The following is a 72,089-nucleotide window of genomic DNA, read 5'->3' on the forward strand; positions in this document are numbered from 1 at the left end:
CCCCACACATTAAATCCCCCCATCCCCACTACAAATCTCCACACTCACAATAAGTAACCCCATCTCTACTCTAAATCTCCCCACACACATTAAATCCCCCATCCCCACTCCAAATCTCCCCACACACATTAGACACCCCCATCCCCACTCCACTTCTCCCCACACACATTAAATACCCCATCCCCACTCGAATTCTCCCCACACATAATAAACCCCCCCATCACCACTCAAATTCTCCCCACACATAATAAATCCTCCCATCCCCACTCAAATTGTCCCCCTGTGCACTTACTGTTCGGTGTCTTCAGCTCCACCTTCCTTGCCCATTCCATCACCTCCATAATTTTCTCCCCCCGTCCACCATCATCATTGTGTTTTCCACCAACCACCATCCTTGCCCATTCCACCACCTTCATCATTTCTTCCCCCCTCTACCTCCATTATTGCTCTTTCCACCATCTCCATCATTTCCTCCCCCCCTCCATCATCTTTGCATTCTACTCCCATCATCATTGTGTTTTCCACCACCACCATCCTTGCCCATTCCACCACCTCCATCATTGCCTTCTTCCCCACCCCCATCATTGCCCATTCCACCACCTCCATCATTTTCTCCACCTCACCACCCCATTATTGTCCTTCCCACCACATTCATCATTTCCTCCTTCCTCACCATCCCCATCATTGCCCTCTCCATCCCATGATTGCCTTCTCCCCATCATTGCCCTCTCATCCCCTACACACACACAACACCATTTACCTCTCTGCACATTCCCCCGCAGCGCTACACACACACACAACCCACACACACTCACCGCTCTGCCGCAGCATCTCCATCGCCTTCCTCTCTCTGGCACAGCTGACTGCTGAATGATGACATCATCCAGCAGTGCTGCTGTCCGTGTGAGAAGAAGAGCGGGCAGGAAGCAGGACAGAGCAGGCGTGCTGCAGCTTCTCTGTGCCACCTGTCAGCTTGACAGTCAGCACAGCCAACTCAGTCTGGGGGGTGGCAAAATGCAGCCTCCGGGGGAGACACTGCAGACTGCTGCATTAGGAAGCCCAAATGCTCCCCCCTGCCTGCTGTGCCCAGGGCACATGCCCAGACAGCCCCCCTAGATACACCACTGCCTATTGCACTTTTGATACTGCCCATGTGGCAGCATTGGGAGTGCACAGTTCAAGCCAACAGTGCAACAATGCAGTAGATCTGAACTCACAATCAAACAGAAGGACCCAACCTCCAGAAATGACAAAGTCAGCAGGATGCAGAGTGGTGCCCTCCTGCCAAAAATAATGAGAGCAACGATTTAATTTTCAATTGATAGGACTAAGACTTCCAGTACCATCACTGATCAGTACAATGAAGGAACTGCACTGTACTTACCAGTGCTACATTTACTTCATTGTTGTACATTATTTGCACAGGTACAGTGACCTTTCTTTATGAACCACCAATCTTACAACTGCTGTAGCTAGTCACATTCATTTGAATAAAACTGAATGGAATGAGCTGCAGTACTGTGTGCCACTGGTCATACAGACAAGCCATTGTACCTGTGTAAACAATATCCCAATATCCCTAAATTGTGTCCATAAATCAAACTAATTATCAAGAGGATTGACCATTACTGTTTATGTCCTGGAAGACCACTTGTGTGTTCATGCACTAAGTTCATTTGATCAGTAACAGTGATATCAATAAAAAGGCAATTACTAGAGATGGGTGGACAAATCCATGGAACATCCACTGTAAAATCATTACCGTCGGTCAGAGAGCCATGGTTCACATGCTGTCAAATTACAGCGTGAGCCCGCAGCTGAGATCAGAGGTAAAAAAATTTACCTCCAGTCACTTGTGTCGGCTGATGGGATTGCTACTCCCATGCAGTTTTGTGCACTTCTGAAAAGAAGGACAAAACTGAACAGAGGTCAGACGAGTCCAGAGAAACTCGGCTGCCTCATTATAATGAATGGATCCCTCAGCGGTGTCATCAGAATCGCGTCACTTGGATATGTAGATGGAAACCTCAAAGTAAGTGCTCAGTATAGAGCACAGGATAAATGTGATCCCAAACACTATGTAAAATGTTCCCAATAAAAGCGCCAACTCAATCCACAAAAATAAGCAAGTCCCCACTTAGGTCCGTCATCTGTTAATGGAAATATAGGGGGCTTACATGTTCCAAATCCAAATGCTTCTCTCACTTCTGAGCCCCAGTGTGTCTAAAAAACATTTAGCGTCCAACTTTACGGGTGCATTTCCAGAAGCATGAGCTGGGCACTGCAACGTACTGGGCACGTCCACGCACTTGGCACTACAATGGCAGTTTGCAATTTTAACTCAGCAACACCTACTGCTGCTTGCTTCTGGAAAACACCCGTGGAGTCAAAATCATCAATACACCTGTAGATAAATTCCCAAAGGGGTATAATTTCCAAAATGGGGTCACTTGAGGAGAATTCTGCTTTTCTAGCACTTACGGGCTTTATATATGGAGTCCACAAAAGTATTCCAGGAAAATCTGAGCTCCAGGAGGCAAATAGCGCTCCATCCCTACTGAGTCACGCTGTATGGCTAAGCAGTATTGTATAGCCGCATATGGGGTATTTCTACATTCAGCATAAATTGTAGGACACATTTTGGTGTCATTTCTACCCATTTCCCAGTGTGAATATGTAAAATCTGAGGCTCAAACCACATTTTGGTGGTAAAAATATAATTATTTCTTCTTTGCTACAATATGTACCCTGCACCCATAGAGGAATTCACAGAGAGGTGTCGTTTGTAAAATGGGGTCAATTATGGGGGTTCTGCTGTCCTGGCATCTCAGGTGGTCTGCCAATGTAACATGCCACCCTCAATCCAGTCCAGCAAAATCTGAACTTCAGTATGGCTTCTTCCCTTCTGAGCTTTGCACTGTGCCTCAAAAGAAGTTTTTGACCACATATAGAGTATTGTTGCACTCAGGAGAAATTGCAGAACAAATTTTAGGGTACATTTTCTTCTGTTACCCTTGTGAAAATAAATAATGAGGCAAAAAGAACATTTTTGTGGGAAATGTTTGACTATTTTATTTCCATAGCTCTTCTTTATAAACTTCTGTGAAGCACCTGGGAGTTCAAGGTGCTCACCACACATCTATATACATTCCTTGAGGGGCCTAGTTTCCAATATGGGGTCTATTGTTTAGGCAGATCAGGAGCTTTCCAAATGTGAAATGGCATCCACTAATGATTTCAGCCAATTTTGACCTGCAAAAGTCAAATGGCGCTTCTTCCCTTCTGTGCTCAAACAGTAGTTTTCCCCCACATATAGGGTATTGACGTGCTCAGTAAAAATTGCACAACACATTTTTGGGTCATTTTTTTCTGTTATTCATGTGAAAATAAAAAAATTAGGTCTGAATAAAATTTTTGCGTAAAAACGTTAAATATTCATTTTTACATTCCACATTTTATAAATTCCTGTGAAGCACCTGAAGCGTTAGTAAACTTCTTGAATGTGGGTTTTATCACCGTGAGGGGGCAGTTTTTATAATGGTGTCTCTTTTGGATATTTTCTGTCATGTAGGCCCCTCAAAATCACTTCAAATGTGACGTCCCTAATAAAATGTTTTTTTATAAATTTTGTAGTAAAAATGAGAAATCGTGAGTCAACTTTTATCCCTTCTAACTTCCTAGCAAAAAAAAAATTATGCTTCAAAAATTGTGCTGATGCAAAGTAGATATGTGGGAAACGTTATTTATTAACTATTTTGTGTGATAGAACTTTCCGATTAAAGTCCCCCTTCACATGTCCTGGTAATTTTGTTACTGGAAAAAACAGTACTGTTGACATCCGTGGTCCGTGACTGTGTGCCATCCATGTGTACATAAATGACATCCGTGTGTTTGTGTGCTATCTGTATCCGTGTGTTAGTGTGCTGTCAGTGTGACACATATTATTATTATTATTATACATTTTTATAGCGCCATTTATTCCATGGCGCTTTACATGTGAATACGGGGCAAATTTAGACAAATACATTAAACATGAGCAGATAACAAGGCACACGAGTACATAAGGAGGGAGGACCCTGCCCGCGAGGGCTCACAGTCTGCAGGGGGTGGGTGAGGATACACTAGGAGAGGGAAGAGCTGGCTGTGCGGCTGTTCAGTAGGTTGAGGATCACTGCAGGCTGTAGGCTTGTCGGAAGAGATGAGTCTTCAGGTTCTTTTTGAAGGTTTCTATGGTAGGCGCGAGTCTGATGTGTTGGGGTAGAGAGTTCCAGAGTATGGGGGAAGCACGAGAGAAGTCTTGGATGCGGTTATGGGAAGAAGAGATGAGAAGGGAGTAGAGAAGGAGGTCTTGGGAGGATCGGAGGTTGCGTGTAGGTAGGTACCGGTAGACCATGTTACAGATGTATGGAGGAGACAGGTTGTGGATGGCTTTGTATGTCAGTGTGAGGGTTTTGAACTGGAGTCTCTGGGCAATAGGAAGCCAGTGAAGGGCTTGACACAGGGGAGAGGCTGGGGAATAATGGGGGGACAGGTGGATTAGTTGGGCTGCAGAGTGTAGGATGGATTGGAGTGGTGCCAGAGTGCTAGAGGGGAGTCCAGAGATTAGGAGGTTGCAGTAGTCGAGGCGGGAGATGATAAGGGCATGCACTAGTGTTTTTGCAGTGTTGCGGTCAAGGAAAGCACGGATCCGGGAAATATTTTTGAGTTTGAGACGACAGGAGGAGGCAAGGGCTTGGATATGTGGCTTGAAAGAGAGGGCAGAGTCGAGGATCACCCCGAGGCACCGGGCGTGTGGGACTGGGGATAGTGAGCAGCCATTGACATTGATGGATAGGTCTGGTGGAGGGGTAGAGTGAGATGGGGGAAAGATGATGAATTCTGTTTTGTCCATGTTCAGTTGTAGAAAGCGAGCAGAAAAGAAGGCTGAAATGGCAGACAGACAGTGCGGGATTTTGGTAAGCAAGGAGGAGAGGTCAGGTCCGGAGAGGTAGATCTGCGTGTCATCAGCGTAGAGATGGTACTGCAAACCGTGGGATTCTATGAGCTGTCCCAGGCCGAGAGTGTAGATGGAGAAGAGTAGGGGTCCTAGAACAGAGCCTTGAGGAACACCGACTGACAAGGGGCGAAGTGAGGAGGTGGTGTGGGGGAGGGAGACACTGAATGTTTGGTCTGTCAGATATGACGAGATCCAGGAAAGGGCCAAGTCTGTGATGTCAAGAGATGAGAGGATTTGTAGCAAAAGGGAGTGGTCTACAGTGTCAAAGGCGGAAGACAGGTCCAGGAGAAGGAGGACAGAGTAGTGTCGCTTGCTCCTGGCAGTTAGTAGGTCATTGGTGACTTTAGTTAGGGCAGTTTCAGTTGAGTGATGGGAACAGAAGCCGGATTGTAACCGATCAAAGAGGGAGCAGGAGGAGAAGTGGGAGGACAGTTCAAGATGGACGTGTTGCTCCAGCAATTTGGAGGCATAAGGGAGAAGAGATATCCGGCGATAGCTAGACACAGAGGATGGGTCGAGGGAGGGCTTTTTGAGGATGGGTGTGATCTTGGCATGCTTGAAGGATGAGGGAAAGACACCTGTTGTGAGTGAGAGGTTGAAGAGGTGCGTTAGGGTTGGGATGAAGACCGTGGAAAGGTTAGGGATGAGGTCGGATGGGAGCGGGTCAAGCGTGCAGGTGGTGAGGTGTGATCTTGACAGGAGGGTGGAGAGCTGATCTTCTGTCATGGTGGAGAAGCTGGTTTTGAGGAGCAGGGTTGAGGAGCTAAGAGGGGTAGTGGGTGTTGTGGGCCAAAGCTTTCTCTGATCGTATCGATCTTCTGTTTAAAGAAAGAGGCAAAGTCTTCAGCAGAAATGAGGGGGGAGGGAGGAGGTGCGGGGGGACGGAGTAGAGAATTGAAAGTGTTGAAAAGTTGTTTAGGGTTGTGGGACAGGGAGGATATGAGAGATGAGAATTTCTGTAAGTTTGTTTTGCGGCAGTGAGCGCAGACTTGAAGCTGGCAAGGGACTGCTTGTATGCAGTGAAGTGGTCGGCAGAGTGGGATCGCTTCCATCTCCGCTCAGCAATCCTGGAAGCCCGTCTCAATTCTTTGGTCAGGCTGGTCAGCCAGGGCTGCCTGTTAATTGTACGAGTTTTACATATGGAATGAAATGCAGCATAGAGTGTTGTGTATTAAAGATGTTCAAAGATGCAGCTAGTGATGAGGAACATGATAGATAGAAATATGTCAGTGTACTATATAATCTGTGCTTTTTGTGTTTTATTCTATACTTTTTTTTAACTAAATAAAAAAAAATTTCATGGGCTCCTGTGCAATTTTCAGAACCAGCAGAGGGAAAGCCGACAACTGTGGGCTGATATTAATAATCTGGGAAAGTGACATTAGCCCTAAATATTCCCTGGCTATTAGTAACAGCTCACAGCTATTTGCTTAGCCTTTACTGGTTAGTTTACAGAGTAAACCCCGAAAAAAATTTCAAGAGTCACTTCCGTCTGTCCTTCTTTCTTTCTGTTACGGTTATTCATTCGCTGATTGGTCTCGCCAGCTGCCTGTCATGGCTGCCGGGACCAATCAGCGACGGGCACAGTCCGGAAAAAAATGGCCGACCCCTACTCCCCTCAGTCAGTGCCTGTCGCCCGCATACTCCCCTCCAGTCACCGCTAACACAGGGTTAATGCTGGCGGTAACGGACCGCGTTATGCCGCGGGTAACGCACTCAGTTACCGCCGCTATTAACTCTGTGTGTCGCCAACTTTTTACTATTGATGCTGCCTATGCGGCATCAATAGTAAAAAATGTAATGTTAAAAATAATTTAAAAAAAATAAGCCTGCTATACTCACCCTCTGTAGTCCGCTGAGCCGCTCCTGCCGGCCACCATCTTCCGCTGCAGTTTCCGGTGGCAAAGATGGTATGGCAGAAGGACCTGCCATGATGTCACGGTCATGTGACCGCGACATCGTCACAGGCCCTGTGCACCTGCGCGACAAGGACCTGCCATGATCTCACGGTCATGTGACCGCGACGTCATCACAGGCCCTGCGCGCTTGTGCTAGAAAGACCTGCCATGATGTCACGGTCATGTGACCGAGACGTCATCACAGGTCCTGCGCCCATACCAACACTGGGACCGGAAGCTGCTGTGGACTACAAGGGGCCTTCGGAAAGGTGAGTATATGTTTATTTTTTATTTTTTCACCTGTGACAAACCTGGTTGGGCAATATACTATGTAGCTGGGCAATATACTACGTGACTGGCCAATATACTACGTGGCTCTGTGCTGTATACTACTTCGCTGTGCAATATACCACATGGCTCTGTGCTGTATACTACGTCACTTGGCAATATACTACGTCACTGGGCAATATACTACGTGGCTCTGTGCTGTATACTACGTCGCTGTGCGAAATACTACGTCACTGGGCGATATACTACGTAACTGGGCAATATACTACGTGACTGGGCAATATACTACGTGGCTGGGCAATATACTACGTGGCTGGGCAATACACTATGTGACTGGTCAATATACTACGTGGCTCTGTGCTGTATACTACTTCGCTGTGCAATATACTACGTCACTGGGCAATATACTACGTGGCTCTGTGCTGTATACTACGTCGCTGTGCGAAATACTACGTCACTGGGCGATATACTACGTAACTGGGCAATATACTACGTGACTGGGCAATATACTACGTGGCTGGGCAATATACTACGTGGCTGGGCAATACACTATGTGACTGGTCAATATACTACGTGGCTCTGTGCTGTATACTACTTCGCTGTGCAATATACTACGTAACTGGGCAATATACTACGTGGCTCTGTGCTGTATACTACGTCACTGTGCGATATACTACGTCACTGGGCAATATACTAAGTAACTGGGCAATATACTACGTTAATGGCCAATATACTACGTGGCTCTGTGCTGTATACTACGTCGCTGTGCGATATACTACATCACTGGGCAATATACTACGTAACTGGGCAATATACTACGTGGCTGGGCAATATACTACGTGGCTGGGCAATATACTACGTGGCTGGGCAATATACTACGTAACTGGGCAATATACTACGTGACTGGGCAATATACTATGTGTCTTCGCAATATACTACGTGACTGGGTAATATACTACGTAACTGGCCAATATACTATGTGACTGCGCAATATACTACGTTCCTGGGCAATATACTACGTGGCTGGGCAATATACTACGTCACTGGGCAATATACTACGTCACTGGGCAATATACTACGTGTCTGGGCAATATACTATGTGGCTTGACAATATACTACATCACTGGGAAATATACTACGTCACTGGGCAATATACTACGTGGCTGGGCAATATACTACGTGGCTGGGAAATAAACTATGTGGCTGGGCAATATACTACGTGGGCTGTGCAATATACTACGTGGACATGCATATTATAGAATACCCGATGCATTAGAATCAGGCCACCATCTAGTAAATTATAACCAGCAACCCGCACGTGTGTGGCATGCATTTTGTCTGTGATGCTGGTAAAAAGCTAACATGCCTGTGAGCTTTCACATGGACACACGGTGCATGTGAAAAACTGACGTGCGCACCACTATTGAATACAATGGGTGGGTGTGTGTCTGTATTTGCGGTGCTTGGACTTCATACAGACATGAAAAACAGACATGTGAAAATGGGCTTAAAGACGTAAAAATTAAGTTGGAAAATTGCACAATTTTTTCCAAATTTCTGATATCTCGGCAAGTAAGCTCAAGTGATATCAAACAAATTTTATCACTATCATGAAGTAGAATGTGTCACAAACAACAATAGAATCAGTGGGATCCATTGAAGCGCTCCAAAGTTATCTCATAAAGTGACATTGGTCAGAACTGTAAAATTTGGCCTGGTCATGAAGGTTACATTTTAAAAGATCTGCTCATCTTTGGTAACTACAGGTGCTTCTCACAAAATTAGAATATCATCAAAAAGTTAATATATTTCAGTTCTTCAATACAAAACGTGAAGTTCATATTTTATATAGAGTCATTGCAAAAAGAATGATCTATTTCAACTGTTTATTTCTGTTAATGTTAATGATTATGGCAAATGAAAACCCAAAAGTCATTATCTCAGTAAATTAGAACAATTAACAAAAAACACCAGCAAAGGCATCCTAAGGGTTTGAAGGAGGATAAGCCACAAAAGGTCATTGCTAAAGAAGGTTGCTGTTCACAGAGTGCTGTATTCAAGCATATTAATGGAAAGTTGAGTGGAAGCAAAAAGTGTGGAAGAAAAAGGTGCACAAGCAATCCGGATAACCGGAGCCTTGAAAGGATTGTTAAGAAAAGGCCATTAAAAAAATTGGCGGAGATTCACAAGGAGTGAATTGTTCCTGGAATCATTGCTTCAAGAGCCACCACACCCAGACGTATCAAGGACATCGGTTACAAGTGTCGCATTCATTGTGTCAAGCCACTCATGACCAATAGACAATGCCAGAAGTGTCTTACCTTGGCCAAGGAGAAAAAGAACTGGACTGTTGCTCAGTGGTCCAAGGTGTTGTTTTCAGATGAAAGTATATTTTGCCTTTCATGTGGAAATCAAGGTCCCAGAGTCTGGAAGAAGAGTGAAGAGGCACGCAATCCAAGCAGCTTGAGGTCTAGTGTGAAGTTTCCACAATCAGTGATTGTTTGGGGAATCATGCCATCTGCTGATGTAGGTCCACTGTGTTTTATAAAAACCAAAGTCAGCACAGCCGTCTACTAGGAAATTTTAGAACACTTCATGCTTCCCTCTGCCGACAGAAATGGAAATTTCATTCTCCAAGAAGACTTGGCACCTGTTCACACTGCTAAAAGTACCAATACCTGGTTTAAAAACAACAGTATCCCTGTGCTTGATTGGCCAGCAAACTCTCCTGACCTTAACCCCATAGAGAATCTATGGGGCATTGTCAAGAGGAAGATGAGAGACACCAGACTCAACAATTCAGATGAGCTGAAGGCTGCTATCAAAGCAACCTTGGCTTCCATAACACCTCAGCAGTGCCACAGGCTGATAGCCTCCATGCCATACCACATTGATGCAGTAATTGATTCAAAAGAAGCCACAACCAAGTATTGAGTGCACTTACTGAACATATATTTCAGTAGGCCAACATTTCGAATTTTAACAATATTTTTCAAGCTGGTGTTATAAAGTATTCTAATTTACTGAGATAATGACTTTTGGGTTTTCATTGGCTGTAAGCCATAATCACCAACAATTAACAGAAATAAACACTTGAAATAGGATTCAGGGATTCAAGCTTCAGGAGGCTAATTTGCATATTCCAGGTGCCTTCTGGGAGAAGCGAAGTCTCCCTAAGCTAGAAGATCGTTGGGTACAGCCGGGACCAGCTGCTTCGAAAGCATCACCAAACCAGGGATTCAAGCTTCAGGAGGCTAATTTGCATATTCCAGGTGCCTTCTGGGAGAAGCGAAGTCTCCCTAAGCTAGAAGATCGTTGGGTACAGCCGGGACCAGCTGCTTCGAAAGCATCACCAAACCAGGGATTCAAGCTTCAGGAGGCTAATTTGCATATTCCAGGTGCCTTCTGGGAGAAGCGAAGTCTCCCTAAGCTAGAAGATCGTTGGGTACAGCCGGGACCAGCTGCTTCGAAAGCATCACCAAACCAGGGATTCAAGCTTCAGGAGGCTAATTTGCATATTCCAGGTGCCTTCTGGGAGAAGCGAAGTCTCCCTAAGCTAGAAGATCGTTGGGTACAGCCGGGACCAGCTGCTTCGAAAGCATCACCAAACCAGGGATTCAAGCTTCAGGAGGCTAATTTGCATATTCCAGGTGCCTTCTGGGAGAAGCGAAGTCTCCCTGAGCTAGAAGATCGTTGGGTACAGCCGGGACCAGCTGCTTCGAAAGCATCACCAAACCAGGGATTCAAGCTTCAGGAGGCTAATTTGCATATTCCAGGTGCCTTCTGGGAGAAGCGAAGTCTCCCTGAGCTAGAAGATCGTTGGGTACAGCCGGGACCAGCTGCTTCGAAAGCATCACCAAACCAGGGATTCAAGCTTCAGGAGGCTAATTTGCATATTCCAGGTGCCTTCTGGGAGAAGCGAAGTCTCCCTAAGCTAGAAGATCGTTGGGTACAGCCGGGACCAGCTGCTTCGAAAGCATCACCAAACCAGGGGTTCAAGCTTCAGGAGGCTAATTTGCATATTCCAGGTGCCTTCTGGGAGAAGCGAAGTCTCCCTAAGCTAGAAGATCGTTGGGTACAGCCGGGACCAGCTGCTTCGAAAGCATCACCAAACCAGGGATTCAAGCTTCAGGAGGCTAATTTGCATATTCCAGGTGCCTTCTGGGAGAAGCGAAGTCTCCCTAAGCTAGAAGATCGTTGGGTACAGCCGGGACCAGCTGCTTCGAAAGCATCACCAAACCAGGGATTCAAGCTTCAGGAGGCTAATTTGCATATTCCAGGTGCCTTCTGGGAGAAGCGAAGTCTCCCTAAGCTAGAAGATCGTTGGGTACAGCCGGGACCAGCTGCTTCGAAAGCATCACCAAACCAGGGATTCAAGCTTCAGGAGGCTAATTTGCATAATTAATTTTTGCCTGTAGGACATTATTGCAAGAGAGCTTGGCTGAGTAGATTACACAAGAAGGAAAACACACAGCAAGTCAGCAGGATCTAGGAGCAACATGGCAGATGTGACAACCTACATGGTGAGCTGCAGCATGTGCTACATGTTCACAGATCGACCAGAAGAAGAATCCAATTTCACCTGTCAGAAGTGTAGACTAGTGGCCCTTTTAGAAGAAAAGGAGCGGGGTCTGGAAGAAAGAATAGCAACTTTGAAACTCATCAAAGAGAATGAAGACTTTCTAGACAGAACAGAAGCATCTCTACTGGTCACAGAAGGTGCAAAAAGTGTCAGAGAACCTCCAAAAGCAGATGAGTGGAAGCATGTGACCAAAAGAAGCAAGAAGACCATGGAGAAATCACCAACCACACAACTGAAGAACCGATATCAAATCTTTGTAGAGGATGAAGATGGCACACCTAAGAATGAAGCAATACCAGCAAGCAAAAAAGAAAAGGGCACACAGCAACAAGTGACAGCAAAAAGTACAGCCAAGAAGCAACGAAGAGTGGTGGTGGTGGGAGACTCACTACTGAGAGGCACCGAAGCAGCCATCTGCAGACCGGACATAACTGCAAGAGAAGTATGCTGCCTTCCAGGTGCGATGATCAAGGATGTGACCGATAGGATACCAAAGCTCTTCAGCTCCAAGGACGTCCACCCATTTCTTCTGATACATGTTGGCACCAATGACACGGCAAGGAAGGACCTACCGACAATCTGCAAGGACTTTGAAGAGTTGGGGAAGAAAGTAAAGGAACTGGATGCACAGGTAGTTTTTTCTTCTATCCTTCCAGTAGACGGGCATGGCACCAGGAGATGGAACAGGATCCTTGATGCAAACAACTGGCTAAGACGATGGTGCAGACAACAAGGATTTGGATTCCTGGACCACGGTGTGAATTACTGGTATGATGGACTCCTCGCCAGAGACGGACTACACCTCAACAAACCTGGGAAACACACATTCGCCAGAAGACTCGCTACACTCATCAGGAGGGCGTTAAACTAGAAGAAGAGGGGACGGGAAGAAAAACATTAGACTCGAACAAAGACGACCCAGGAAAACATACTCAGAAGGGAGGTAAGAACATTTCTAAAACAATCCACAGTGAGGAGATTGGAACAAAACAAAATCCTCTAAACTGCATGCTCGCAAACGCCAGAAGCCTGACAAACAAGATGGAAGAACTGGAAGCAGAAATATCTACAGGTAACTTTGACATAGTGGGAATAACCGAGACATGGTTAGATGAAAGCTATGACTGGGCAGTTAACTTACAGGGTTACAGTCTGTTTAGAAAGGATCGTAAAAATCGGAGAGGAGGAGGGGTTTGTCTCTATGTAAAGTCTTGTCTAAAGTCCACTTTAAGGGAGGATATTAGCGAAGGGAATGAGGATGTCGAGTCCATATGGGTCGAAATTCATGGAGGGAAAAATGGTAACAAAATTCTCATTGGGGTCTGTTACAAACCCCCAAATATAACAGAAACCATGGAAAGTTTACTTCTAAAGCAGATAGATGAAGCTGCAACCCATAATGAGGTCCTGGTTATGGGGGACTTTAACTACCCGGATATTAACTGGGAAACAGAAACCTGTGAAACCCACAAAGGCAACAGGTTTCTGCTAATAACCAAGAAAAATTATCTTTCACAATTGGTGCAGAATCCAACCAGAGGAGCAGTACTCTTAGACCTAATACTATCTAATAGACCTGACAGAATAACAAATCTGCAGGTGGTTGGGCATTTAGGAAATAGCGACCACAATATTGTGCAGTTTCACCTGTCTTTCACTAGGGGGACTTGTCAGGGAGTCACAAAAACATTGAACTTTAGGAAGGCAAAGTTTGAACAGCTTAGAGATGCCCTTAATCTGGTAGACTGGGACAATATCCTCAGAAATGAGAATACAGATAATAAATGGGAAATGTTTAAGAACATCCTAAATAGGCAGTGTAAGCGGTTTATACCTTGTGGGAATAAAAGGACTAGAAATAGGAAAAACCCAATGTGGCTAAACAAAGAAGTAAGACAGGCAATTAACAGTAAAAAGAAAGCATTTGCACTACTAAAGCAGGATGGCACCATTGAAGCTCTAAAAAACTATAGGGAGAAAAATACTTTATCTAAAAAACTAATTAAAGCTGCCAAAAAGGAAACAGAGAAGCACATTGCTAAGGAGAGTAAAACTAATCCCAAACTGTTCTTCAACTATATCAATAGTAAAAGAATAAAAACTGAAAATGTAGGCCCCTTAAAAAATAGTGAGGAAAGAATGGTTGTAGATGACGAGGAAAAAGCTAACATATTAAACACCTTCTTCTCCACGGTATTCACGGTGGAAAATGAAATGCTAGGTGAAATCCCAAGAAACAATGAAAACCCTATATTAAGGGTCACCAATCTAACCCAAGAAGAGGTGCGAAACCGGCTAAATAAGATTAAAATAGATAAATCTCCGGGTCCGGATGGCATACACCCACGAGTACTAAGAGAACTAAGTAATGTAATAGATAAACCATTATTTCTTATTTTTAGTGACTCTATAGCGACAGGGTCTGTTCCGCAGGACTGGCGCATAGCAAATGTGGTGCCAATATTCAAAAAGGGCTCTAAAAGTGAACCTGGAAATTATAGGCCAGTAAGTCTAACCTCTATTGTTGGTAAAATATTTGAAGGGTTTCTGAGGGATGTTATTCTGGATTATCTCAATGAGAATAACTGTTTAACTCCATATCAGCATGGGTTTATGAGAAATCGCTCCTGTCAAACCAATCTAATCAGTTTTTATGAAGAGGTAAGCTATAGACTGGACCACGGTGAGTCATTGGACGTGGTATATCTCGATTTTTCCAAAGCGTTTGATACCGTGCCGCACAAGAGGTTGGTACACAAAATGAGAATGCTTGGTCTGGGGGAAAATGTGTGTAAATGGGTTAGTAACTGGCTTAGTGATAGAAAGCAGAGGGTGGTTATAAATGGTATAGTCTCTAACTGGGTCGCTGTGACCAGTGGGGTACCGCAGGGGTCAGTATTGGGACCTGTTCTCTTCAACATATTCATTAATGATCTGGTAGAAGGTTTACACAGTAAAATATCGATATTTGCAGATGATACAAAACTATGTAAAGCAGTTAATACAAGAGAAGATAGTATTCTGCTACAGATGGATCTGGATAAGTTGGAAACTTGGGCTGAAAGGTGGCAGATGAGGTTTAACAATGATAAATGTAAGGTTATACACATGGGAAGAGGGAATCAATATCACCATTACACACTGAACGGGAAACAACTGGGTAAATCTGACAGGGAGAAGGACTTGGGGATCCTAGTTAATGATAAACTTACCTGGAGCAGCCAGTGCCAGGCAGCAGCTGCCAAGGCAAACAGGATCATGGGGTGCATTAAAAGAGGTCTGGATACACATGATGAGAGCATTATACTGCCTCTGTACAAATCCCTAGTTAGACCGCACATGGAGTACTGTGTCCAGTTTTGGGCACCGGTGCTCAGGAAGGATATAATGGAACTAGAGAGAGTACAAAGGAGGGCAACAAAATTAATAAAGGGGATGGGAGAACTACAATACCCAGATAGATTAGCGAAATTAGGATTATTTAGTCTAGAAAAAAGACGACTGAGGGGCGATCTAATAACCATGTATAAGTATATAAGGGGACAATACAAATATCTCGCTGAGGATCTGTTTATACCAAGGAAGGTGACGGGCACAAGGGGGCATTCTTTGCGTCTGGAGGAGAGAAGGTTTTTCCACCAACATAGAAGAGGATTCTTTACTGTTAGGGCAGTGAGAATCTGGAATTGCTTGCCTGAGGAGGTGGTGATGGCGAACTCAGTCGAGGGGTTCAAGAGAGGCCTGGATGTCTTCCTGGAGCAGAACAATATTGTATCATACAATTATTAGGTTCTGTAGAAGGACGTAGATCTGGGTATTTATTATGATGGAATATAGGCTGAACTGGATTGACAAATGTCTTTTTTCGGCCTTACTAACTATGTTACTATGTTACTATGTTACTAAATAGATCACTCTGTTTGTAATCACTCTATATAATATATGAGTTTCATTTTTGTATTGAAGAACTGAAATAAATTACCGTAACCTTTTTGATGGTATTCTAGTTTTGTGAGAAGCACCTGTACATTTGTACGAAGCAAATGCTACACTACAGTACTATTAGAAGAGTTGAAGTAAAGTGCACAAATAGTGTAATGAGAAGTCAATATGTATCAGAAAGAGTAAAAATATAGATTCTAATCTAAATACAACTAGATAAAGACTATGTACATGTTTGTAATACTAGATGAGGCTTTAAATTGTAAAATAGAAATGTTTAAATAGTTTATATATGAAATTTTCTTTTCTGAGTTCTTTCCTAGCCAATGTATAGCATAAGCGGTGACCCTCAGATTAATTAACATGGGCCCTTAGCCACCCAATATGTAGGAAATTGTAGCACATTCCATTCATATAAATAGGTTGGGTTGCATTTCAAGTGGCCAGAAGTGCAGAGAAGATTAGGTACACAATGCTAGATCAGCATCGTGTTTTCTTCTTTCTCGGGATTAATGGGGGAGCCGGAGACCCCCACTGATCATACAGTCACTTCATATTCTATCAAAATGACTTTCCTTTTTAAAAAAGCAAAAAAACCTATTAATGCTTAACTGTTTATATGTATTTTCATAGAGTTCAAGAATATTGGATTTTTATTGTTGAGCTAGTTTTTCTTCATTGTTATCTGTCTTCTACGTGTTTATACACATGGATGAATCTGTGCTGTGACCCATACCTTGGAAAGATTTCATGTCCAGCCTGCAAGCATAAGTGTGAATGTCACTGACGGTATGCCTGCATAAACTTTATACTTAACGCTGAAAAATTTCATGCTCTTCCCAAAGGAGAAGATTTATTGATGTTTTCTGTTCATATACCTTTTTATTTTGGTGCCAAATAATGCTGTGTTCTTTACAGGGAAAGTTTGTGTGTGTAGTTAAACATAACAGCACTAAATGATCCTGTTAATCCTCCTTTATAGTCCTATTTTCATTTACATTAGTAATGTTCTCAGTAGACAATGAAGTAATGAAGGATTAATTATTTGAAGCAACTTCTTTTACAGTGTCTTTGAGTCTATTAAGAAGTGATTAAGCAGAATCTCCTTGATGTCTCCTTCACAAAGGAAATCTCCCCTTTTTTTGGTTCACTTGCTTGATGTGGGAGTTATCTGTGATATTTGCTGCATTTAACCTTCTGAAATTATAGGCACTGCTCATATGCCAGTGTTCAAGTGCTATACCTCATTCTCAGATGACTAAGTAGGGCTTTATTCATTTTTCTTTATTTGTACAGATCAATTTGCATGCATAATTATGGTTAAAAAAAGCCAAGTACAAATTTGTCCTTTAAAGTTACAAATTGCAGTGCAACTTATCTAGGAAACATGGAATTTGATGTCCCCTTGGGATTATGTTAAAGTTAAAAGCTAGAGATATCTAGTTAATTTAATATTTTTTTTCATTAGATGGATAAAAATAAAATTATTGTCATAAGTGATCTTTTTTTGAAAATGAAGGTTTTATACTATCCCTATCTTTCGACATTATTACTAACTTCTCAGCAGTTGGACCCCAACCAATCCTAAAAATGGAGTTCTGCAGATGAAAGCTTAGATGATATCTTCGAAGGATAAAAATAACCCTTTACAGGGAACTTTTCAAGTGAAAAAAACTATATTAACCTGCAGATAATATTAATATATTATATATTAATCTGCAGGTTAATAGCGTTCTGAACTTTTCAGGTGCACATGTAAGGATGTGAAACACAAGAAGAGCCTGGGGGTGGTTACCTTCTCAGCTCTGTGCCTGAAACCATTGAGCTGTGCTGCAGGTTCCCCAGGGGGCAGACTTAGAGGCTGGGACAGGAAGGAAGCCAGCCAAGGAGCGGGAAAGGCATGCGAGCAAGGAACAAAGCAGCGTGAACAGCAGTCAGAGCAGGGTGCAACTGCACTCCGGGAGAGAGAGCTCCCGGTCAGAGGACAAATACAGGGAGATTGCCCAGAAAGACTGCATCTTGTGAGTACATGAAAGCGAACTCTGCTGTGACTGGAGAGGGGTGCTTTGAGACTCGTGTAGAGACATTGGCCCGTGCAGAGCCTGCGACCCTCTGGTACCCAAGAATCAACTGAGAGCATGCTGCCCCATAGATAATAAGACATGAACCGTTTCATTATAAAACGTACAAATTTATTGAAAAAAATACAAAAATAATAAAGTAACAATTAGTGCTAGTGATGATGATAAGGTAGATGACTAAAAGACACGTCCACAAGGAGACCCATACATAGTAATATTAAAGTGCAGAAATAGTGCGGCACGTGAAGCAAGTGCTTCACTTGGTGGTGCAGAGATGTACTGGAGTGCTAGATACTACATCAATCACCAGCTCAATTGCAAAAAACGGGGGGGTACATCTGTATAACTCTATCAAGTAACTACTGCCCCCACTCACAATGCTCTCACCTATGAAGTGCAGCTAGAGAAAATAAAGCTACCGCTAATACTGCTTACCCATGATGTGGTCTCCCTCTGGGGGTGTCAGCTAGATAGCCCCGATGATCTAGCTGACACCCCCAGAGGGAGACCACATCATGGGTAAGCAGTATTAGCGGTAGCTTTATTTTCTCTAGCTGCACTTCATAGGTGAGAGCATTGTGAGTGGGGGCAGTAGTTACTTGATAGAGTTATACAGATGTACACCCCTTTTTTTGCAATTGAGCTGGTGATTGATGTAGTATCTAGCACTCCAGTACATCTCTGCCCCACCAAGTGAAGCACTTGCTTCACGTGCCGCACTATTTCTGCACTTTAATATTATTATGTATGGGTCTCCTTGTGGACGTGTCTTTTAGTCATCTACCTTATCCTCATTACTAGCACTAATTGTTACGTTATTATTTTTGTAGTTTTTTCAATAAATTTGTACGTTTTATAATGAAATGGTTCATGTCTTATTATCTATGGGGCAGCATGCTCTCAGTTGATTCTTAGGATCTTATGTATGGGGGAGTATTGCCCCTTTTCTTCACCCCGTTGAGGTGCAATGGGCACCTTATGTAGAAGGGTTGGTTACATTCACAATTATATCCGTTGGATTGGTTTTTGTTATAAATTGACCCTCTGGTACCCGCGGTATCAGTACAGAGACTGTGATTCCTGGTGAGAGACTTAACAGTGCAGAACCCCTGATTCCTGGTGAGAGACTTAACAGCGCATAGCCCCTGATTCCTGGTGAGAGACTTAATAATAGACTCACCATTGTTTTGCCGGGATAGGCTGTGCTGTAAAAGCTAAAGACTCAGAGCCTGTGCATATCACATTAACTCTCGAAACCCTAGGCAGCGGACTCCTAGAGACTACTCAGCCCACGGACAACAGAGGGACGACAAGTGCCGCTGTTTCTCGGTGCCTACGTTGGAGAAGACGACCCTTCAAGCAAGTCCTCATCAGACTGATAAGTGTTCTTTTCTCAAGAAATCTTGCTTACTTCTGTTACATTGTTTGACTCCCATATTTTTGCACTGTTTTATTGCTAGTTATTTTCCATTGCTTCCTCCCTGCTAGGAGAACCTGATTCCTGTTATTAAACCTCTCAACTGTTGGTCTGTCTGTTCCATGGTGACACACTCAGTAACTGCATACTATTACATTTGGCATAGTCGGCAGGATGTCACATGGTAGCGTGGACAGGGCAGACTAAGTAGCTGGGGAAGTTCCCAGGTCTAGCATTTCCCTGGGAGCCATGTTGAATAATTTGCCAAAGTTCACTGGAAACAATGTAATACTGTGGAGTTGGACGGAGCGTATTCGGGGAATGATGCGGATGCATCCCATGACACCAGCCCTGGAGGCAGAAATTGCAGTGATGACTCCTGGAGGGGGAGGCGCGGGATTCTGTCATGCATAGGTTCAGTTCAGTCACCGTTCTGTGTATAGCATGCAGCAGCTCTAGCCGTGGCCCCAGCACTGACTGCCAGCTGGGTCTAAAGCTGAGCTGCTGTCAGTCAGTGACTGAGGCACGGTTACAGCCGCTGCTCACTATAGAATGAGCAGCAACTGATCCCACGCCTGCGCTGCTCCCCCGTGACTATATCCCAATCATTACCAGGAGGAAAAAAGTTCATTTCCTCCTGGCAGAGGGGGCCTAAGTGCTGGTGCCGAGCAGGTTCCGAATGCTATTAACCTGCAGATTAACCTCATATCTGCAGTTTAATAGTGTTTATTTACACTTGACAAGTTCCCTTTAAAAGAATTAAAAAAAAACGACAGTATCTGAATGAAGAAATGACCAAACAAGCGCACAACCACTTCATTTATTCTCTAGTGGACTGCCAGAAATAAAGGAGTACGAATGGGAGAATGGTTGAAAAGCAATGTCTGACTTTCATTTGTTCATTTTCATAGATCTTTTATTTAGTTATTACTTTTGTCCGATTCAAATTATTTCTGTGACCATTGTGGGTTTTTCTGTCATTAAACGAGTGGTACCAACAATTTTGACCACGTGTGTAGTTTGATATTGCATTGGTTGAGCTTGCATCGGATGCAATATGGTAATGTATTCAGAAACTACTACTCTCATGGCCTATCTTTGTCTCTGCAATTGTTCACCACACTCTGTCTGGATTAATACTAATGGTGAACTGTGCATTCTAAAGTCATCTATGGCTTGTAACATTATAAAAATGACTGCTGCATTCCCCACCCTCAGCTTTTAAACTGGCTATGATAGTCCTTCCTTATTGGCTGCACTATACCATGTGACATGATAGTTGTAAGGCATGGTGGGGAAACATGCACCGCCGCCTGTGCCTGAAATCATGTGGGCCCTCTTTGGCAGATGAAATCTTCATGAATATATGTGAACTGGCTCAAGGAATATTTGCTCAAATCAGATGGCAAATTGAATTCGCCAAAGCATGTCATTCCACAAAATTCTCCTCAGTTGATTTGCGTTGAATCGATTCTCTCATTTTTAGTTAGTCTTCTTAATTTTATTTTTTGGTTTTTGGTTTGCAGTTTAATAAATTTCTACACAGCATGGCTATTAAGACCTTTAAAAAGATGTCATGTGTTTATTCATCTCTTAATGTACTTACTGTTCATTGATATATAAAACTAAACAACTTGCATATTATTAATTTATTGGGCTTTTAAATAGAGTATTTAATTTTTTATCCTGATCCAGGATTATTTTGTATTTTTTTGAGCTATTGCATATCTTTGGCCGCTATAGATCTCATATTTTAGAAATTAACCTAAGCATAAAACAGTGCTGTGCCAATATTTGTGAGCTGTGATGTGCTGGAGTTTGCTGGCCAAGCACATATTTGTATGAAGTACTTAATGGTTAATTTTATATTAAATATTGATTAATAAAGAGCTAAGGCTAATTTAAGCCCCATAACTAATGTTTAATTTGGCTATATGAGATTCATTAACCCTAGCTCTTGCTACTGAAGGAATATTATTGCCTCCACACAGGGCCGGCTCCAGGTTTTTGAGGGCCCCGGGCGAAAGAGTCTCAGTGGGCCCCCTTTAACACAGACCACGATTCTCGATGTACAGATACCGCAGAGACATATAAGTATAGTATAATGCCAGATTTCACTTCTTACATGAGTGATAGCTATTGTAAATTCTACAATACCATACAGCAGAGGGGCTTTATATAAGTCAACCTTGCATTGTATCACCCGAAACGTCCGTATTTCTATGCAGCTGCACACTCCTGTCCAAAGAACGGGCGGTTGTGCAGGGTGAAGTGATGCGAGGCTCTCGCAAGTATATACCCTACTATATATAGTCATATATAGTAGTATAATTCAGCCCCATAGCGGTATAATGGGGGGGACTGTGGGCTGCACTGCTCCGTGACTCACTCGTGACTGTGACTGTGTGACGGGAGAATACTGTAACTGCGCTAAGCCCTCACTCAGGTGGGATTGGATGCTGAAAAGTCCCGCCCTCCTGTTGCTCAGCACTGGCTACCTCTCCCAGCTGTCTGTCACAATGACTCCTGCTCCCTCCATACACACACCGCTCTGGTTTATGAAAATTCTGACCGCGGGCCCCTCCAGCTCCCGGGCCCCTTACACCAGTGTGTGCGCGCTGTATCCCAGACAGCGTGAGTGGGCCCCCCCCCCCCCCCGTCTCGCCAGGGCCCCTGCATTTGCCTGGGTGTGCCGGGTGCTGACGCTGGCCCTGCCTCCACATGTTGTGATTCACAAATGTATGTGTGTTTGAGTGTGTAGGAAGGGGAAGGCTGCAAACAATATGCACCCAAGAGAACTATCCATCTGATGTATATGGGGTCTTCTCAGCTTCACCCTTTAACAGATGCTGTAGTTGGAATCTGCTTGATTGACTGAACTGTTCCTGACATCATGCTGCACACTGTACAAATCTTGAGCATACGGCACATTGACGTCTGACCACGCAGAGTGGCATAGTGAATCTTGGTGTCATGGTGTTGTGAAGAGGTGGACCAAGGATCACATCAGCAACTGGAAACACCAGTGAAAATGGTTTTCCATACACTTTCCAAGGCTCCCGCATACTTCTAGCTAACATTGAACTCGTGAACCTTCGCATTCTTCAGGAACTGAGACACTCCAGGTAGGGCCGGGGTCACACTAGCGTAGTATTCGGATGAGTGCTATGCAAGGAAACATCGCATAGCACTCAGACCACTCTTAATCTATGGTGAAGCTCACATCACCATTTTTTTCTTGGGTGTATTCAGCATGCGAGTGAAATTGCATCATCGCATTGTAAACGCATTACACACGGATGACCTTACGGGGAACCCTTGTGCAACTCTCGGCAGGGAAACTCAGACCGATTTTCCATAAGTTTATTGTGACCCCGGCCTTGTAGAAAGAAACTTTTCTTTATAGTGGATCATGGTTAACAATACACTCAGATAGTTAAAAGCGCAATTCTTAACGAATACGTCTTCTGTCATTAACAGCGCTCCAAGCAAAATGATGCATAATAAATATGTAAACATATTTTAATCAATAAAGAGTGCCGCATGGCATGAAAAGAATGCAAAACCATGTGCAAAAAATTAAAGCCACCACGTGGTTTTACATCCTCTACCTTGCATGTGGCACTTTATATTGATTAACATGTGTTCACATATTCTGTATGAATAATTTTTTGTGTATTTATAAGTGTTGATATGTATACACTTTTGCACACATTTTTACATGTGCACAGTTGTATTTCTCTTTACTTATGTCTTGCACCATTATGCATGTGCTATTTGTTAGTCTTTTATGAATTGTTTATTCAACTTATTTAATTATTTATTTTATTCCTTCAGATTAATTGAATACATATACAGTGGGTACGGAAAGTATTCAGACCCCTTTAAATTTTTCACACTTTGTTTCATTGCAGCCATTTGGTAAATTCAAAAAAGTTCCTTTTTTCTCATTAATGTACACTCTGCACCCCATCTTGACTAAAAAAAGACAGAAATTTAGAAATTTTTGCATATTTATTAAAAAAGAAATACTGAAATATGACATGGTCATAAGAATTCAGACCCTTTGCTCAGACACTCATATTTAAGTCTAGGTTCACATTGCGCTAGGGGAGTCCGTCTAACGGACATGTTTTTAAGTAGTGAAAACGCAATGTAACGGACATTGTAACGCACCCATAGACTTGCATTGTATGATGCATCTTGACGCATGCCTAATTTGGCATGCGTTTGCCACATTACGTTTTTTATGACAGACCTTCGAACGCGGCTTGCAGCGTTTTCGAGTCCGGTCAAGCTAATGCAAGACTAACAGAAGCGTCAATTCTGCCATTGAAGGCTATTGCAAACACAGCCAGACGCAAATCATGCAAAATTTCAAAATAAAACCATACGATTGAATTGCGTTAATGAGGGTGGTCCATGTGGTTATGTGACAGGAAATATGATTTCAGCCATTTTTAGGAGGAGAGACTCTGCAACACATTGTCAACACGCCTGCAGCACAGTGTGTGTGTCTTGCAAGCGATCAGAGGCAATGTAAGTACAATTCTATGTATTATATTATATATCTCTGTATACATCATTTTAGTGTGTAGTGCCCGTCGGATGTGTGTGTACTAAAAATGTATTGTTTTGTTTGTACACAGATGTCGGATAGTGAGGGAAGCAGCAGCAGCAGCAGCAGTGTGTCTGCGGTATTTTCCTCCCAATCGGTAGGTTTTAACTTTAAAAAGCCATAATAATGTTGTGTGTCACTCCAGTGTATTGAGGTAACCACGTGTAATCATGTTTTTTTTGAAAATAGGAATCTTCTGAGCCCGAACCTGCTAGGCCCCCCCCCCAAGAAACAGGCAAAAGTGACAAAGGTACATGCCACACATTTTGTGTATTTCACCCATAAATTTATTGATACAAGAATTCAATTTTTTTTTTTTAACTACACCATAGGTTGTTGAACAAGGACACACAAAAAAAAAACAGCCTCGCCTTCTGTCGTTGCCTCACCTACCAGCGGTAAATATCACGCTATTAATGTTCCTTTTTGACCAAAAAAAAAACAAAAAAAAAGTTTCCCTTTTTTTTGTATTAAACATCAAACATCAAACATAATACAAGAAACATATATCTAAACAACGTCTAAAACCCTGGTTAAAAAACTACTTACATATCACAACATAAACAAAACCCTACAAGGACAAGCAACCAAAGAAAACATTGCAAAATCATTTATGAAAAGTTTAAAGTTAAACGTTGTTTAAAAAAAGGGAAAAATGTAGGATAAAATGAATAATAAAATATTTTTTCCGATGAGATACTATTTCTATACAACCCAAAATGAACGTATACATTGTAATATTACGTTTTGTGTTTACATAGTCCAAGCAGCCCGCCAAAAAAAAAGGAACATTGTGGTTGACGAAGAGCCCTTGGACATACAGAACGAGACGCTGATCACTCTAGTGGAAGCCAATCCGTCCATATGGGACCAAAGTGACAGCTCCCACCACAATATAATTAAAAACAAGAAGTTGTGGGATAAAATCATATGCCATTTTGACCCACGATATATGGAGAAGTCGGCATCCTCTAAGAAAAAAATTGGTAAATATTGATGAAGTTGACTTGCAAAATGTAAAGATTGCAAGCTGTCAAAATTTTTTTAAATTTTTTAATTTTTTTACTTTAAAGCCGATGCTGTCCATACCCATTGGAGATCTATTAGAGAGCGGTTTGTACGGGACTTCCGCAACAGCCAAAACACCCCCAGTGGATCTGGTGGCAAACGGGTCACCGCTTATGTGCATTATGAGCAATTGCTGTTTCTACAAAAAACTTTGTCACAGCACTCGTAAGTAAAAAGCTTTAGGTGTGAGAGACAAACTAGTATAAATTAAAATAATTAAATTTATTTATTTTTTTGTTATAGAACGATATGCAGTACCACTGCACCTAGAGAGGCAGAGGAACCGGAGCCATCTCAACGGGAACCAAGCCAGCAGATGGGCGCTGAAGATGTGTCTGGCATGAGCGAGCCACGATCTGTGGAGAGAAGTACAGTGGCTTCTGTTGTCAGTGCCCGTTTGCAAGCACAGCGCGGACGCAAGCGAGCATCCAAAAAAGATGAAGTTGATGCCATAATTGTAGATGGACTCCAACGGGTAGAGGATCTGTGTTGCAGTGAACACAGAGACCTGAGGCGGGAAATTACGGACTTGCAATGCCATGAATCTGTATATGCAGCCAATGAGTGGAAGCTCCTGCTTTTGTCATATGTGCCTGTACTACAAAACATACCACCGCACAGAAATATGATGTTTAGGCAAAGATTGCATGACCTAGTCAACAAATTTTTGGCCCCTCAAGAACCCAGTTCCTCGAGACTAAGAACCATGGACATGCCGGCCTACAACCCACAATACAGAGGCCAGGGTGAACCGAGTATGGAACAGCAGAGGCAATGTAGCAGTCCATCGTACAGTTGGGCAGACAATACGCTCGCACAATATCACAGTCTATAATTACTGTTTACTTTATACAACCTGTTGCAATTACTGCGTTTACATTTTTTTGGTTAAATTTTAGGTCACCAAAGTTTTTTGTGCATGTTTTTGTTCATCCCTATGGGATATCATATGTTAAAATGTCTACCAACACTGAGGTTGGAATATTTTCTAAGATTTTTAGTAAAAAGTTACTATAAAATTTCATATTCTTGTATGACTTGAACTTTTTATACTAGATAAGGTTATATAAACTCAAACAAATAAAAATTGCCCCACACATTTCACCAATATCAACAGGCTTCAACATTTTCACACGTGTATGTTTTGCCATGGAACAAGGCCTTCATGTGTGAAGTAATTTGCAAATTGATCACGAATCCTCATTATTTCAACTGTAGACCAAACAGCAGTCGAATCTATGCTGATGAGTTTCGAATCACACTCATCGGGGTCAACCACCTGGGGTTCATGCCTGGAAACAAAATTATGCAGACAGATGCATGCCTTCACTACATGGTCCACATTTTCAGGTTGCAGTTGCATGCAAGTTAGTAATATACGCCATTTCAAGGTCAAAATACCAAAGGCACACTCCACATACCGTTTTGCCCTGCTCAAGCGATAATTAAAAATGCGTCTTGTGGAGTTTAGACTACAGCTTGAGTATGGCTTTAGGAGATTGCGCCCAAGTTGGAACGCCTCATCGCCAACTAAAACATAGGGCAAACTTGGGCCTTCGGTCCCTGGAAGAGGTAGTGCTGAGGGTATGTTGAAGTTATTGTTGTACAAACATCACCCCATGTTGGAGTCTCTAAAGACTCTGGAATCGTTCGTCCTGCCATACGCACCAATATCCACAGCAACAAAACAGTATCTAGCATCCGCAATAGCCATCAATACAATAGAGAAGTATTTTTTGTAGTTATAGTATAGGGATCCACTATGCGCTGGTTTCTGAATACGAATGTGCTTGCCATCCACGGCACCAATGCAATTGGGGAAATTAGCCACATCCTAGAAATGTTTGGAAATCGCTAGCCACATTTCTGTTGTCGGGGTTGGTAGCACAAGTGGTTGCAAGTTGTTCCAAATGGCATCACAAGTTTCACGAACCAGTTGGCAAATGGTTGACTTCACAAGTCTAAATTGAAAATGCAGTGATGCAAATGATTTTCCGGTAGCCAGATATCTGTCGGCAATCACAAAGAAAAAAAAAATTATTGTTAGGATTTTAAAGGACAACTAACAAAAAGGCAAGTTAATATGGAATGCTACAATTGCCTAAATGTACATAATTATGCCCCACGATAAATTACATCTTGTCTTTGTCAATAGAAGAATGTTCAAAAAAAGGATAATTACCTCAGAGTCACCACTAAACGTTGCTCCGCACAAATGCTTTCACGGGAAGTGCTGCGCTGATGATGTATCTCATCCTTCACATGCGAGAGCAGAACATCAAAGATCTCAATGGACATCCGAAGATAATGTTGAAATTTAAATGGATGATCCCGAAGCTGAACATACAGGGTGTGAAAGGCACCATATGTATTCCGTAATAAATTCACTTCATGGATCCAATATCTCCTTTGAGAAATGCGCTTTCTCTGCCGATGTCGCAACTGCATCAAGCAAAATCTAACGAGCTCAGACAGAAACATCTTGCTAGTAGACGTTCACTCAATGCTTTCAAAATGGAGAATGTGTATGCACCCACACCCGACGCTGACAAAAGGACAAAAAAAAACTTTATTGACAGTGCCTGAAGACAGACAAACGGATACTTCACGAACGAACATCAGAATTACATAAACGCAATCTCGTGCATTAACGCAAGTGTTAACGTGAAGCCAAATTTTCAACAAATTTGGCCCATTTCTGTTCATGTGTTTAACGGATCCGTTTAACGGTATGTACTTAACGCAATTTGAACCTAGCCTAAGTCACATGCTGTCCATTTCCTTGTGATCCTCCTTGAGATGGTTCTACTCCTTCATTGGAGTCCAGCTGTGTTTAATTAAACTGATAGGACTTGATTTGGAAAGGCACACACCTGTCTATATAAGACCTCACAGCTCACAGTGCATGTCAGACCAAATGAGAATCATAATGTCAAAGGAACTAGCCAAGTAGCTCAGAGACAGATTTGTGGAAAGTTACAGATGTGGCCAAGGTTACAAAAGAATTTCTGCAGTACTCAAGGCTCTAAAGAGCACAGTGGCCTTCATAATATTTAAATGAAAGAAGTTTGGGACCGTCAGAAGCCTTCCTAGACCTGGCCGTCCAGTCAAACTGAGCAATCATGGGAAAATAGCCTTGGTGAGAGAGGTAAAGAAGAACCCAAAGATGACTGTGGCTGAGCTCCAGAGATGCAGTAGGGAGATGGGAGAAAGTTCCACAAAGTCAACTATCACTGCAGCCCTCCACCAGTCGGGCGTTTATGGCAGAGTAGCCTTACGGAAGCTTCTCCTCAGTGCAAGACATATGAAAGCCCGCATAGAGTTTGCTAAAAAACACAAGAAAGACTCTCAGACTATGAGAAATAAGATTCTCTGATCGGATGAGACAAAGATAGGCCTTTATGGTGATAATCCTCAGTGGTAAGTGTGGAGAAAACCAGGCACTGCTCATCACTTGCCCAATACAATTCCAACAGTGAAACATGGTGGTGGCAGCATCATGCTATGGGGGTGTTTTTCTGCTGCAGGGACAGGATGACTGGTTGCCATTGAAGGAAACATGAATGCAGCCAAGCACAGAGATATCCTGGATGAAAGCCTATTCCAGAATACTCTGGACCTCAGACTTGGCCGAAGGTTCACCTTCCAACAAGACAATGACCCTAAGCACACAGCTTAAATAACAAAGGAATGGCTTCAGAACAACCCTGTGACCATTCTTGACTGGCCCAGCCAGAGCCCTGACCTTAACTCAATTGAGTATCTCTGGAGAGACCTGAAAATGGCTGTCCACCAGTGTTCACCATCCAACCTGATGGAACTGGAGAGGATCTGCAAGGAAGAATGGAAGAGGATCTCCAAATCCAGGTGTGAAAAACTTGTTGCGTCATTCCCAAGAAGACTCATGGCAGTACTAGCTCAAAAGGGTGCTTCTACTCAATACTGAGCAAAGGGTCCCAACAACTATCGTTATGCATGTCACTTTTTATATTTTCCTATAATTTATAGATTATTCACTTTCATTCACTTTATGTTTTGTATTTATTTCAATCTTATCCTGTCTTACATAATATGCCACCTAATTCATTTTTCATGTCTTCCACCCGTTCCCTCACAGCTAGAGAGAATGCATGCATCCCTTGTGTTCTGGTGCTTATATGTTTATGCTGATCCTGCCATCGGATCACATGAACACTTTGGTCATGTGCTCCTGATGTCAGGCGCGGCGTGACGCAGGCTGCAGAGAGCTTCCAGGTTTCTCCCGAATGGCGCATACATCACATTACTCAGCTGAGTTCCATCATTTGACATATATGGGTAGGCTTTTCTTTGGCCACAGGTGGCATGCACCATGCATTTTTAACATTCTTGTCCTCCCCTCTGCCAATGCTTGATCTCATCTTGCATATTGTGACCCACATTTTTTAACCTTCTCTTGACATATTATAAAGTATATATAATTTTATATTTAGCTTGTTGTTGATATTTTTGGCCACATGGCTATTGTTGCTCTTGTCTGCTTGTCCATTTACTGTAATTTAGACAGGAAAACCCTTTTAACCATTCCACTGTCCTCTACCAGTAATCGTAAAATTAGTCATTTGATTGCATAAGTCCACAGCCCCCTTATATTAACCCTTTAACTGCTCTAGACCACCTGGTATTCTTCAGAGTGACTGCAGACTTTTCATTGTAAGCTAGACAACACCCCTTAATGCTGCATTCATGATGTCTAATGCTGATACGCTTCTCCAGGGTCCAGTGTTGTCTTAGCTGTACCAGACATCTGAGGTTCAGTATCCTATATATTCCCTCCAATATCTATAGAGATGTATTCAGGAAGGAAGTAAAAAGGCTCTGTACTTTTTTAAATCTATGGCTGCACAGTTTTCACTATGATTCATGATTATCTGCTCAATTATTAAGGGAATCTGGAGGGAATCAGACTTGTCCTGTACGGAGACAGTTTCTGAGCTATTTGCTTGTGCTGCCAGGTAGTTAAGAGGAAATAGGAGCTCCACTGATCAGTAATACTGTAGTGATGTACCATCACTTATTATGGTGCAAATACCTTTTAGGTTTAATGAAGGAGACTTTAAATTAATCTAAATTTGAATTTAATAACAATTCTGCTTAGTTTTATAGAGCAGAATTTAGGTTTAAATGCTTCATAGTAAAAATTCAGAAATTAATAAATGAGCATTAACCCCTTAATGACCGCCAATACGTCTTTTAACTGACCTGAGATATAAGAGAATAGTATCCCCATGCAGGTGACAATCCAGCAGCTGTCAGTTGTACACTATAGCTGACAACTTGCTGTACCAGCCACGATCAGTATTTGCACCATCCAAATCTGTTTAACCCCTTAGATGCTGCTGTCAATAGTGACTACATCATTATAAATGGTTAACAGAGTGTGGGGGCTTCTTCTTTGACCCAATTGGTACCCTCATATCATGATTTTGTTGTCCTGACGTTTGCCATGGCAATTCATGGCCAAATAGCGGCCATAGAGTCTGACGGCTGTAGTAATCAGTTTAGAAGTTAGAGACATTTAGGTGGTAAAAATACACATTTTCATTTCTGTCATACCACTTTGCATTAATTCCTGTAAAGCACCTGAAGAGTTAATAAACTACCTGACTGCAGTTTTTGATATGTCAGGGGGTGCTGTTTTTAAAATGGTATCACGTTTGTGGGTTTCCCAATATATGGGACCCCTAAAGTCACTTCAAACATGGATAAGTCCCTGAAAAAATAAATTTTGTAAATTTCTTTGAAAAAATGAAAAATTGCTGCTACATTTTTAAACCTCCTAAACTGCTAACAAAATAAAATAATATTTTACAAATGGTCCTGATGTAAAGCAGACATGTGGGAAATGTTATTTATTAATGGTTTGCTGTTGTATGACTATCTGGATTAAAGGGATAATCATTCAAATTTAGAAAATTGCTAATTTTTTAACATTTTTCTCAAATTTTTGATATTTTTTATAAATAAACACAAAAAATGTTGTACAAAATTTACCATTATCATAAAGTATAATGTGTCACGAAAAAACAATCTCAAAATCACTGGGATTTGTTGAAGCGTTGCAGAGTTATTACCACATAAAGTGACACTGGTCAGATTTCAAAAATTTGGCTCGGTCACTAAGGGGTTAAAAAAGGATGTACAAATCAGTTACTCCAGAAAAAACACAGGGCTGATGCCCTTTCCAAGTCCTTTGATTCAAGTGATGCCTCTGAATATGCATCCTCAAATGTACAGTTTCTTGCTTCAATTTCTTCTTCTTCTAATCCTCCACTTAATGGACTTTTCCTCATCTCCAAAGCACATAAACTAGGTCCAATCTGCTCCACTTTCTGGGTACCTTGGAGTTAAATGTACTTATGATGGCTTAAACAAGACGGTAAAGAATTTGTCTCATATTCTACTCAGTGGTCGCAGTTCAAATACGCATGACTCAAATTCCCATGTCTTTGGTACTCTTTAGCCACTTCCTATTACATAAAATCTTTAGACTAAGTTTTCTATGGACATTGTTTAAGATCTTCCTGAGGGCACAGTGTTCACTTCAATCTGGGTTGCGGTGGACCGTTTCTCACATGTTCTGTTCCACTTGATGGACCTCTATCTGCCCCACAACTGGCTCAAGTATTCTTCAATGAAATATACTGGCTGCACTGCCTTTGAGATCGTATAGTGTATTATCATGGTGTGCAATTAGTGAATATGAATCAGAAAATTTCCTACACTTTTCCCCTGCTTATCACAACCAAACTAATGGGTAAACTGAGAAAATCAATCAATTTATGTAGCAAAACCTACATATTTTCTCTAATTACCATCAAATTTACTTGCCAGATTTACTTGGGCTGAATTCACTTACAATAATTCAGTTTCTGAATATTTTGGGATATCTCCCAAAGTATTGTTGAGTGCCTATTCTACAACTGGTGCTATTTTCAAGCTCATTCCAGTTTCTCTATAATTTTGCAATCAAGATTCCTGATTACCAACTTTTTGCAACTGTTCTTGGCACTGTTCACACCTTAGTCTCTGTTACTAAGTTAGCGCACTTTTGCAATACATATTATTATTATTACTTATTTATTAATATAGCACCATTGATTCCATGGTGCTGTACTTGAGAAAGGGTTACATACAAATTACAGCTATCATTTACAGTAAGCAAACTAACAATTACAGACTGATACAGAGGGGCGAGGACCCTGCCCTTGCGGGCTTACATTCTACAGGATGGTGGGGAAGGATACAATACGTTGAGGGTTGCAGGAGCTCCGGTGTTGGTGAGGCGGTTGCTTCGGTAGTGGTGAGGAGGCAGCGGGGTCAGTGCAGGCTGTAGGCTTTCCTGAAGAGGCGGGTTTTCAGGTTCCGCCTGAAGGATCCGAATGTGGTTGATAGTCGGACGTGTTGGGGCAAAGAATTCCAGAGGATGGGGATATTCGGGAGAAGTCTTGGAGGCGGTTGGGTGAGAAGCGAATAAGTGTGGAGGAGAGAAGGAGGTCTTGGGAGGACCGGAGATTATGTGAGGGAAGATATCAGGAGATTAGTTCAGAGATATATGGAGGAGACAGGTTGTGGATGGCTTTGTAGGTCAGTATTAGTAATTTGAACTGGATACGCTGAGGGAATGGGAGCTAGTGAAGAGATTTGCAGGGGGGAAGCGGAGAAGTAGCGAGGAGAGAGATGAATTAGTTGGGCAGCAGAGTTAAGGATGGACTGGAGAGGTGCAAGGGTGTTTGCAGGGAGGCCACAGAAAAGGATGTTGCAGTAGTCAAGGTGGGAGATGATGAGGGCATGCACAAGCATTTTAGTAGATTGACGGTTGAGGAAAGGACGGATTCTGGAGATATTTTTGAGCTGGAGGCAACAGGAGGTGGAAAGAGCTTGGATGTGCGGTTTGAAGGACAAGGCAGAGTCAAGGGTTACTCTGAGGCAGCGGACTTCCAGTACAGGGGAAAGCATGATGTTGTTAATTGCGATAGATAGGTCAGGTAAGGAAGATCTATGAGATGGAGGAAAGATGATGAGTTCAGATTTGTCCACATTGAGTTTGAGGAAGCGAGAGACTGTGTCGAAAGCAGAGGACAGGTCTAGAAGGAGAAGTACAGAGTATTTTCCGTTAGCTTTGGCTGTAAGTAGGTCATTAGCAATTTTGGTCAGGGCTGTCTCAGTTGAGTGATGGGGGAGGAAAACAGATTGTAGATTGTCAAAGAGCAAGTTAGATGAAAGGTTGGAGGAAAGTTCAGCGTGGACGTGCTGCTCCAGGAGTTTGAAAGCAAATGGGAGCAGCAATATTGGGCGATAGCTGGAAATAGCAGTTATTTATCTGCGAATTATGTGTGAGCAGCATATCTGCAAGCAAGTGTGCTGATCCTATGCTGCAGTTAGCCATTTCATTACTACAAGTTCCTGATTGCATACATTTCTGCAAATAGCAATAACCATTCTGCAAGTTCCGGATTGCCTATTTTTCTGGTTCTGCTTCATCATATGGTTCTGCTTTATCTGATACTTACTGCTCAACTTGTCTGTCTGCTGTTTGGTATAACCTGTATTTTGTGGTTCTTGCTGATCCACCTGCCGTCTGTCAAGGTCCACTCCATTGCACCATCATCTTTCGTCCATGCTGCCCACTCTGACCTATGGCTTAGAGAGTCGTTCTTCCCAGAAGAGCCCCTAGAAATGTATAGAAGAGGGAATCAAATCAGTTTAAAAATCACAAAGGCTATTCCTACTGATACAAAGAGAGGTTTAAACACCTTAATTAAAAACTTGTGATAGAAGAAATCCAAAGATAACTCTCTAGAAAGGTTAATGTCACAGGTAGTTTCAGTGGTTTTTACAGCCCATATTCACAAAAATACTAGAAAAATAGTAGAATTAATTATAGAGAGCACATGATTAGAAGCACGGTACTATAAGTGGGAAAACAGTATGCAGTGTAGAGAGAATGGGCATAAGTGAAAAGTACCCATGGTGTTCTGGGGGCAACATCTTGTCATAGTATCACATTTGTAGATGAATTGTTGTTCCATATACTACGCAGAAGGTAAGATTGAAGAAGTTCCTGATTTACATATGTGATAAAAACATAAAGCAATTCCACCTTTTTTAAACATTGTAAATATTTAAATCCATATATTTTTCTTAAACTCCTCATGCCACTTCCAGATCTGAATGTGTAGTAGAAATACTAATCATATTAGAAAAATGTTTTATGGTTTATTACGAGAAGCATGTAAATATTAAATGGTGTCTGAGCTTTACATTCCTTCAGTTTGATCCTTTCTTCTTTCACAAATTACATCTCTTGCTCCTTTTGAAATCCTCTCCACAAATTGCAAATGTTGTTTTAATGTATGCCAGAAAGATCATTAACTAGATTTATATCTACGACATTTATGCATCCAGTATATTTCTGTCGGTGTACTGCAGCAGCATGGAAAGCCACTGGATGGCTCAGTATTCAAGGGGAATAGATTTTTAACAGCATTTTCAGCTTTGTCGAGTATTTTCAGATTACTGCCTCATTTTCTAACAATCTTAATAAAACTATGTGTAAAATGTAAGAGGTATTACATATTTATGCGTTACACTAGATTTCTGAATTTGTACTATCTACAAACATACTGATCACATATTTTGGATGAAAAATCTTTTTGGCTAGGTTCACAAACATACAGGGCTCTTTACTGAGCACTACGTCGGAATTTCTGTTGGAATCCTCAACATTGCCCTAACAGAATATTCATTCTAATTGCTTCAACAAAGTGAATGTGTTAGGGCTTTATTGTGGCCTCCATTATAATCCTGCTTTTTTGGTGGAAACTACGAAGCAGTGTATATCTAGATAGATATAGCAGGCTCATGCTAGGAAATAGTGAAAATGAAGTGTATGCAGCAAGCCTTAGTATCAGCAATGTTGGGTTTAGCAGAGTTGTAGCTCCTTTACCTTACATCAGAAAGTCCCTTGAATGCAGTTAGAAAAGTTCAAATACAAGGTACAGATACAGTGGCATGAAAAAGTTTAAGATGAAATGATCTCTAAAATGTTAAAGATGACACATTCCCATTGTATTTTAGGCAAACAAGTCCATATATATATATATATATATATATATATATATATAGTCAATTTTTACATTTTAAAAATTGCAAAAAAGAAAAATGGAACAAAGCAAAAGTTGGGGCACGCTGCATGGTTAGTACCTAGTAGCATCTCTTTTTGCAAGTATTACAGTTTTTAATCACTTTTTGTAGCCAGATTAGAGTCTTTTAATTCGTGTTTGAGGGATTTTCATCCATTCTTCCTTGGAAAATTCTTCCAGTTCTGAAAGATTTCTTGTCATCCTGCATACACTGCTAGTCACAGATTTCAATGATGTTTAGATCAGGGGACTGTCAGGGTCATTGTAAAGCATTCAGCTTGTGCCTTTTGAGGTAGTCTACAGTGGATTTTGAAGTATGTTTAGGATCATTCATTATCCATTTGAAGAAGCCATCCTCTTTTCAACCTCAGCTTTTTTTTGTAGATGGTATTATGTTTACATAAAAAATTTGTTGAAATTTCATTGAATCCATTCTTCCCTCTACCTGTGAAATGTTCCCTGTGCCATTGGCTGTTGCACAACCCCAAAGAATGATTGATCCACAACCATGCTTAATGGTTGGTGAGATGTTCTTTTCCTGAAATTGTGCACCCTTTTTTCTCCTTAAATACCTTTGATCCTTATAGCCAAATAGTTCAATTTTAACCTCATCGGTTCACAGAACTTGTTTAGATGTTTATTTGAATACCTCTGATGCTGAATTTTATGGTTAATACGCAAGAAGTTTTCTTCTTCTCTACAGGTGGTACTTTATTCTTGGAATCCAATCCCCACATCCAGACGTCCATGGGATATCGGCTCAGGGTATATGCTAAGGAAAGAACATAGCATTGTCTCTGCAGGGGTCATAGAGAGGTCTCCTGGTCAGTCATGCAGTAGTAACGTATCTAGTCAGAGAGGTTTCATCGAGCAGGAAGCACAGATAATATTTGTAGCATGTCAATTTGCACTTCCCTTTCAGAGACTGAAATACATTCTCTCATTTTGCTTTTATAGAGAGGCTCTGAAATCATAACTAACCAATAGTAATCCCTATGCTTGATAGCAACAATACACCTATCAACCCACTAACATTCCTGCATACAGTTTGCCATGTGACCAGGGCCCTGTTGGTTCACTTTCCGCACCTCACTGCGACAGTTGGCCATCATTTTGCCATGGTAGCAACTCAGTGTCCACCTCTGTATACATCTGCTACTCCTCCTCCTCCTCAACAACTTGCTGTATGTAACGTGAACCTTGAGGGTCTCCAACACCCATGGGGTAGCAATGAACATATAAGAGCTGCTGTTTTTCCTCAACATCCAGTTGCACTTTGGTGACTTTTTTTTCAGGATAAATATGAGGGGGATGAGATTTGTAGATGACAGAGTTGTCCCAACTGACAAATTTTACAGCCTTATCGAAGGTCTTATTTAAGTGACACATGTCTATCATTAGCTGCTAATGGCAGATCTCAAAATGACCCATGAATCAGATTGGCTGCTGCATGATATTGTCCAGCACTATTTTACATTGGTCATATAGTCATTCCAATATGTGAAACTTCCAGCCGGTTGTGATGTTGCTAAGCATTTTGGCAGACTGTTGTGTATTTATTGTACTTGTCCATAGTTGCTGATCCAGGTGTCTACAGTGTGGTGCACTTTTCATCTCAAAGAAAAGCCAAGAGAGCAGGCCACATTCTTCTAAATGTGGAAGCACAATGCAGGCACTCTTTTTTGTGAAAATAATGGTGGTTGGGTATCTTCCATATTGCATAGAGATTGAGTACGTTGTTTGCCATCATTTCTTGTATTGAAGCTGACTCCACTAGGCTGTACAGCAGAGCCAGCACCAACAACAACATGACCAGGTTAGAGTTTAATTGGCACACAAGCAGATGGCTGGGAGCATACGCCTGTTTCCTTGACACATAATTATGAATAAATGGCAGTATGAAAGAGAAGGAGTACTTGTACTATGATGATTGATGGATGAGAATTATGTGATACTAGGTACTACATTGGGATGTGGTTTAATTGAAGACGAGCATGATGAGAAGGGGTAGGAGAACACCTTGCGGCTTGCTCTAATTGCTAGCCAGCTTTCTTTTCTCAACAGGCACTGTTGCTTCATGTCCTGATGGAAAGCCATAGTTCCTAGTTTGTGTCATCCGAGGCATCCACATCTTATTTTCATTCTGCAGAGTCAGCAGAATGCCAAGGAATCATCTAGTGAGAATGTACAAAATAACTCCCACACACAAGATGCCTGCACGTACAATCTGCCATTAGCATGACCATAGCTTTCATGTCCTATTCAGCCTCTTCCATTGACTGCACTTGCAGCATCACCTACACCAGCGCCCACTGCAGAGTAAGCAGATTTTGGCCCAGAATATCTATTAGCCAGACATTGCCTCTGCTGTATCACAGAGGCCTACATCCTCCTCCTCTGATTACATTCACATCTCAGCACCCCAAATGCCAGAAGTAATGTGATGATGTGTACGGTTGCTATATTGGGCTAGAAAAACTGTTCTGGAAAACATTTACTTAATGAAGATCTACATGCCTGACCTCCTATTCCTTGGCAGTAAAACCCTAATATTCTTTACCTGCCCAAATCTTTTACAGTGCCTTTATAGTTCCCCTTGATTAGCTGTCCTAGACCGTATGATGTGACCGCTGCAAAGCATTATGGAAAAAAACCTGCGGCTACACTTCACGTCATGTCAGCCCGCTCTCACGTTTTTGATCTGCGCTAAGCAAATTGCAAACTATTCAAATTCGCTTGGTTCTTCAAATTTCAGGAAAATCGCAGCAGATCAAATTGATCATCTCTTCTCCAGACCAGATAATAACGTGAACATTTGATATATTCTATTTTAGTTTCATTACTTTGATTTTAGCGTATATGAGAAATATTGTGTTTTTTTTTTTAATTAATTATTTTTTAATTTATAAAACATGCATGGTTGCAGCAATTTGAGAGACACCTACATCTTTCCTGAATTTCATGCATAGTCATTTCAGCTGGCCATAAATGCTTTATAGCAGGGGATAAGAATGGAAGTCTAATGACATAGACATTTCAATAGACTATTACTGCATATGGCAAATAATGGGGTTCAGCCCCATGCCTATAAACCAAAGAGATTAATAGAGATTATTATTTGTGTGCATAGTGTACATTGTTGCTATCCCTGCTCTCCCATCAGTCTCTGAATCCTGGTATGCATCAATGAAAATGTCATTGCCGTAGACCTGGACATAGAAATAAGTGAAGAACCCAAAAAGTAGCAGCACCAGAATTGGCAGAGGATGCACCACAATTGGCAAAGAATATGTTATTTGTTTAGTTTTTATTTATTTTACTCACTTATATAGCGCCATTAATTCCACAGCACTTAACAGACATCATCAACATTATATGTAACTAGCTATTGAACCCGTTCTACGCCCGGGTGGTGAACATTTATATTGGTATATAGTCTCCATCCTGTCATGTGTTGCTCCATCCTGCGTCCCCATCCTGTCATGTGCTGCTCCATCCTGCGTCTCCATCCTGTCATGTGCTGCTCCATCCTGCGTCCCCATCCTGTCATGTGCTGCTCCATCCTGCGTCCCCATCCTGTCATGTGCTGCTCCATCCTGCGTCCCCATCCTGTCATGTGCTGCTCCATCCTGCGTCCCCATCTTGTCATGTGCTGCTCCATCCTGCGTCCCCATCCTGTCATGTGCTGCTCCATCCTGCGTCCCCATACTGTCATGTGCTGCTCCATCCTGCGTCCCCATCCTGTCATGTGCTGCTCCCATCCTGCATCCCCATCCTGTCATGTGCTGCTCCATCCTGCGCCCCCATCCTGTGATGTGCTGCTCCCATCCTGCGCCCCCGTTCTGTCATGTGCTGCTGCCATCCTGCACCCCCGTGCTGTCATGTGCTGCCCTATTCTGTCATGTGCTGCTTCCATCCTGCGCCCCCGTTCTGTCATGTGCTGCTCCCATCCAGCGCCCCCGTTCTGTCATGTGCTGCTCCCATCCTGCGCCCCCGTTCTGTCATGTGCTGCTCCCATCCTGCGGCCCCATTCTGTCATGTGCTGCTCCCATCCTGTGCCCCCGTTCTGTCATGTGCTGCTCCCATCCTCCGCCCCCGTTCTGTCATGTGCTGCTCCCATCCTGACATGCCTCCGTTCTGTCATGTGCTGCTCCCATCCTGTGCCCCCGTTCTGTCATGTGCTGGTCCCATCCTGCGCCACCGTTCTGTAATTTGCTGCTCCCATCCATATGCCCCGTACACTGCTCCATAAAGGTTTATGGCCCCCATAAGATGCTCCACATTATATGCCCCGTACACTGCTCCATAAAGGTTTATGGCCCCCATAAGATGCTCCAAAGTATATGCCCCCGTACACTGCTCCATAAAGGTTTATGGCTCCCATAAGATGCTCCATAGTATATGCCCTCGTACACTGCTCCATTATGGTTTATGGCCCCCATAAGATGCTCCATAGTGTATGCCCTGTACGCTGTTCCATAAAGGTTTATGGCCCCCATAACATGCTCCATAGTATTATATGCCCCCGTACACTGCTTCATTATGGTTGATGGCCCCATAAAATGCTCCATAGTGTATGCCCTGTATGCTGCTGCGATATATGAAAAAAAAATAACATACTCCCCTATCGCTGCTGGGCGCCGAGTGCCAGGGGTCTGAGCAGGCGGGGACACCGGCGCGCTGTGGGGGTCAGGTGCCGGAGTCGCCGCTAGCTCAGGCCCCCGACACTTGCTATAGTCACCTGGCCCTGATCTAGCGCTGCGTGCCGCTCCGTGTTCTGGCTCCTCTGGCTGTGACTGTTCAGTCAGAGGGCGGCGCACATTAAGCGTGTCATCGCGCCCTCTGAACGTCACAGGCAGAGGACCCGGAACATGGAGCCGCACGCAGCGCTGGAACGGGACAGGTGAATATAGCTGATACTTACCCTCCTGGCAAGTCCCTGCTATCCGTTGGAGATTGCGGTGTGTGTTCAGTGTTTACGCATACCGCGATCTCCTGGGAGCGTCACTCTGTGCTGTCCAGACTGCGCCGGCGCTTGCGCTTGCGCAGTCTATAAAGGCTTCGGACAGAGTGACGCTCCCAGCGTTATATTATAGATTGTAATTCTATGTCAAAGCTTCTGGTACAAAAAGTGCCAGACGACAGGGTTGCAAACTGACCAGAAAGTCATGAATGATCCATGAAAGTTAGTACTTTTTCCACTATCCTTGGCAAATAATATGATGCAGATGTCATTTTTATGCTAGAAAACCTTGATCAGAACATTGTCATTGTAATTCTCATAAAGTTACATTTAATAGTAAATGTTAATACTAATATATTCCTATTAGTATTCTCAGCTATAAACATATAATACTTATGAACTTTAACCCCTTAATCCCATATGACGTACTATCCCGTCCAGGTGACCTGGGACTTAATTCCCAGTGACGGGATAGTACGTCATATGCGATCGGCCGCGCTCACGGGGTGAGCGCGGCCGATCGCGGCCGGGTGTCAGCTGACTATCGCAGCTGACATCCGGCACTATGTGCCAGGAGCGGTCACGGACCGCTCCTGGCACATTAACCCCCGGCACACCGCGATCAAACATGATCGCGATGTGCCGGCAGTACAGGGAAGCATCGCGCAGGGAGGGGGCTCCCTGCGGGCTTCCCTGAGACGATCGGTACAAGGTGATGTGCTCACCTTGTACCGAACGTCTTCTCCCTGCAGGCCCCGGATCCAAAATGGCCGCGGGGCTGCATCCGGGTCCTGCAGGGAGTACTTCAGGTGCTGGTAAGACTGCAGCGATGTCAGTGAGATCGCCGATCTTACAGAGTGCTGTGCAAACTGTAACATCGGCGATCTGTGATGTCCCCCCTGGGACAAAGTAAAAAAGTAAAAAAAAAAAATTTCCACATGTGTAAAAAAAAAAAAAAAAAAAATATTATTCCCATAAATACATTTCTTTATCTAAAAAAAAAAAAAAAACAATAAATGTACACATATTTAGTATTGCCGCGTCCGTAACGACCCGACCTATAAAACTGTCCCACTAGTTAACCCCTTCAGTGAACACCGTAAGGAAAAAAAAAAAAACGAGCCAAAAAACAACGCTTTATTATCATACAACTGAAGAAAAAGTGGAATAACACGCGATCAAAAAGATGGATGTAAATAACCATGGTACCGCTGAAAACGTCATCTAGTCCCGCAAAAAAAGAGCTGCCACAAAGCATAATAAGCAAAAAAATAAAAAAGTTATAGTCCTGAGAATAAAGCGATGCCAAAATAATTATTTTTTCTATAAAATAGCTTTTATCGTATAAAAGCGCCAAAACATAAAAAAATGATATAAATGAGGTATCGCTGTAATGGTACTGACCCGCCGAATAAAACTGCTTCATCCACTTTACCAAACGCGGAACGGTATAAACGCCTCCCCCAAAAGAAATTCATGAATAGCTGGTTTTTGGTCATTCTGCCTCACAAAAATGGAAATAAAAAGTGATCAAAAACTGTCACATGTCCAAAAATGTTACCAATAAAAACGTCAACTTGTCCCGCAAAAAACAAGACCTCACATGACTCTGTGGACCAAAATATGGAAAAATTATAGGTCTCAAAATGTGGAGACGCAAAAACTTTTTTGCTATAAAAAAAGCGTATTTTAGTGTGTGACGGCTGCCAATCATAAAAATCCGATATAAAAAACGCTATAAAAGTAAATCAAACCCCCTTCATCACCCCCTTAGTTAGGGAAAAATAATAAAATTAAAAAAATGTATTTATTTCCATTTTCCCATCAGGGCTAGGGTTAAGGTTAGGGCTAGGGTTAGGGTTGGGGCTAGGGTTAGGGCTAGGGTTAGGGCTAGGGTTAGGGCTAGGGCTAGGGTTGGGGCTAGGGTTGGGGCTAGGGTTGGGGCTAGGGATGGGGTTAGGGTTGGGGCTAGGGTTAGGGCTAGGGTTAGGGCTAGGGTTAGGGCTAGGGTTAGGGTTGGGGCTAGGGTTAGGGTTGGGGTTAGGGTTGGAGCTAAAGTTAGGGTTAGGGTTGGGGCTAAAGTTAGGGTTAAGGTTGGGGCTAAAGTTAGGGTTAGGGTTGGGGCTAAAGTTAGGGTTAGGGTTTGGATTATATTTACGGTTGGGATTAGGGTTGGGATTAGAATTAGGAGTGTGTCAGGGTTAGGGGTGTGGTTAGGGTTACCGTTGGGATTAGGGTTAGGGGTGTGTTAGGGTTAGGGTTTCAGGTAGAATTGGGGAATTTCCACTGTTCAGGCACATCAGGGGCTCTCCAAACGCGACATGGCGTCCGATCTCAATTCCAGCCAATTCTGCGTTGAAAAAGTAAAACAGTGCTCCTTCCCTTCCAAGCTCTCCGGTGCGCCCAAACAGGGGTTTACCCCAACATATGGGGTATCAGCGTACTCAGGACAAATTGGACAACAACTTTTGGGGTCTAAGTTCTCTTGTTATACTTGGGAAAATAAAAATGTGGGGGCTAAAAATCATTTTTGTGGGAAAAATACGATTTTTTTTATTTTCGCGGCTCTGCGTTGTAAACTGCAGTGAAACACTTGGGGGTTCAAAGTTCTCACAACACATCTAGATAGGTTCCTTGGGAGGTCTAGTTTCCAATATGGGGTCACTTGTGTTTTTTTTTTTACTTTTTGGGTACATCAGGGGCTCTGCAAATGCAACGTGACGCCTGCAGACCAATCTGTTATGACCTGGTGGTCAGGACAATAATGGACCTGGTGGTTAAGAGCACACGGAATTACCTGATAGTTACTGATAATAAAGGACGAGCTCTGGGACGTGGGAACTCTGCTGACCGCAATCCCTAATCCTATCAACCACACTAGAAATAGCCGTGGATTGCTCCTAACGCTCCCTATGCAACTCGGCACAGCCTAAGGAACTAGCTAGCCCTGAAGATAGAAAAATATAGCCTACCTTGCCTCAGAGAAATTCCCCAAAGGAAAAGGCAGCCCCCCACATATAATGACTGTGAGTAAAGATGAAAATACAAACACAGAGATGAAATAGATTTAGCAAAGTGAGGCCCGACTTACTGAACAGACTGAGGATAGGAAAGGTTGCTTTGCGGTCAGCACAAAAACCTACAAAAAGACCACGCAGAGGGCGCAAAAAGACCCTCCGCACCGACTCACGGTGCGGAGGCGCTCCCTCTGCGTCCCAGAGCTTCCAGCAAGCAAGACAACAATCAGAATAGCAAGCTGGACAGAAAAATAGCAAACCAAAGAAAATACAAGCAGGAACTTAGCTTCTGCTGGGAAGACAGGTCACAAGAACGATCCAGGAGTGAACTAGATCAATACTGGAACATTGACAGGTGGCATGGAGCAAAGATCTAAGTGGAGTTAAATAGAGCAGCCAGCTAACGAATCAACCTCGTCACCTGTGGAAGGAAACTCAGAAACATCCACCAGAGGAAGTCCATGGACAGAACCAGCCGAAGTACCATTCATGACCACAGGAGGGAGCCCGACAACAGAATTCACAACAGTACCCCCCCCTTGAGGAGGGGTCACCGAACCCTCACCAGAGCCCCCAGGCCGACCAGGATGAGCCAAATGAAAGGCACGAACCAGATCGGCAGCATGAACATCAGAGGCAAAAACCCAGGAATTATCTTCCTGACCATAACCCTTCCACTTGACCAGGTACTGGAGTTTCCGTCTCGAAATACGAGAATCCAAAATCTTCTCCACCACATACTCCAACTCCCCCTCAACCAACACCGGGGCAGGAGGATCAACGGATGGAACCACAGGCGCCACGTATCTCCGCAATAACGACCTATGGAACACATTATGGATGGCAAAAGAAGCAGGAAGGGCCAAACGAAATGACACAGGATTGATAACCTCAGAAATCTTATACGGACCAATGAAACGAGGCTTAAACTTAGGAGAGGAAACCTTCATAGGAACATAACGAGACGACAACCAAACCAAATCCCCAACACGAAGTCGGGGACCCACACAGCGCCGGCGGTTAGCGAAACGTTGAGCCTTCTCCTGGGACAATGTCAAATTGTCCACCACATGAGTCCAAATCTGATGCAACCTATCCACCACAGTATCTACACCAGGACAGTCCGAAGACTCAACCTGCCCTGAAGAGAAACGAGGATGGAAACCAGAATTGCAGAAAAACGGTGAAACCAAAGTAGCCGAGCTGGCCCGATTATTAAGGGCGAACTCAGCCAACGGCAAAAAGGACACCCAATCATCCTGATCAGCAGAAACAAAGCATCTCAGATATGTTTCCAAAGTTTGATTAGTTCGTTCGGTTTGGCCATTTGTCTGAGGATGGAAAGCCGAGGAAAAAGACAAATCAATGCCCATCCTAGCACAAAAGGATCGCTAAAACCTCGAAACAAACTGGGAACCTCTTTCAGAAACGATGTTCTCCGGGATACCATGTAAACGAACCACATGCTGGAAAAATAATGGCACCAAATCAGAGGAGGAAGGCAATTTAGACAAAGGTACCAAATGGACCATCTTAGAAAAGCGATCACAAACCACCCAAATGACCGACATCTTTTGAGAGATGGGGAGATCCGAAATAAAATCCATAGAAATATGCGTCCAGGGCCTCTTCGGGACCAGCAAGGGCAAAAGCAACCCACTGGCACGAGAACAGCAGGGCTTAGCCCGAGCACAAGTCCCACAGGACTGCACAAAAGAACGCACATCCCGTGACAAAGACGGCCACCAAAAGGATCTAGTCACCAAATCTCTGGTACCAAAGATTCCAGGATGCCCAGCCAACACTGAACAATGAATCTCAGAGATAACTCTACTAGTCCATCTATCAGGGACAAACAGTTTCTCTGCTGGGCAACGGTCAGGTCTATCAGCCTGAAATTTTTGCAGCACCCGCCGCAAATCAGGGGAGATGGCAGACAAAATTACCCCCTCTTTGAGAATACCCGCCGGCTCAGGAACACCCGGAGAGTCAGGCACAAAACTCCTTGACAGGGCATCAGCCTTCACATTCTTAGAGCCTGGAAGGTACGAAACCACAAAATCAAAACGGGAGAAAAATAACGACCATCGAGCCTGTCTCGGATTCAACCGTTTGGCCGACTCAAGATAAGTCAAATTCTTGTGATCTGTCAAGACCACCACGCGATGCTTGGCTCCTTCAAGCCAATGACGCCACTCCTCGAATGCCCACTTCATGGCCAACAACTCTCGATTACCAACATCATAATTACGCTCAGCAGGCGAAAACTTTCTAGAAAAGAAAGCACATGGCTTCATCACCGAGCCATCAGAACTTCTTTGCGACAAAACAGCCCCTGCTCCAATCTCAGAAGCATCAACCTCAACCTGAAACGGGAGCGAAACATCTGGCTGGCACAAAACAGGGGCAGAAGAAAAACGACGCTTCAACTCCTGAAAAGCCTCTACAGCTGCAGAAGACCAATTGACCACATCAGCACCCTTCTTGGTCAAATCAGTCAACGGTTTAGCAACACTAGAAAAATTAGCGATGAAGCGCCGATAAAAATTAGCAAAGCCCAGGAACTTTTGCAGGCTCTTCACAGATGTCGGCTGAGTCCAATCGTAAATGGCCTGGACTTTAACAGGGTCCATCTCGATAGTAGAAGGGGAAAAAATGAACCCCAAAAATGAAACCTTCTGAACTCCAAAGAGACACTTTGACCCCTTCACAAACAAGGAATTCGCACGAAGGACCTGGAACACCATTCTGACCTGCTTCACATGAGACTCCCAATCATCCGAAAAGACCAAAATATCATCCAAATACACAATCAGGAATTTATCCAGGTACTCTCGGAAGATGTCATGCATAAAGGACTGAAATACTTATGGAGCATTGGAAAGCCCGAATGGCATAACCAGGTACTCAAAATGGCCCTCGGGCGTATTAAATGCTGTTTTCCATTCATCGCCTTGTTTAATACGCACAAGATTATACGCCCCCCGAAGATCTATCTTGGTGAACCAACTAGCCCCTTTAATACAAGCAAACAAATCAGACAGCAACGGCAAAGGATACTGAAATTTGACTGTAATTTTATTAAGAAGGCGGTGATCAATACAAGGTCTCAAAGAACCATCCTTCTTGGCCACAAAAAAGAACCCTGCTCCTAACTGTGATGACGACGGGCGAATATGGCCTTTCTCCAAGGATTCCTTTATATAACTCCGCATAGCGGCGTGTTCTGGCACAGATAAATTGAACAATCGGCCCTTAGGAAACTTACTACCAGGAATCAAATTAATTGCACAATCGCAATCCCTATGAGGAGGTAGGGCACTGGCTTTGGGCTCATCAAATACATCCCGATAATCCAACAAAAACTCTGGAACTTCAGAAGGAGTGGAAGACGAAATAGACAAAAATGGAACATCACCATGTACCCCCTGGCAACCCCAGCTGGACACAGACATAGATTTCCAGTCCAATACTGGACTATGAACCTGTAGCCATGGCAACCCCAAAACGACCACATCATGCAGATTATGCAACACCAGAAAGCGGATATCCTCCTGATGTGCAGGAGCCATGCACATGGTCAATTGGGTCCAGTACTGAGGCTTATTCTTGGCCAAAGGCGTAGCATCAATTCCTCTCAATGGAATAGGATACTGCAAGGGCTCAAAGAAAAAACCACAGCGCCTAGCATACTCCAAGTCCATCAAATTCAGGGCAGCGCCTGAATCCACAAATGCCATAACAGAATAGGATGACAAAGAGCAAATCAGAGTAACGGACAATAGAAATTTAGACTGTACCGTACCAATGGTGGCAGACCTAGCGAACCGCTTAGTGCGCTTAGTACAATCGGAGATAACATGAGTGGAATCACCACAGTAAAAACATAGCCCATTCCGACGTCTGTGTTCTTGCCGTTCAGCTCTGGTCAAAGTCCTATCACATTGCATAGGCTCAGGCCCATGCTCAGATAGTACCGCCAAATGGTGCACAGCTTTACGCTCACGCAAGCGTCGATCGATCTGAATGGCCAAAGACATAGACTCATTCAGACCAGCAGGCATGGGAAATCCCACCATGACATCCTTAAGGGCTTCAGAGAGACCCTTTCTGAAGATTGCTGCCAGGGCACATTCATTCCACTGAGTGAGCACAGACCACTTTCTAAACTTCTGACAATATATCTCCGCTTCATCCTGACCCTGACACAGAGCCAGCAAGATTTTCTCTGCCTGATCCACTGAATTAGGTTCGTCATAAAGCAATCCAAGCGCCAGGAAAAACGCATCAACATCACGCAATGCCGGATCTCCTGGCGCAAGGGAAAATGCCCAGTCTTGAGGGTCACCACGTAACAAAGAAATAATGATCTTTACTTGTTGAACAGGGTCACCTGAGGAGCGAGGTTTCAAGGCAAGAAACAATTTACAATTATTTTTGAAATTCAAGAACTTAGATCTATCACCAAATAACAAAACAGGAATTGGAATCCTAGGCTCTGACATCGGATTCTGAACCACAAAATCTTGAATGTTTTGTACCCCTGTAGTGAGATTATCCATCCAAGAGGACAGACCTTGAATGTCCATGTTTATACCTGTGTCCTGAACCACCCAGGGGTAAAGGGGAAAAGAGAGACAAAACACACTGCAAAGAAAAAAAAATGGTCTCAGAACTTCTCTTATCCCTCTATTGAGATGCATTAGTAGAAGTAGCCGTGGATTGCACCTAACGCTCCCTATGCAACTCGGCACAGCCTAAGGAACTAGCTAGCCCTGAAGATAGAAAAATAAAGCCTACCTTGCCTCAGAGAAATTCCCCAAAGGAAAAGGCAGCCCCCCACATATAATGACTGTGAGTAAAGATGAAAATACAAACACAGAGATGAAATAGATTTAGCAAACTGAGGCCCGACTTACTGAACAGACTGAGGATAGGAAAGGTTGCTTTGCGGTCAGCACAAAAACCTACAAAAGAGACCACGCAGAGGGTGCAAAAAGACCCTCCGCACCGACTAACGGTGCGGAGGCACTCCCTCTGCGTCCCAGAGCTTCCAGCAAGCAAGACAACAATAAAAATAGGAAGCTGGACAGAAAAATAGCAAACCAAAGAAAATACAAGCAGGAACTTAGCTTCTGCTGGGAAGACAGGTCACAAGAACGATCCAGGAGTGAACTAGACCAATACTGGAACATTGACAGGTGGCATGGAGCAAAGATCTAAGTGGAGTTAAATAGAGCAGCCAGCTAACGAATCAACCTCGTCACCTGTGGAAGGAAACTCAGAAACACCCACCAGAGGAAGTCCATGGACAGAACCAGCCGAAGTACCATTCATGACCACAGGAGGGAGCTCGACAACAGAATTCACAACACCAATCCATCTAAGTCTGCATTCCAAATGGCGCTCCTTCCCTTCTGAGCTCTGCCATGCGCCCAAACAGTGCTTCCCCCCACATATGGAGTATCAGCGTACTCAGGACAAATTGGACAACAACTTTTGGGGTCCAATTTATCCTGTTACCCTTGTGAAAATACATAACTGGGGGCTAAAAATTCATTTTTGTGAAAAAAAAAGAATTTTTATTTTCACGGCTCTGCGTTATAAACTGTAGTGAAACACTTGGGGGTTCAAAGTTCTCACAACACATCTAGATAAGTTCCTTGGGGGGTCTAGTTTCCAATTTGGGGTCACTTGTGGGGGGTTTCTACTGTTTGGGTACATCAGGGACTCTGCAAATGCAACGTGACGCCTGCAGACCAATCCATCTAAGTCTGTATTCCAAATGGCGCTCCTTCCCTTCCGAGCTCTGCCATGCGCCCAAACAGTGCTTCCCCCCACATATGGGGTATCAGCGTACTCAGGACAAATTGTACAACAACTTTTGGGGTCCAATTTATCCTGTTACCCTTGTGAAAATACAAAACTGGGGACTAAAAATCATTTTTGTGAAGAAAAAAAAAAGAATTGGGGGCTCAAAGCTCTCAAAACACATCTAGATAAGTTCCTTAGGGGGTCTACTTTCCAAAATGGTGTCACTTTTGGGTGGTTTCAATGTTTAGGCACATCAGGGGCTCTCCAAACGCAACATGGCGTCCCATCTCAATTCCAGTCAATTTTGCATTGAAAAGTCCTTCCCTTCCGAGCTCTGCCATGCGCCCAAACAATGGTTTACACCCACATATGGGGTATAAGCGTACTCAGGACAAATTGCACAACAACTTTTGTGGTCTAATTTCTTCACTTACTCTTGGGAAAATAAAAAATTGGGGGCAAAAAGATCATTTTTGTGAAAAAATATGATTTTTTATTTTTACGGCTCTGCATTATAAACTTCTATGAAGCACTTGGTGGGTCAACGTGCTCACCACACATCTAGATAAGTTCCTTAAGGGGTCTACTTTCCAAAATGGTGTCACTTGTGGGGGGTTTCAATGTTTAGGCACATCAGGGGCTCTCCAAACGCAACATGGCGTCCCATCTCAATTCCAGTCAATTTTGCATTGAAAAGTCAAATGGCGCTCCTTTCCTTCCGAGCTCTGCCATGCACCCAAACAATGGTTTACACCCACATATGGGGTATCAGCGTACTCAGGACAAATTGCACAACAACTTTTGTGGTCTAATTTCTTCACTTACCCTTGGGAAAATAAAAAATTGGGGTCAAAATATCATTTTTGTGAAAAAATATGATTTTTTATTTTTACGGTTCTACATTATAAACTTCTGTGAAGCACTTGGTGGGTCAAAGTGCTCACCACACATCTAGATAAGTTCCTTAAGGGGTCTACTTTCCAAAATGGTGTCACTTGTGGGGGGTTTCAATGTTTAGCCACATCAGGGGCTCTCCAAACGCAACATGGCGTCCCATCTCAATTCCAGTCAATTTTGCATTGAAAAGTCAAATGACGCTCCTTTCCTTCCGAGCTCTGCCATGCGCCCAAACAGTGGTTTATCCCCACATATGGGGTATCAACGTACTCAGGCCAAATTGTACAACAACTTTTGGGGTCCATTTTCTCCTGTTACCCTTGGTAAAATAAAACAAATTGGAGCTGAAATAAATTTTGTGTGAAAAAAAGTTAAATGTTCATTTTTATTTAAACATTCCAAAAATTCCTGTAAAACACCTGAAGGGTTAATAAACTTCTTGAATGTGGTTTTGAGCACCTTGAGGGGTGCAGTTTTTAGAATGGTGTCACACTTGGGTATTTTCTATCATATAGACCCCTCAAAATGACTTCAAATGAGATGTGATCCCTAAAAAAAATGGTGTTGCAAAAATGAGAAATTGCTGGTCAACTTTTAACCCTTATAACTCCCTAACAAAAAAAAAATTTGGTTCCAAAATTGTGCTGATGTAAAGTAGACATGTGGGAAATGTTACTTATTAAGTATTTTGCATGACATATATCTGTGATTTAAGGGTATAAAAATTCAAAGTTGGAAAATTGCGAAATTTTCAAAATTTTCGCCAAATTTCCGTTTTTTTCACAAATAAACGCAAGTTATATCGAATAAATTTTATGACTACCATGAAGTACAATACGTCACGAGAAAACATTGTCAGAATCGCCAAGATCCGTTGAAGCGTTCCAGAGTTATAACCTCATAAAAGGACAGTGGTCAGAATTGTAACAATTGGCCCGGTCATTAACGTGCAAACCACCCTCGGGGCTTAAGGGGTTAAATCACTTTATTTTTCACAAAGCGTAGTAAATACAAACTTATTGTTAGTATACAGGTATATAGTTTCACATAGCAGAAGTGGCAGTTCTATTCTAATTTGCTAAAACTACATTTCCCAGCACTACCTGCTTCTCCTCAAAACTACAGTCCCTTCCTTCTGCTGTGTGCTCCTTACTAACCCCGCCTCACTCAGTTATCTTTAACATGTATCAGTATAAAGTTTACTTTATGCAACAGTCTCTTCCTGTACAGTAACTTGCCTGACCGATTTCTATCTTCTGCCATGTACATCAGTAGAGCTTCCTGTGTGATTTTACGTCATTAGCTGGTTCCAGCAGAGCTCAACTCTTGAGCGCTTCTTGAGAACAGCCTTGTAGACCTATGGTTATTGATTGCTGCTGACAGATCAATTTTTTTTAATTGCAAAGGCTGCTCTATAGATCTATGCAAAAAGAAATATCTTCTTCCATATGCATCAACAGAGTGGCAGTTTCACATCGCTAATCTCCCAGATGATGGCAACAAACACAGTTCAATTAATCTCAGCTCCTGTATACAGAGCCCCTTTATCCAGTATATAAATCCTTTCAGCCCACTCCTGCAATATTATTCCTCTTAGCCCCTCTATACAGAGCCCCTTTATGCAATATATCTCTCCTCTCAGCCCCTGCACACATTGCCCGCTGCTGCATAATATGTCGTCTCAGTGACTCCATATAGAGCCCATCCTACAATATGTTGCTCCTCTTAGTCACCAGCACACAGGCACACCGCTGCTTACTGTTATGAGCTCTCTGCACTGTCATGAAGGAAGCTCTGCCCCTTACCATGACATCTTCCTTCACAAGATCAGCTCCATTCCAGACGGCTCCCAGAAAAGAGCTATGTTGGTAGGATGCAAGTTGAGAAGCTGCACTGCACATGGTCTACCATGAACTGGAATTGCTAAACAATGGTTCAGACTGTAGAGTAGATAGAGCCTGTAGGGTCTTATGAGCAAAATGGGGAAGATTTAAAAATGGGTTACCTTGTTAGAAATGAATAAATGTATGAGTACACTATTAATTAAGCCACATTGTGATTTTGTGAATATTATGAAGAACTATAGATGTAAAGTCACTGATAACTCATAAGTATTGCACAAGATCAAGCAGGAGATGCTGCTACTATTTGGTAGGGAATGTGTATAGGTGACAGGACTGAAGGCCTCCGTCAGAGAGGTACAGCACACAAAATGTAGATAGTGTGTGATGAGAAGAGATTTAATGAAAAATAGCGAGGGAAAGAGATAGGGGTTACTGGCATTGTGTTACATAGTTACATATGTTGAAAGAAGGTTCAACAAGTTCAAACTTTGTAGACAAATTATACATTCTTTATTGTTAGATTATTTATAATCCACAGTGCCATTTGTAGTGAGGCAAGCATCTAGCCCATTTATTAAATGCTGTTAAAGTACCCTATATACTCGTGTATAAGCCAAGTTTTTCAGCACTTTTTTTGTGCTGAAAACGCATCCCTTGGCTTATACACATGTCACGGTACAGAAAGCATGCGGGAAAGGGGGGAGGCAGAGCAGCGGGTGCCAGGAACTGGCGCACACATCATACTCACCTACCTGCGCGCCCTCGGTGCTGGCACTGCATCTCATTACAGCTGCCGGTGCCTGCCTGAAGATCTTCCTGTGCTCAGTGGTCACGTGGTACCGCTCATTAAGGTGATGAATATGGACACGTCTCCACTCCCATAGGGGTGGAGCGCATATTCATCACCTTAATGAGCGGTACCACATGACTCTGAGCACAGGACGAGCTGCAGGCAGGCTCTGGCGGCTGGAACGAGATGCAGTGCCAGCACCTCGGGTGCACAGGTAGGTGAGTATGATGTTTTTTTTTTCTATAGGAAACATACACACAGGGATAGGGGATAAAGATAAGGAGGCATGCATACAGGGATGGAACTGGGAGGCATTCACATTCATACAGGGACAGAACGGGGGAGGAATTCATACCAGGACAGGGAAGGGGGAGGCATGCATACAGGGACTGAACGGGAGAGGTATGCATACAGGGATTGAATGGGGGAGGCATGCATACAGGGACCAAACGGGGGAGGCATGCATGCAGGGATTGAACGGGGAAGGCATGCATATGGGGAAGGAATGGGGGAGGCATGCAGACAGGGGCAGGGATGGGGAGGCATTCATACTAGGACAGGGAAGAGGGAGGCATGCATACAATGACAGGGACAGGGGAGGCATGCAGACAGGGACAGGGATGGGGAGGCATTCATACCAGGACAAGGAAGGGGAGCCATGCATAGCAGGACAGGGATGAGGGGACAATGCATACTGGGCTTATACTCGAGTCAATAAGCTTACCCAGTTTTTCATGGCAAAAGTTGGTACCTCGGCTTATACTCTGGTCGGCTTATACTCGAGTATATACTGTAACTGCCATTACTACTTCTTGTGGTTGGGCATTCCACAATCTAACTGCTCTAACTGTAAAGAACTCTTTACTATTTAGCTGACAAAATCACCTTTCCTCCACATGTAATGAATCCTTTGTGAGTTATTTGGAAGGAATGCCGTAAGTCATGTGCCGGTCTTTTGTATTGACCACAGATGCAAAAATGAATACACCCTGTTTGAAAAGTAAGATTTTAATCTATATCTCATTAAACACAAGAACAAGTTTTGACAAGACTGAGTTTCAGAGAATACTTTTCTAAATTCATTCTTCTACATGCATGGGATATGGTCCCAGTCTACAAGACTAAGCTGTTCCCATAATTGATTGAATTTAGCGTTCCTAAAGTTCCAGATATTTGTGTCTTCCCTTTGAAACGTTTTATTACTTTGAAATTTACCATATTAAGGTCGCTGTTGTCCAAATGCTCCCAGACCTATAAATCTGATATTGCAGCTCATCTATTTGACAGAACCAGATCAAGGAAATTATCTTCTCTGGTTAATCAACCAGCCAAGAAAGGTAATTGTCTTGAATTGTGATTAAGAATTTACATCTGTAAGCACAACCAGAAGACTCAATGTTCAGGTGAATGTGTCTGGATAGTTAAAGTCCCCCATATTAAGAACCCCCTTGTTATTTGCTGCCTTTTCCATTTTTTCTTGCCATCCCCATCTACACTTACCCACACTGACAATACATTGTCCCAGCCCCCTCCAATGTCATCATTGACCATAGGTAGGGTTGATCGACTTTTACTTTTATAGGATCGGGTCGGATTTCACGAAACCCGACTTTTTCAAAAGTAGGGTCGAGTGAAATCGGCCAATCCTATAAAAAAGTCGGGGTCGGGGTCGGCCGAAACACGAAACCCAATGCAGTGCATTGGGTTTCCAATGGTTCCCAGGGTCTGAAGGAGAGGAAACTCTCCTTCAGGCCCTGGGATCCATATTTAAGTGTAAAATAAAGAATTAAATAAAAAATATTGCTATACTCACCCTCGGACGCGCCCTGGTACTAACCGGCAGCCTTCCTTCCTAAGAATCAGCGCGTGAAGGGCCTTAGATGACGTCGCGGCTTGTGATTGGTCGCGCGACCGCCCATGTGACCGCTCGCACGACCAATCACAAGCCGCGACGTCACCGAAGGTCCTTCAAGCGCTGATTCTTAGGAAGGAAGGCTGCCGTAAAGAAGCAGGGCGTGTCCGAGGGTGAGTATATTCCTATTAGGAATGATTGGTCGCGCGAGCAGTCACATGGGCGGTCGCGCGACCAATCACAAGCCGCGACGTCATCTAAGGCCCTTCACGTGCTGATTCTAAGGAAGGAAGGCTGCCAGTTAGTACCAGGGCGCGTCAGAGGGTAAGTATAGCAATATTTTTTATTTTAATTCTTTATTTTACACTTAAATATTGATTCCGATACCGATTTCCAATATTGCAAGCATATCGGAACTCGGAATCGGAATTCCGATTCCAGATTCAGAAGATAGCCGACCTCATGGCCGACCCCACACAGGGGTCGGGTCGGGTTTCATGAAACCCGACTTTGCCAAAAGTCGGCGACTTCTGAAAATGGCCGACCCGTTTCGCTCAACCCTAACCATAGGTCTTAAGCTGGATTTATTGAAAATACACACCCCTCAAACTTTTTTTGTCTATCCTATACTTTCTGAATGTAGTGTAGCCCTCTAAGTTTGTCAGCCAGTCATGGCCCTTGTCCAGCCACATTTCTGTAATGTCCACCACATCATAATCTGTGGCTGACATAAGCGTTTCCAAGTCATTAATTTTGTTTACAAGATTTCTTGTATTTGCAAGCAGACATTTAATACTATTAAGATATTTCTCAAAGGGGAAAATCATCAGCTCATGAGTGAAGGAGGAATGCCAGATAGGCCGCAGTGCACGGATAGCTCCAGGCTGGTTCCTGGGTTGAATATGCAGGAGAAAAAGGGTGTTCATCCAGAAGATGCTATATCAAAACAAGAAAAATGTCACTTTTATTTGGATTAAAATTAACATAGTAACATAGTAACATACCATATATACTCGAGTATAAGCCAACCCGAGTATATGCCGACCCCCCCTAATTGTGCCACAAAAAACTGGGAAAACTTAATGATTCGAGTATAAGCCTAGGGTGGGAAATGCAGCAGCTACCGGTACTGTAAATGTCAAAAGTAAAAATAGATACCAATAAAAGTAAAATTAATTGAGACATCAGTAGGTTAAGTGTTTTTCAATATCCATATTGAATCAGGAGCCCCATATAATGCTCCATAAAGTTTATGATGGCCCTATAAGATGCTCCATATTAAAATATGCCCCATATAATCCTGCATAAAGGTTAATAATGGCCCTATAAGATACTCCATAGACACATGTGCCCAATATAATGCTGGACAAATGTTGATTATGGCCCCTGTTATGACCTGGTGGTTAGGAGCACCCGACCTGATAGTTAAACTCATACAGGACAAGCTCTGGGATGTGGGAGCTCTGCTGACCGCAAGCCCTAATCCTATCGCACACACTAAAAATAGCTGTGGAGCGCTCCTGACGCTCCCTAGGCGCCTCGTCACAGCCTAAGGACTAGCTAGCCCTAGAGATAGAAAATAAAGCCTACCTTGCCTCAGAGAAATTCCCCAAAGGAATAGGCAGCCCCCCACATATAATGACTGTGAGTAAAGATGAAAGTCACAAACGCAGAAATGAAACAGGTTTCAGCAAAGGGAGGCCAGACTTACTAAATAGACAGAGGATAGGAAAGGTAACTTTGCGATCAGCACAAAAACCTACAAAAGACCACGCAGAGTGTGCAAAAAAGACCTCCGCACCGACTCACGGTGCGGAGGGGCCACTCTGCATCCCAGAGCTTCCAGCTAGCAAGACAAAATCATGATAACCAGCTGGACAAGAAAACAGTGAACAAATAATGACTATCAGGAACTTAGCTTCTGCAGGAGAAGGCAGGTCACCAGAGAGATCCAGGAGCGAACTGAACCAATGCAAAAACATTGACAGCTGGCATGGAGTAACGATCTGAGAGGAGTTAAATAGAGCAGTCAACCAAAGGATAAACCACGTCACCTGTGTAAGGAACCTCAGAAGCAGCAGCTTCACTCATAGCCACCAGAGGGAGCCCATAGACAGAACTCGCCGAAGTACCGTTCACGACCACAGGAGGGAGTTCGACAACAGAATTGACAACAGGCCCCATAAAATGCTCCATACAGACACTTGCCCCATATAATGCTCCACAAACGTTAATTATGGCCCCATAAGATGCTCCATAAAGATATTTGCCCCATATAATGCTGCACAAATGTTATGGCCCCATACGATACTCCATACATACATTTGCCCCATACAATGCTGCACAAATGTTAATTATGGCCCCATAAGATGCTTCATAAAAATATTTGCCCCATAAAATGCTGCACAAATGTTGATTATGGCCCCATAAGATGCTCCATACAGACACTTGCCCCATATAGTACTGCACAAACGATTATGGCCCCATACAGACACTTGCCCCATATAGTGCTGCACAAACGTTATGGCCCCATAAGATGCTCTATACAGACACTTGCCCCATATAGTGCTGCACAAACGTTGATTATGGCCCCATACAGACTCCTGCCCCATATAGTGCTGCACAAACATTATGGCCGCATAACATCCTCCATACGGACACTTGCCCCATTTGCTGTTGCTGCGATAAAAGAAAATCACAAACTCACCTCTCCGTCGATCAGGCCCCCGGCACTTTCAATATTCACCTGCTCCTCGTTCCGGCGCCGCTCCATCTTTAGCGTCTTCTGCATTGAAGTTCAGGCAGATGGCACGCACTAACCACATCACCGCGCCCTCTGACCTGAGAGTCACTGCAGAAGACGCTGAAGACTGAGCAGCGCCCGGAACGGGGAGCAGGTGAATATCGCGCAGCGCAGCGCTCCCCCTCCCCGTGATACTCACCTGCTCCTGGCGCTGTGCAGTCCCTGGCTCCCCGGCGCCCCAGCTTCTTCCTGTATTGAGCGGTCACCATTATCACTCATTACAGTAATGAATATGCGGCTCCACCCCTATGGGAGGTGGAGCTGCATATTCATTACTGTAATGAGTGGTACCATGTGATTGCTCAGTACAGGAAGAAGCTGGGGTGCTGGGGAGCCAGGGACCTGCAGGGAGCACGCCAGGAGCAGGTGAGTTTAATTAGACAGCCCCCGCTCCCCCTCCCCTGCTGAGCCCTGGGTATGACTCGAGTATAAGCCAAGAGGGGGACTTTCAGCCCCCCAAAATGGGCTGAAAATCTTGGCTTATACTCGAGTATACGGTAATTAGCAAGCCCGAAAAAAGACATTTGTCCATCCAGTTCAGCCTATCTTCCGTCAGAATTAATCCCCAGATCTACATCTTTCTAAGGAACCTAATAACTGTAAGATACAATATTCTTACACTCCAGGAAGACATCCAGGCTGCTCTTGAACCCCTCGACTGAGTTCGCCATCACCACCTCCTCAGGCAGGGAATTTCAAATTCTCACTGTCCTAACAGTAAAGAATCCTCTTCTATGTTGGTGGAAAACCTTCTCTCCTCCAGATGCAGAGAATGGCCCCTTGTGACCATCACCTTCCTTGGTATAAACAGATCCTCGGAGAGATATTTGTATTGTCCCCTTATATACTTATACATGGCTATTAGATCGCCCCTCAGTCATCCTTTTTCTAGACTAAATAATCCTAATTTTGCTAATCTCTCTGGGTATTGTAATTCCCCAATCCCCTTTATTAACCCCTTCCCGACCTTTGACGCCACGTAGGCGTCATGAAAGTCGGTGCCATTCCGACCCATGACGCCTATGCGGCGTCATGGAAAGATCGCGTCCCTGCAGATCGGGTGAAAGGGTTAACTCCCATTTCACCCGATCTGCAGGGACAGGGGGAGTGGTAGTTTAGCCCAGGGGGGGTGGCTTCACCCCCTCGTGGCTACGATCGCTCTGATTGGCTGTTGAAAGTGAAACTGCCAATCAGAGCGATTTGTAATATTTCACCCATTATAACGGGTGAAATATTACAATCCAGCCATGGCCGATGCTGAAATATCATCGGCCATGGCTGGAAATACTAGTGTGCCCCCACCCCACCACTCCGATCGCCCCCCCACCCCCCCGATCTGGCCGGTACACTGCTCCGGCTCCCCTCCGTCCAGTGCTCCGCTCCCCCCCGTGCTCGTGTCCGCTCCCCCCGTGCTCCAATCACCCCCCCGTGCTCCAATCACCCCCCCTGCACTCCGATCCACCCCCCCCGTGCTCCGTTCCACCCCCCCGTGCTCCGTTCCAGCCCCCCCGTGCTCCGTTCCACGCCCCCCGCGCTCCGTTCCACCCCTCCCGCGCTCCGATTCCCCCCCCCGTGCTCCGATCCCCCCCCCCCGTGGTCCCCCCCCACCCTATCATACTTACCGATCCAGCCGTGGTCCCGTCCGTCTTCTCCCGGGCGCCGCCATCTTCCAAAATGGCGGGCGCATGCGCAGTGCGCCCGCCGAATCTGCCGGCCGGCAGATTCGTTCCAAAGTGCATTTTGATCACTGAGATATAATCTATCTCAGTGATCAAAATAAAAAAAATAATAAATGACCCCCCCCCTTTGTCACCCCCATAGGTAGGGACAATAAAAAAATAAAGAAATTTTTTTTTTTCCACTAATGTTAGAATAGGGTTAGGGGTAGGGTTAGGGTTAGGGTTAGGGTTATGGGTAGGGTTAGGGGTAGGGGTAGGGTTAGGGTTAGGGGTAGGGTTAGGGGTAGGGTTAGGGGTAGGGTTAGGGGTAGGGTTAGGGGTAGGGTTAGGGCTAGGGTTAGGAATGTGCACACGTATTCTGGTCCTCTGCGGATTTTTCCGCTGCGGATTTGATAAATCCGCAGTGCTAAACCGCTGCGGATTTATGGCGGATTTACCGCGTTTTTTTCTGCGCATTTCACTGCGGTTTTACAATTGCGATTTTCTATTGGAGCAGATGTAAAACCGCTGCGGAATCCGCACAAAGAAGTGACATGCTGCGGAATGTAAACCGCTGCGTTTCCGTGCAGTTTTTCCGCAGCATGTGTACAGCGATTTTTGTTTCCCATAGGTTTACATTGAACTGTACACTCATGGGAAACTGCTGCGGATCCGCAGCGTTTTCCGCAGCGTGTGCACATACCTTTAGAATTAGGCTATGTGCACACGGTGCGGATTTGGCTGCGGATCCGCAGCAGTGTTCCATCAGGTTTACAGTACCATGTAAACATATGAAAAACCAAATCCGCTGTGCCCATGGTGCGGAAAATACCGCGCGGGAACGCTGCGTTGTATTTTCCGCAGCATGTCAATTCTTTGTGCGGATTCCGCAGCGTTTTACACCTGTTCCTCAATAGGAATCCGCAGGTGAAATCCGCACAAAAAACACTGGAAATCCGCGGAAAATCCGCAGGTAAAACACAGTGCCTTTTACCCGCAGATTTTTCAAAAATGGTGCGGAAATATCTCACACGAATCCGCAACGTGGGCACATAGCCTTAGGGTTGTGGTTAGGGTTAGGGGTGTGTTGGGGTTAGTGTTGTGGTTAGGGGTGTGTTGGGGTTAGTGTTGTGGTTAGGGGTGTGTTGCGGTTAGGGTTGTGATTAGGGTTATGGCTACAGTTGGGATTAGGGTTAGGGGTGTGTTGGGGTTAGTGTTGGAGGTAGAATTGAGGGGTTACCACTGTTTAGGCACATCAGGGGTCTCCAAACGCAACATGGCGCCACCATTGATTCCAGCCAATCTCGTATTCAAAAAGTCAAATGGTGCTCCCTCACTTCCGAGCCCTGACGTGTGCCCAAACAGTGGTTTACCCCCACATATGGGGTACCAGCATACTCAGGACAAACTGCGCAACAATTACTGGGGTCCAATTTCTCCTGTTACCCTTGTGAATCTAAAAAAATGCTTGCTAAAACATAATTTTTGAGGAAAGAAAAATGATTTTTTATTTTCACGGCTCTGCGTTGTAAACGTCTGTGAAGCACTTGGGGGTTCAAAGTGCTCACCACATATCTAGATAAGTTCCTTGGGGGGTCTAGTTTCTAAAATGGGGTCACTTGTGGGGGGTCTCTACTGTTTAGGCACACCAGGGGCTCTGCAAACGCAACGTGACACCCGCAGACCATTCCATCAAAGTCTGCATTTCAAAAGTCACTACTTCCCTTCTGAGCCCCGACGTGTGCCCAAACAGTGGTTTACCCCCACATATGGGGTATCAGCGTACTCAGGAGAAACTGGACAACAACTTTTGGGGTCCAATTTCTCCTGTAACCCTTGGGAAAATAAAAAATTCTGGGCTAAATAATTATTTTTGAGGAAAGAAAACGTATTTATTATTTTCACGGCTCTGCATTATAAACTTCTATGAAGCACTTGGGGGTTCAAAGTGCTCACCACACATCTAGATAAGTTCCTTTCAGGGTCTAGTTTCCAAAATGGGGTCACTTGTGGGGGGTTTCTACTGTTTAGGCACATCAGGGGCTCTGCAAACGCAACGTGACGCCCGCAGAGCATTCCATCAAAGTCTGCATTTCAAAACGTCACTACTTCAATTCCAAGCCCCGGCATGTGCCCAAACAGTAGTTTACCCCCACATATGGGGTATCACCGTACTCAGGAGAAACTGGACAACAACTTTTGGGGTCAAATTTCTCCTGTTACCCTTGGGAAAATTAAAAAATTCTGGGCTAAATAATTATTTTTGAGGAAAGAAAACGTATTTATTATTTTCACGGCTCTGCATTATAAACTTCTATGAAGCACTTGGGGGTTCAAAGTGCTCACCACACATCTAGATAAGTTCCTTTGGGGGTCTAGTTTCCAAAATGGGGTCACTTGTGGGGGGTTTCTACTGTTAAGCCACATCAGGGGCTCTGCAAACGCAACGTGACGCCCACAGAGCATTCCATCAAAGTCTGCATTTCAAAACGTCACTACTTCACTTCCGAGCCCCGGCATGTGCCCAAACAGTGATTTACCCCCACATATGGGGTATCAGCGTACTCAGGAGAAACTGGACAACAACTTTTGGGGTCAAATTTCTCCTGTTACCCTTGGGAAAATAAAAAATTGCAGGCTAAAAGATCATTTTTGAGAAAATAATTTTTTTTTTTATTTTCATGGCTCTGCGTTATAAACTTCTGTGAAGCACTTGGGGGTTCAAAGTCCTCACCACACATCTAGATTAGTTCCTTTGGGGGTCTAGTTTCCAAAATGGTGTCATTTCTGGGGGATCTCCAATGTTTAAGCACACAGGGGCTCTCCAAACGTGACATGGTGTCCGCTAATGATTGGAGCTAATTTTCCATTTAAAAAGCCAAATGGCGTGCCATCCCTTCCGAGCCCTGCCGTGCGCCCAAACAGTGGTTTACCCCCACATATGGGGTATCAGCGTACTCAGGACAAACTGGACAACAATATTTGGGGTCCAATTTCTCCCATTATCCTTGGCAAAATAGGAAATTCCAGGCTAAAAAATCATTTTTGAGGAAAGAAAAATTATTTTTTATTTTCATGGCTCTGCGTTATAAACTTCTGTGAAGCACCTGGGGGTTTAAAGTGCTCAATATGCATCTAGATAAGTTCCTTGGGGGGTCTAGTTTCCAAAATGGGGTCACTTGTGGGGGAGCTCCAATGTTTAGGCACACAGGGGGCTCTCCAAACGCGACATGGTGTCCGCTAACAATTGGAGCTAATTTTCCATTCAAAAAGTCAAATGGCGCGCCTTCCCTTCCGAGCCCTGCCGTGTGCCCAAACAGTGGTTTACCCCCACATATGAGGTATCGGCGTACTCGGGAGAAATTGCCCAACAAATTTTATGATCCATTTTATCCTACTGCCCATGTGAAAATGAAAAAATTGAGGCGAAAATAATTTTTTTGTGAAAAAAAAGTACTTTTTCATTTTTACAGATCAATTTGTGAAGCACCTGAGGGTTTAAAGTGCTCACTAGGCATCTAAATAAGTTCCTTGGGGGGTCTAGTTTCCAAAATGGGGTCACTTGTGGGGGAGCGCCAATGTTTAGGCACACAGGAGCTATCCAAACGCGACATGGTGTCCGCTAACGATGGAAATAATTTTTCATTCAAAAAGTCAAATGGCGCTCCTTCCCTTCCGAGCCTTACCATGTGCCCAAACAGTGGTTTACCCCCACATGTGAGGTATTGGTGTACTCAGGAGAAATTGCCCAACACATTTTAGGATCCATTTTATCCTGTTGCCCATGTGAAAATGAAAAAATTGAGGCTAAAAGAATTTTTTTGTGAAAAAAAAGTACTTTTTCATTTTTACGGATCAATTTGTGAAGCACCTGGGGGTTCAAAGTGCTCACTATGCATCTAGATAAGTTCCTTGGGGCGTCTAGTTTCCAAAATGGGGTCACTTGTGGGGGAGCTCCAATTTTTAGGCACACGGGGGCTCTCCAAACGTGACATGGTGTCCGCTAAAGAGTGGAGCCAATTTTTGATTCAAAAAGTCAAATGGCGCTCCTTCCCTTCCAAGCCCTGCCGTGCGCCCAAACAGTGGTTTACCCCCACATATGAGGTATCAGCGTACTCAGGACAAATTGGACAACAACTTTCGTGGTTCAGTTTCTCCTTTTACCATTGGGAAAATAAAAAAATTGTTGCTAAAAGATAATTTTTGTGACTAAAAAGTTAAATGTTCATTTTTTCCTTCCATGTTGCTTCTGCTGCTGTGAAGCACCTGAAGGGTTAATAAACTTCTTGAATGTGGTTTTGAGTACCTTGAGGGGTGCAGTTTTTAGAATGGTGTCACTTTTGGGTATTTTCAGCCATATAGACCCCTCAAACTGACTTCAAATGTGAGGTGGTCCCTAAAAAAAATGGTTTTGTAAATTTCGTTGTAAAAATGACAAATCGCTGGTCAAATTTTAACCCTTATAACTTCCTAACAAAAAAAAATTTTGTTTCCAAAATTGTGCTGATGTAAAGTAAACATGTGGGAAATGTTATTTATTAACTATTTTGTGTCACATATCTCTCTGGTTTAACAGAATAAAAATTCAAAATGTGAAAATTGCGAAATTTTCAAAATTTTCGCCAAATTTCCGTGTTTATCACAAATAAATGCAGAATTTATTGACCTAAATTTACCACTAACATGAAGCCCAATATGTCACGAAAAAACAATCTCAGAACCGCTAGGATCCGTTGAAGCGTTCCTGAGTTATTACCTCATAAAGGGACACTGGTCAGAATTGCAAAAAACGGCAAGGTCTTTAAGGTCAAAATAGGCTGGGTCTTGAAGGGGTTAATTTTGTAGTCCTCCTTTGTATTCGCTCTAGTTCCATTATATCCATCCAGAGCACCGGTGATCAAAACTGTACACAGTACTCTATATGCAGTCTAAACAGAGATTTGTACAGAGGCAGTATAATGCTCTCATCATGTGTATCCAGACCTCTTTTAATGCACCCCATGATCCTGTTTGCCTTGGCAGCTGCTGCCTGGATCTGGCTGCTCCAGGAAAGTTTATCATTAACTAGGATCCTCAAGTCCTTCTCCATGTCAGATTTTCCCAGTGGTTTCCCGTTCAGTATGTAATGGTGATATTGATTTCTTCTTTTCATGTGAATAACCTTACATTTATCATTGTTAAACCTCATCTGCCACCTCTTGACCCAAGTTTCAAACTTATCCAGATCTATATCTAGCAGAATACTATTGTCTCTTGTAGTGACTGCTTTACATAGTTTTGTATCATCTGAAAATATCGATATTTCACTGTGTAAAACTTCTACCAGATTGTTAATAAATATGTTGAAAAGAATAGGTCCCAACACTGCCCTTTGCGGTACCCCACTGGTCACAGCGACCCAGTAAGAGAATATACCATTTATAACCACCCTCTGCTTTCTATCACTAAGCCAGTTACTAACCCATTTACACACATTTTCTCCCAGACCAAGCATTCTCATTTTGTGTACCAATCTCATGTGTGACACGGTATCAAAACGCTTTAGAAAAATCAAGATATACCATGTCCAATGACTCACCTTGGTCCAGTCTATAGCTTACCTCTTCATAAAAACTGATTAGATTGGTTTGACAGGAGTGATTCCTCATAAACCTATGCTGATATGGAGTTAAACAGTTATTCTCATTGAGATAATCCAGAATAACATCCCTCAGAAACCCTTCAAATATTTTACCAACAATAGAGGTTGGACTTACTGGCTTATAATTTCCAGGTTCACTTTTAGAGCCCTTTTTGAATATTGGTACCACATTTGCTATGCGCCAGTCCTGTGGAACAGAGCCCATCACTATAGAGTCCCAAAATATAAGACATAATGGTTTGTCTATTACATTACTTAGTTCTCTTAGTACTCGTGGTTATATGCCATCCGGACCCAGAGATTTATCTATTTTAATCTTAGTTAGCCGGTTTCGCACCTCTTCTTGGGTTAGATTGGTGACTTTCAGGCTATGTGCACACGTCAGGATTTTCTGCAGACCGGACTTTTTCTGCAAGAAATCCGCATAAGTTTTTTTTCACGTTTTTCTCGTGCTTTTGATGCGTCTTTTGCGCGTTTTTTTCTCCGGAGCTTCCCAATGCATTTAATAGCGCCAAAAACATGAAAAATCCGCAAAATTTATGAACATGCTGTGTTTTTTACTGCAATGCATTTTTTTCGTGGAAAAAGTGCATCATGTGCACAAAAATTGCAGAATGCATTAAAAATTATTGGATGCTTATGTATGTGATTTTAAGCATTTTTTCCACAGAAAACAACCAAAAAAACGTGAAAAAACTTGAAAAATCCTGAACATGTGCACATAGCCTTAATATAGGGCTTTCTTTGTCTCTCGGCATTTCATCTAGCATTTTATTTCCACCGTGAATACAGTGGAGAAGAAGGTGTAATATATTAGCTTTTTCCTCGTTATACACAACCATTCTTACCTCACAATTTTTTAAGGGGCCTACACTTTCACTTTTGATTATTTTACTATTGATATACCGTAATTTAAGAACAGTTTGGGAGAACAAAAAAATTAAATCATGGCAGTAGGCAGATGTCTGGTCTATGTGTTTTGAATAAAATGCTCTTAATCATGATTAAAGAAGCACTCCCATCAAAATATGTATCCTTTTATCCCATTCATGACAAGCGCCACACATGTACAGCGCATGTCCTGTCCCTCCCTTTGATGTGGGCTTTGCTGAGCCCACATCTTTCCCGACACGTCAGCTGTTTTGAGCAGCTGACATGTGCCTCTAACAGCCGCTGGTGGAATTGCATGTAATGAATCACATGACTGCGGGTCGACGATGAGTTGGCATCACAACCTGAGATCTGCAGGAGACCACTTTGGTTGTCATTGCTGGATTGCTATGAGTGCCACCTAGCAGGGCCGGCTCCAGGTTTTTGAGGGCCCCGGGCGAAAGAGTCTCAGTGGGCCCCCCCCCCCCTTTAACACATACCCTATTTATGATGCACAGATACGGCAGAGAAATGTATAGTACAATGCCAGATTTCACTTCTTACATGAGTGACAGCTATTGTAAATTCTGCAGTGTATATATACAGGACAGGAGGAGTGGTACTGTGCAGTGTATATATACAGGAGGAAAGGTGCTGTGCAGTGTATATATACAGGAGAGGTGCTGTGCAATGTATACATACAGGAGGAAAGGTGCTGTGCAGTGTATATATACAGGGGGAAAGGTGCTGTGCAGTGTATATATACAGGAGAGGTGCTGTGCAGTGTCGTGAGCAGGGCGTTGTTGTATCAGAAAATCTTTTCTGTTTTGAGTTTTTCTATGAAACAAAGACTTTTCTACATAAACAACGTTGTTTGGTTTTGCGGCCCTAACAGATCTGTGCTACAAAGTAACATCGCTCGGGCATTAATGAGGGACCTGATGCTGAATCCTTTCCACAAACCCTAATGACCCAATTAGTGCCCCGTCATTAGAAGCTCATTAAACGCCTCCCTGTCCCGAGCAGTCATGTACAGTATGGGGGGATCCTGCAGCCCACCCCCTGACTGCTCCATACCATACACTGCCCTCTGTCACGCTCACTATTATCCTGTGCATTTCTCCTTCATCGTTACCCCATGTTACACTTGTCACCCCCCACTACAGAGTAGCAGGGCAGCCAATGTCACCCCCTCCCGGACCCTAATGGCAGCAGGAAATGTCTGCTCCTCTATTGGGTTGGAACCTGATTTAATCAAGGAATAATGTGGATTTGTTGCCGGTGGCTGCAGGGGAAGGGTTAAGTGATGCCATGTCCTTGGTGGGAGCAGTGGCAGCTGCTGGGACCTGGACAGAGACAACCAATGTTGCTGTGACTGCACAGTGTGACCTGGAGGAGAGAAGCTGAGACTCCGGAGCAGAAATCACCCACATGCCAGCACTGGGCAGAGTCCCTCCAGTCACCAGCCTGGGGCCACGGGCCCCACCCTACAGCCCACAGCTCAGTGTTATCCATGGCAGTAGCTCCCCTTCCTCCTGGCATCTGGTTAACCCCATTTATGCAGGTCGGATTGTTATCTTTAAGGTTTAGCAATAACCTTCATACAGATGGGAAGGGGTTAAGCTTCTTCCTACCCCACTGGTGCAGGTTTGGTGCAGCATGCATGTATTCTGGGGTTCTGGGAGAGCTGGGTGGCTGCAGGCTGCACCCCACCAGCTGCTCCTCCAGACATCACCCACATTTTTAGGCAGCAGAGACAGACAGCAGCAGACTGAGCCACAGGACCAACTGCAATTATTGCTGGAGACCTTTGCACTCTGGAAGGACTGAGCTCCTCCGGAAATCTTCCTGATAAGTTCAGCTCAGCAGCACTGTCTGCAGCCAGCCAGGGGCCAGAGCAGAGAACTGCTCTCTCCGCCCACAAACAGTCACGCTGGCTGCCTTCTGTTAACCCCTATGTGTGCCTGCCTGGCTGCACTGACTGAGTCAGAAGATGCTTGTGTCAGAGCTGGCACATAGGGGTTAAGAGAACGCAGCCAGCAGTGACTTTGTGGGCGGAGAGAGCATGTTATCTCCTGCTCTGCTCTCCCAGCTGCTAGTGGGCCCCCCTTTCTTCCCAAGGCCCCGGCATTTGCCCGCTGTGCCGGGTGCTGACGCCGGCCCTGCCACCTAGCAGTCGGTGCTCATAGCAAGTGAGCATTTCTGCTACACAGAGGCGTTTTGATCAGACAACTGCAGCTTCTATTCTCCCATGTACACTATTAAAGCATGCAAAAAGTAAAAAAAAAAAAAGTTTCTTAAAATATTACAAAAATAAAAAATGTAAAAGTTCAAATCACCGCCCATTCGCCCCATTCAAAATAAAACAATTACATCTACTATATAAAGCTGAATGTGTGTGTGTGTGTGTGTATGTGTGTATGTCCGGGATTGGCATCTGCACCGTCGCAGCTACAGCCACAAAATTTTGCACAGTCACACGTCTGGACCCCGAGAGCATCATAGGCTATGTTGTGAGGCGAAATTTTAACCCCGCGCGTTCCAATTCACCAAACAATTTTGCCCCTATCTACATAATGGGGAAAAAGTGAAAGGAAAAGTGTTGGAAGCGTCGCAGCTACAGCAACAAAATTTTGCACAGTCACACGTCTGGACCCTGAGAGCGTCATAGGCTACATTGTGAGGTGAAATTTTAACCCCGCGCTTTCCAATTCACCAAACAATTTTGCCCCTATCTACATAATGGGGAAAAAAGTGAAAGGAAAAGTGTTGGAGGCGTCGCAGCTACAGAAACAAAATTTTGCACAGTCACACGTCTGGACCCTGAGAGCGTCATAGCCTACGTTGTGAGGTGAAATTTTAACCCTGCGCTTTCCAATTCACCAAACAATTTTGCCCCTATCTACATAATGGGGAAAAAAGTGAAAGGAAAAGTGTTGGAGGCGTCGCAGCTACAGCCACAGAATTTTGCACAGACACACGTCTGGACCCTGAGAGCGTCATAGGCTATGTTGTGAGGTGATATTTTAACTTCGCGCTTTCCAATTCACCAAACTATTTTTCCCCTATCTACATAATTGGGAAAAGTGAAAGGAAAAGTGTTGGAGGCAAATTGACAGCTGCCAGATGTGAACAAGGGGGACTTAAAGAATGAGAGCGATGGCGCCAAAGAGTATATACCGATCAGTTGCTAAGGTGGGGCCCCGACATGGGATACTCACCACACACGGGGATATGAACACACACACAAAATGCGCCACACACTACCACGTGCTTGAACACATATACCACCCTCAGCACACATTTCACCACACATACACCAACCTCGCCACATAAAAGTCGAAACACAAAAGTCGCCGCTCAAAACTCGCCACGCGCAAAACTCGCCACATGCAAAAACTAGGCTCACGCAAAACTCGCCACAAGTGCAAAACTCCCCTCATGGAAAACTCGACACACGCAAAACTTGCACACGCGGAAAAATTGCCACATGCACAAAATTTGCAACACATGCAAAAGTTGCCTCACACAAAACTTGCACATACTCAAAAGGCACCAGACATAAAACTCACCACGCGCAAAACTCGCCATGCGCAAAACTTGCTGCACACAACTTGCTGCACTAACCTGTCACATGCAACTCGACACACAAAAAGTTGCTACACGCATGTTGCCACACAAAACTCATCTCACAAAAGTCGCTACATGCATGTCGCCACACACAACTCAACACACACAACTTGACAAACGAAACTCGCCCTAAAACACACACAAGTCTGGTATTAGCCTTCAAAAATAAAAATCTGATTAATAAGCAGACAAACTACAAGAGCAACAAATGTACCATATAGGAAATACAGCAGCTGTCAGTCACATGACCTGTCTATTATGTGTATGTGTGAGCTAATATATACTGCCAGGGGGAGGGCTTCCTGTTGGCTGGGGATTTATCAGGCTGCCAATTTATCTTACAAATACTGAGGTAAAAATACTGAGCAAATAACGTGTTAACGAGGTCTAATACAGGAGATCACACAGGTATATACTATATACAGGGGAGATGACACACAGATATATACTATATACAGGAGAGATGACACACGGTATATACTATATAGAGGAGGAGATGACATACAGGTACATAATATATACAGGAGGAGATGACATACAGGTATATACTATATACAGGAGGAGATTACCTACAGGTATATACTATATACAGGAGGAGATGACATACAGGTATATGCTATATATAGAAGATGACATACAGGTATATACTATATACAGGAGGAGATGACACACAGATATATACTATATACAGGGGAGATGACACACAGGTATATACTATATACAGGAGGAGATGACATACAGGTATATACTATATATAGAAGGAGATGACATACAGGTATATACTATATATAGGAGGAGATGACATACACGTATATACTATATATAGGAGGAGATGACATACAGGTATATACTATATATAGGAGGAGATGACATACAGGTATATACTATATACAGGGGAGATGACACACAGCAGGTATATACTATATACAGGGGAGATGACATACAGGTATATACTATATACAGGAGATGACATACAGGTGTATACTATATATAAGGGAGATGACAAACATGTATATACTGAGGTGAAAATGAGAGGTGTGAGGTGAAAATGAAAAGGTGTGAGTGCAAAATGAGAGGAGTGAGGGAAAATAGTGTAGTGATTAGAAAATGACAGATGTGAGGTCGAAATGACAAGTGTTAGGGGGGAATGAGAGGAGTGAGGGAGAAAATGAGAGGTGTGAGGGAGAAAATGAGAGATGTGAGGGGGAAAATTAAAGATGTGATTGGGAAAATGAGAGGCGTGATGGGAAAATAAGAGAAGTGACGTGCTATAACTAACCACAGATATTTACTATGCCCAGGCAACGCCGGGCTCTTCAGCTAGTTTTTTATAAAAAAAAACACTTACCGTATTTTTCGCTTTGTAAGACGCTCCGGATTATAAGACGCACCCCAAATTTTGAGGAGAAAAATAGGAAAAAACTATTTTTTAATAAATTGGTGGGGCGTCTTATAATCCATGCGTCTTATTACTTACCAGGGGTTGTGGTTGTGGTGGATCAGGGTCCCAGGCTCGTTGCCGGAGGCAGGAGTGGAGCATTGCTGCAGGCTGGGATGAGGGGGTCTGCAGGGGGCTCCTGTGCTGCAGGGGGGCTCCTGTGCTGCAGCCTGGGATGAGGGGTCTGCAGGGGGCTCCTTTGCTGCAGGCTGGGATGAGGGGTCTGCAGGGGGCTCCTTTGCTGCAGGCTGGGATGAGGGGTCTGCAGGGGGCTCCTGTGCTGTAGGGCTGTCTCCGGTGCTGCGGGGGGCTCTGGCGACATTTTGTGAAAGACCAGAGCCCCCCGGCAGTTCTTCCATGCGTTCCAGTATGACTAATTCCGGGAAAATGGCCGCCGGAATCTCGAGAGATGAGATCTCAGCGCTGAAATCTCATCTCCCGAGATTCCGGCGGCCATTTTCCCGGAGTCAGTCATACTGGAACTAACTCCGGGAAAATGGCCGCCGGAATCTCGAGAGATGAGATCTCAGCGCTGAAATCTCATCTCCCGAGATTCCGGCGGCCATTTTCCCGGAATTAGTCATACTGGAACGCATGGAAGAACTGCCGGGGGGCTCTGGTCTTTCACAATATGTCGCCAGAGCCCCCCGCAGCACCGGAGCCTTCAGCATCACCCGGGGCAGCAGCGGACAACCCCGGCAGTGGCGGCGGACGACAGCGGCGGCAGGCGGTAGCGGCGGCGGACACCCCCTCCTCCCAGCCTGTAATGGTAAGCGGTATATCCGCTTTGTTAGACGCACCCACATTTCCCCCCCAAATTTGGGGGAAATAAAGTGCGTCTTACAAAGCGGAAAATACGGTATTTGGTATCGCTGCTTTCAGAATCACCCGATCTATCAAGCTATAAAAAGAATTAATCCTATCGGTAAACAGCATAGCAAAAAAAAGTAAAAACTCCAGAATTACGCTTTTTTGGTAGCAGCAACATTGCAATAAAATACAATAATGGGCGATCAAAATAAGCCCTCACCCAACCTAAGATCACAAAAAATGGAGATGCTACAGGTCTCAGAATATGACGCAATTGTCTTTTTGTTTGTTTTTCTAACAAATTTGGGATTTTTTTTCACCATTTAAATAAAAAACTACCTATACATGTTTGGTATCTACGAACTCGAAATGACCTGGAAAATCAAAATGGCAGGTCAGTTTTAGAATTTAGTGTACTATGTAAAAAAAATCCCCAAAAACTGTTGTGGAATTGCATTTTTTTTTTTGTTTTTTCACCGCACTTGGAATTTTTTTTTGCCGTTTTTGAATACATGATATGATATAACTAATGGTGTTGTTCAAAAGTAAAACTCATCCTCATGCTATATATTATGATGACTGCAATATAGTAATAGAATAAAATGATGGTAGTGCTTCTTTCAGATGAACACTTTTGTCTTTTGCATATGTATTACTACTAGTGACCTCCCTTTTTTCTTTGCTTCATCTAAATCTTCCCCGCTGTCCCCCACTCTATATCTAATCTACCTCTCTCACATATCCTGGTTTATCAGCTCCACCATCCATCTGATGATTTCCCCCAGCACAACTGCCCCCTTCCCATTGAAGTGCAGTCCATCCACCACAGAGCCTGTAGCCAACAGAGAAGTCAGTCTAGTTTTCAATGAACGCAAAACTTTCTTTCCTTCACTAATTTCTAAGCTGCTAATTTATCTCCCTAGGCTCCTGCTGACTTTCTAGTGGTGCTAGTGACTCCAGCAGTATTTCTGAAAAAAAAAACATCTTG

This window comes from Ranitomeya imitator, chromosome 3 (genome assembly GCF_032444005.1).
Source record: "Ranitomeya imitator isolate aRanImi1 chromosome 3, aRanImi1.pri, whole genome shotgun sequence".
Classification (NCBI taxonomy): Eukaryota; Metazoa; Chordata; class Amphibia; order Anura; family Dendrobatidae; genus Ranitomeya; species Ranitomeya imitator.